This window comes from Erythranthe guttata, chromosome 8 (genome assembly GCF_056151865.1).
Source record: "Erythranthe guttata isolate IM_541 chromosome 8, IM_541, whole genome shotgun sequence".
Classification (NCBI taxonomy): domain Eukaryota; kingdom Viridiplantae; phylum Streptophyta; class Magnoliopsida; order Lamiales; family Phrymaceae; genus Erythranthe; species Erythranthe guttata.
Window position 1 is genome coordinate 7,033,937 of NC_142540.1, and position 72,089 is coordinate 7,106,025.

A 72,089-nucleotide genomic window follows, 5' to 3' on the forward strand; every position below is an offset into this window, starting at 1 on the left:
CAGAGTTGATAGTGGGGTGATTAGGGAAATGTGTTTCCCTAAGTCGCACACGAACGGATTTATAATACCTAGAACGTTCGCACGGTTATTGAACTTTATAAGAGGTCTCGGTGAACCAATGCCTCTAGTTCAATCGGGACATGTGCTACGAAGGGATCGTACTGTACGCTAACTATATCATAAGGTTCTTGCAGGCACTTCATTTGTATCTAGGGAATCATGATGCGTAGTTGCTAGACGCCAATCTTGATTCGTTGGGCACCGATTTGATCGGGATTAGGTAAAATGAGTTTTACTCTAATCGGGACTCTTGGGAGGAGTTCGTATAAGAACAATGTGTTGTTCGAATCACAAAGAGTTGTGAGCCCACGGCTAGCATACACCTGAACCATTGAGGGTCACACTTCTCGTGTAATATAGACCCTTGATAACAACAAGCATAGATTAATGTGTTAATCTTTGAACGATTGGATGTCGATATGATTGAATCCAAGATTCGTAATTGTGAATTGCGAATTGGAATAAACGTAGAGAAAGAGAGACATGCGGAATTTAGTGAACTTTCTAAATTGGGAAGCTTCCCGATTTAGCAAGTCCACTGAAGTGGAAGTTTCCAATTTTGGAAATTGGAAATTTCGAAGAGGCACTCGTATCGACGAGGACTTTGAGCTCGTCACAAATATAATTTTGTTATAATTTTGTGGACGATCGTTTATTAGAAACGAGGCCGACAAGGGGATGGGCTTAATGCATCAGTGGGTCAAGCCCAATGACTTAAGCCCGCTAGGGTTGAAAACCCTAGGTATAAATAGACCTCAAAAGGAGTTTTGAGATCAGTTTTTTCAGCACAAAAACCCTAGCCGCTCAACACCTCTCGGCCGTTGCATCTCCGCCGCGCCACCGCCGACCACCGCCGGAAACACCGCCGGTTTTCTCCTCTTTCTCCTTCGTTTTATTCGTGTTGTTATCTAACTCGTTTATATCTAGTGCTATAGTTCGAGTGGGTCGAAAATACGAGGTGAAACCTAATTGGAGAGGAGCTGCTGCCCCGACGAATCCGTGCACCACCGCACGCGCCGCACCGCCGCTCACGCGCCGCCGCTGCCGCTGCCACGCGCCGCCGCTGCTGCCGCCGTTCGTCGCCGCTCGTTGCTTGCTGGATCAGCTCGGTCCAGCCGTGAGGTGCAGCCCCGTGGATTGGTAATTAGCAGCTTGTACGTGACTCGTTCTAGGATTTCGATTCGTCGAAATCACACGCTACAAGAGGTAATCAAATCGGAACTTTCGTAATTCAATTCGAACATGTTTGTATGATTATTAATTTGCAAGCATGAGTAATACGTGATTACATGTTTCGATCTTATTAAATGATGAATAAGCATGTTTCGTAATTTTCGGTTTTACGCGTTTTTCAATTAAATCGATAATTACCATATGTATGGCGGAAGCGTTAAGGTACGTTGACTATGTGATTAGTTTTGCATGTAATCGAAACTAGTTCGATATAAAAATTTTAAATTCCGCTGCGTATACATGCACGATCCCCAACAGTGGTATCAGAGCCACGGGTTAATCGTTTATTTGTCAACGTGTTTATCGTTTTCGAAAGCATGCTTCGATTTGTTGAATTGTTGAATTTTTGGTGTTATCAAATTGGGTGGTTTAATATTAATTAAATATTTTGAATATTTCAGAAAATATAAAAATTTTTAATTTTTGAAAAAACTCGTTTTTCTGCTGTTTTTCAGCTGACCGAACCGGCCCGGTCGAACCGGTCCGACCGGTCCGGTCAGCAACAACAAAAAAAAAAAAAAAAAAAAAAAAAAAAAAAAAATTCTTTTATTGATTTTCTGAGATTAATATTAAAATTAATTGATTTTTAATTTTTGAAATTATTTATCAATTAAACCCAATTAGATAATTGATCCATTAATTTAATTTGAATTCAAAGAATAGTGTTGGATTAATTATTTAATTTAATCGTTAAATTAGTTTAATTAATGGAACACAAATTGGATGGCAAATAATTAATGGGCTTCATTCTTATTTGAATGATTTATGAATGAAAGAAGTCCGTTAATTATATTTGCAATTAATCGTATTTATTAATTAATTCATGAGATGAATAATTGTGATTAAGTACGATGATGATCGTATGTCTCTCTTAGGATCCAAATGCGTTTCCACATACCTAGAGAACATAGTTGTAGGAATCACAAACGATCATAACCTAAAACTTCCGATGAGCTAATAAGATTTAAAAAAAATAAAATCCCTCATTCTTAATCAAGAATAATTATCAAGCTATAAAGGAAAACCAAATTGTTGAATTTTTCTTTCCTTCTACCAACAATTAAATTATGTGTAGCCTCTCATAATAGTGCAGTAAGCCGTGTTAGCGGGGAGTGCTATTGTGGGATAAGCTGTAATTTAATTGACATTAGATGGAGATACGGTCATAGATAAAATTATGTTGGATTAATGTGGTCGGCTAGATTAACTAGGGATTGCATTAGTTTGATATAGTTGGATCTATGACATCTCATATTGGTAGGCTAGACTTGACACACGAAGATTTTGATATTCGCTAGATTAACTTAGGTCATTATCAAGTGTGAGGTAAATCGATCTTTAGGGTCACATAGTGATGTGATTGATAGTACTCTACCTTTAGGCTTATGTAATCGGGATAGATTAACTACGGGTTACATTAGCGCTATTGGACCTAAAGCCCATTAAAGAAAAATAGGTTTTCTCGATTGTCTGCTAGAGGGTGGTGGAATTCGATAAAATTAGTGGGAGAACAATTAAAACATAAAAGTCCAAAATTTTAATTGTAACGATTATTACGAACTAAACTCTAATTATTGTCTTCTTAAAATTTTCTCAGCAACAATGTCCAAACATCCCCTTTCCTCAATCCTCGACCAAAACAAACTCACCGGTCCAAACTATTTGGATTGGCTTCGCAATCTGAAACTTGTGCTCCAAGTTGAGGAGCGTCTCTATGTGCTCAATGAACGTCCCCCCGCTGCTCTTCCTGCGACTGCTACTGCTGACGAGACTGCCACTTTCGAGGCATGGAAGAAGGACGACCTCCATGCGAGGTGCTACATGCTAGCATCCATGGTGCCAGAGCTCGCGAGGAAGTATGAGTCTCACGTGCATGCTTATGATATCAAGCACCATCTTGAAAGCATGTACAGTGAGAATACTAGAGCATCGAGGTACTCAGCTACCAAGGAGTTGATCACCATGAGGCTGCGTGAAGGGGCTTCGGTCCACGAGCACGGTCTCAAGATGATCACTCTCCTTGAGAAGCTGGTGAGCCTTGATGTCACCCTCCCGGCCGAGCTCTCGGTGGATTTGATCCTACTGTCCCTTCCTAGTTCTTATGAATCGTTCATAGTGAACTTCAACATGAACAAGCTCGATCCACCATTGGATGAGTTGTTGAACATGTTGGTCAGCTATGAGTCCACAATCAAGAAGGAGAAATCTGTTCTCCTAGTTGCTCCTTCTGCAAAGAAAGGTTCTTTCCAGAAGAAAAGGAAAGAAAGGAGTTTCGGCCCGAGCAAGAAACTTGAGAAGGGCGAGTCGAGCGGAGTGAAGAATGACAAGGTCACCAAGCAAGTTGATGACGCTTGCCATCATTGTGGAAAGAAGGGCCATTGGCGACGCAACTGCAAGGCTTACCTCGATCAGAAACGTTCTGAAAAGGGTACGTATTTAGTTGAAGTTAACTTGTCCGTTAAATCTTCTGCTTGGGTATTGGATACTGGTTGTGGCTCACATCTTTGTAATGATTTGCAGCTCATGACAAGAAGTAGGAGGCTTAATGTGGGTGAGACCTACCTAAGAATGGGCAACGGAGCAAGAGTTGCTGCTGAAGCCATTGGGACAATTTATCTTTCTATTTTGGATTCTAGTTTTTCTATTGTTTTGAACAATTGTTTATTTGTTCCGTCACTTATTCGAAACCTTATTTCTATTCCTGTTTTGGATAATGAAGGTTTTACTTTTGTTTTTGGAAATTCGATTTGCATTATACAAAAGGAACAAAATATGATTTGTAAGGGACAACTTATAAACAACTTATATGAACTGAATCCAAGTGAAATACCTATTAACGTTATATCAGCAAAACGAAAAGATATAAGTCTTAACCCCGCACAACTTTGGCACGCTCGACTAGGTCACATTTCCTTGAGAAGGATGAACAAGTTTGTTAGTGAAGGAATGTTCTCCTTGGAGGACGTTAAATCACTTCAAACTTGTGTATCCTGCCTTAAAGGAAAAATGACCAAGACTCCCTTCAAAGGGAAGATGGAACGGGCCGAGGGTCTTTTGGATTTGATCCATTCAGACGTGTGTGGTCCACTAAGCGTTAGTGCTAGGGGTGGTTATAACTACTTCGTTACCTTTACCGATGATTATTCTAGGTATGGTTTCGTGTACTTAATGAAGTATAAGTCTGAAACTTTTGAAAAGTTCAAAGATTTTAGACACCAAGTAGAAAACCAACTCGGTAGACGTATTAAGAAACTACGATCCGATCGTGGTGGCGAATACTTAAGTACTGAGTTTATAGACTATCTTAAAGAGAATGGGATTCTGTCTCAATGGACTCCTCCTGGAACTCCTCAACTCAATGGAGTTTCCGAACGTCGGAATCGAACACTGTTAGACATGGTTCGATCTATGATGGGGTTCACCGAGTTACCGGCATACCTGTGGGGTCATGCACTCCTAACCGCCGTGTATTTGCTGAATAGGGTTAATACCAAAGCAGTTAACTCCACACCTTATGAACTTTGGCACTCCAAGAAACCCACGTTTAAACATATTAGGATATGGGGTTGTCCCGCTTACGTGAAGCGGCTAGTGGGAGATAAGTTGGATACGAAATCCGACCTATGCTATTTTGTGGGGTATCCCGAGGATTCCATGGGATACGAATTCTACTATGTTTCCGAGGCAAAGGTGTTCGTCTCGAGAAATGCCGTGTTCCTTGAGAAGGAATTTCTATCGGATAGAAAGGGCAGTGTAGTTGATCTCGAAGAAGTTCGAGAACCACAATCTGAAGTTCAAGCACAACAATCAGATAATGAACCAATTCAACAAACCACTAACATACCTCCTGAACCGTCGCTGCGTAGATCCGAAAGAGTTCGGAAAGCGCCCGATAGGTTATTCCTCGTTGATGAAGTTGACCAAGGATGTGATCCTAGAACTTTCAACGAAGCTGTATCGGATACAGACAAGGGACATTGGCTTAATGCCATGAAATCCGAAATGGACTCTATGTACTCCAACAAGGTATGGACCTTGGTAGATCCACCCGAGGGAATTGTTCCCATAGGCTGCAAGTGGATCTATAAGAAGAAAATTGGAGTAGATGGAAAGGTATCGACCTACAAGGCTAGATTGGTAGCGAAGGGTTATACTCAAAAGCAAGGAGTTGACTATGAGGAAACCTTCTCTCCAGTTGCTATGCTTAAGTCCATTAGGATTTTGCTGGCCATCTCTGCGTGGTATGACTACGAGATATGGCAAATGGATGTGAAGACCGCTTTCCTTAATGGGGACATTGAGGAAGAAATTTACATGGCGCAGCCGGAAGGCTTCATATCTTCTGGAGATGAGCAAAAGGTTTGCAAACTCCAGCGATCCATTTATGGATTGAAACAAGCATCCCGTAGTTGGAACAAAAGGTTCGACACAACTATCAAAGAGTTTGAATTTGTGAAAAACCCGGAGGAACCTTGTGTCTACAAGAAGGTTAGTGGGAGTGCAGTGACTTTTCTTGTACTTTATGTTGATGACATACTACTCATTGGGAATGATGTAGGGATGTTGCAGTCGACTAAAGTATGGTTATCCACACGTTTCTCGATGAAGGATTTGGGAGAAGCATCCTACGTATTGGGAATACGGATCTATAGAGATAGATCGAGGAGATTGCTTGGCTTGTCCCAATCCATGTACATAGACACCGTTCTTAAACGGTTTAGCATGGAAGAATCCAAGAAGGGATTCTTGCCAATGTCCCATGGGGTTCGTCTCTCGAAATCCATGCGTCCTCAAACGCAAATGGAAATCGAGGAGATGAAAAGGACGCCTTATGCATCCGCTATAGGAAGCATAATGTATGGCATGCTGTGTACACGACCTGATATTGCGTATGTTGTGAGCGTCACAAGCAGATATCAGTCCGACCCCGGCCCAGCCCATTGGAAGGCTGTGAAGGACATTCTCAAGTACTTGCGAAGAACTCGAGATTTGTTTTTGGTCTATGGGGATACCGAGTTGAAAATAGAAGGCTTCACGGATTCTAGTTTTCAATCGGACGTGGATGACTCGAAGTCAAACTCGGGGTATATATTCAAGGTCAACGGGGGTGCCGTGTGTTGGAAGAGTTCCAAACAAGGCACGACGGCTGATTCCACCACCGAGGCTGAATATATTGCAGCATCAGATGCTTCAAAGGAAGGGTCATGGATTAGGAAATTCATCCAAGAGTTGGGTGTATTTCCGAACGCTAACGATCCAGTACGGCTGTACTGCGATAACAACGGAGCCGTAGCGCAAGCTAAGGAACCAAGAGCTCATCAGAAGTCGAAGCACGTGTTGAGAAAATACCATGTGATCCGAGAGATCATAGAGAGAGGTGAAGTCAAGCTAGACAGAGTCACCTCGGAGGACAATATTGCAGATCCCTTCACCAAGCCATTGTCAGGATCAGTCCACGAGAAACATCGAGAGTCGATGGGACTTAGATTTATGAGTAGTTGGCTTTAGGTCAAGTGGGAGATTGTTAGAGTAGGTGACCGGCAAGCCAACTTGTGGCTGTGGTCTTTCTCTTTTCTTTGTAATAAAACAATCGTTTTTCGTTCGTAATAATAAAATATCTTATTTGGCATTCTATATCTGTTATCCCATGCAAGCAGCATAGATATAGTCCTAACGAGTTACTCTATTACTGTGAGTTGATCTAATAGAATCGTGAGATAACTCAGCAATGTAATGTAACTGTTAAACCTTGTTCCTAGTCAATGGGTTACGCCAATAATGAGGATACCGGCCTTTCCCTTTTGAGACTAGCACTTAGTGTATGTGTACTGCGTCTCATCAGTCCTCGATGTTGTGACATCGGCATACTTGAGTGGGTGCTCATACTGGATGAGTTCACTGAACTCCCTCGCCCTAGAAATCTATAAGTGGTTCTCATTCATCGAGTAATAGGTTTCTAAGATATAGTTGTACACCATTAGTCCTTAAGACCCAGACATCACCGTGACTTCACTAGAGGACCGATTGTATCGTGACCTGTCCCTGAGTCCCACCGCGGACCGCTCCAAGGGCCAACGTTCGTGCAATCCGAAATCTAGTGTGAAGTCTGTGCATTGTAGTAGGGGATTCGAGCGCTTGAGTAGTCATGGATGTCCTGTGTGTTCTGACGGTTTATAATCCATGGAATCTCTGGCCAGAGTTGATAGTGGGGTGATTAGGGAAATGTGTTTCCCTAAGTCGCACACGAACGGATTTATAATACCTAGAACGTTCGCACGGTTATTGAACTTTATAAGAGGTCTCGGTGAACCAATGCCTCTAGTTCAATCGGGACATGTGCTACGAAGGGATCGTACTGTACGCTAACTATATCATAAGGTTCTTGCAGGCACTTCATTTGTATCTAGGGAATCATGATGCGTAGTTGCTAGACGCCAATCTTGATTCGTTGGGCACCGATTTGATCGGGATTAGGTAAAATGAGTTTTACTCTAATCGGGACTCTTGGGAGGAGTTCGTATAAGAACAATGTGTTGTTCGAATCACAAAGAGTTGTGAGCCCACGGCTAGCATACACCTGAACCATTGAGGGTCACACTTCTCGTGTAATATAGACCCTTGATAACAACAAGCATAGATTAATGTGTTAATCTTTGAACGATTGGATGTCGATATGATTGAATCCAAGATTCGTAATTGTGAATTGCGAATTGGAATAAACGTAGAGAAAGAGAGACATGCGGAATTTAGTGAACTTTCTAAATTGGGAAGCTTCCCGATTTAGCAAGTCCACTGAAGTGGAAGTTTCCAATTTTGGAAATTGGAAATTTCGAAGAGGCACTCGTATCGACGAGGACTTTGAGCTCGTCACAAATATAATTTTGTTATAATTTTGTGGACGATCGTTTATTAGAAACGAGGCCGACAAGGGGATGGGCTTAATGCATCAGTGGGTCAAGCCCAATGACTTAAGCCCGCTAGGGTTGAAAACCCTAGGTATAAATAGACCTCAAAAGGAGTTTTGAGATCAGTTTTTTCAGCACAAAAACCCTAGCCGCTCAACACCTCTCGGCCGTTGCATCTCCGCCGCGCCACCGCCGACCACCGCCGGAAACACCGCCGGTTTTCTCCTCTTTCTCCTTCGTTTTATTCGTGTTGTTATCTAACTCGTTTATATCTAGTGCTATAGTTCGAGTGGGTCGAAAATACGAGGTGAAACCTAATTGGAGAGGAGCTGCTGCCCCGACGAATCCGTGCACCACCGCACGCGCCGCCGCTGCCGCTGCCACGCGCCGCCGCTGCTGCCGCCGTTCGTCGCCGCTCGTTGCTTGCTGGATCAGCTCGGTCCAGCCGTGAGGTGCAGCCCCGTGGATTGGTAATTAGCAGCTTGTACGTGACTCGTTCTAGGATTTCGATTCGTCGAAATCACACGCTACAAGAGGTAATCAAATCGGAACTTTCGTAATTCAATTCGAACATGTTTGTATGATTATTAATTTGCAAGCATGAGTAATACGTGATTACATGTTTCGATCTTATTAAATGATGAATAAGCATGTTTCGTAATTTTCGGTTTTACGCGTTTTTCAATTAAATCGATAATTACCATATGTATGGCGGAAGCGTTAAGGTACGTTGACTATGTGATTAGTTTTGCATGTAATCGAAACTAGTTCGATATAAAAATTTTAAATTCCGCTGCGTATACATGCACGATCCCCAACAATGATGTCTAAAAGACACAAGCAAAGTATCTTTGTATCTTAAAGATATAAGTAAATGAATTGGTGACATATATCTTGAACACATAAGTAAAAGTAACATTATATATAGTTACTTATAAAGCAGAAGAGAGATAGATACTTAATCTCCTCTATAATTTGCTCTCTTTAATCTTGACTTTGTGTTTTTTGAAAACGACAAGCACATTGATACGTGTCTTGAAGATATATATAATGGAGAATTGTAAGAAAAAATATTCTCTAATTTATGGATTTATATATTGATCATGAAGTGGCAACATAAAAACTCAAGTTGCACTCGTAATAGCAAAATAAAGATTTTTAATAGCATCGTACTATAATACGAGTTGTGAGCTAATACAAAACTCGTTCAAATATTGTTATTCTTTGAAAGTGAAAACAACAATATTAAAATATTCAAAGAGATATGTTGACATGAATAGCTATCATGGTTTTCAAGCTTATTCGCTATAAATTTTATCTCATCATTAGAAGTGGATCTACGAGAGATGAGAAATACAAAAAATGATTGGTCATATCCATTTTATGATAAACCATGTTGATAAGTTTTATCAAGCACCAATAGAACAACAAAAGAAATTGCGTTTATTTTGGTGTCACTGTATTGACCAATTCAATTAAAGATTTTGAATCACAAAAGTTTAGTGATGCAAATTTCATTCAAAATCCATATCTATGGAGGTATGTGCATGATTTTTTATACTTGTTCAAGATGAGATGAGATGAAATTTTAAACCAAACCATAAAAGGGGGATCTCTTTTTCTTGTTATAATTCGAAACCCCTGTATATTCTGATTTTTCAAAATTTACAGTTTACTCCTTCAAAATTTCAAAAAATTCAATTTAGTCCTCCGGATTTGAAAATTTTACGAATCAGTCAAAATATTTTTTAGAATATGCAGCTCGTTCCTTTCATCATCTGCAATTATGAATCTATTTCATCATTTTAAGTTTTCACCGAAGTTATTAAAATTTTATCTCGGTCCCTAAATTATCAAAATTTACAGTTTGGTCCCTGAATTTTCAAAATTTTAAAATTTGATCATGTATGTTCAGAATCTGTTAGATTCTCAAAGAAAGTTATTTTCAGCCACATAACATGACATCACATGGGTTTTTTGTTATTTATGCTATGAAATATTATGCACCTCGAATGGGAAATATTTATATAGCATACATTATCAATAGCCATTTTAATGAGACAATTTTTCCGCCGTTAAGGGGGAGATAAGACGGTTCTTGTATAACGGCGTGAATTATATGAAATGATCTTTGTCTCATCTAGATTTGTGCATGGAAATATTTGAGCACAAACAAAAAACTGGAAGAAGAGAAAGCGAGTGAGATTAATGGAGCCGTTCATGTTGGAATTGAAGAATAAAGGCTTGAATCAGTCCTTTGAAGAGTTCGTGGTTTGGAATTGGAAGAAAAGAAAGAGAAGAATTCGTTGGACAAGTCGAATTCCATGCATCCGAGATTCTCGCCTATTCTGGCAGAGTTTACCATTCGGGTTATAACTCTCGCATCTGAAGTCCATTTAAGCTGATTCAAAATGATTCGGAAACGTAATTGAAAGATCTACATCTTTTAGGTTTTGAGCAAAGAGATATTCGAAGTGGAACAGTGTCGAAATTGAGCTTTAATTGCATGCACGTGCACAGCCCAATGTCGCGAGTTAAGAAGGGGGATCGAGATGTCGACTTGAAGATCAAGTTATCTTATTTAAATATGCACGTTTTTAATTTAGGTTTTATTATGTTTTTATTATTTTAGATTCTTTTATGGTTAGGGTTTGCTTATTTACATGTTTCCTTATTATAGTTTAGGTAGGAGTCCTTTTCCATGTGAAAAAAGAGTCTTTTTAGCACTTATAAATAGGTTGCCAATTTGGCTTATTTTATAGGACGAATTTTGATGATTTAGTTGAGAATATTCTCTTTAGTTCTTTAAGAACTCTTCGAACATATCGGTGGATTCTGTTTGTTCACCCCGACTTATCAATCGATCTTTCGCAATCGATTGTGGCGTCTTCACATACCAAGGTTCTTGCCTCTTTATAGGCAACGGATCGCGGTTCCACCCTTTGAATTTTTGTTTTTGGATGTTTTCGATCTTGCTTCCGTGTAATGTAATAGGGTCTCGTAACAAGTTCTACGGGGTTCGTATCAAGTCCTCAATAATCCCTCCCTCCACATTATGAAACAAAAAAAGCGCGTATTTTGTCCATGTAGGACATTTGTATTGAAATAAATAATGAGGTCAAGCACATAAAGTATTATGAAAACTTTATTGTTGCAATATACAAAATTCTCTATGAGAGAAAAATACATGGTACATGAAAATATATGGATCTGTACAAGATATGGTACATTTAAATGCTACAATCCCCATATGAATATAATTCTCTAAGGAGAATCCGGTACCGGAAAGTGAAATAGCGAGCTCTTGATTGATAATAAAGAAATATGGGGACTACTAAAGATGTTATCGAATAATTATATGTACAATTATTTATATAATGTGAAGAGCTTGAAGCTCATAAATCTTAATAGATGTCGACATCTAGTTGGTCATTAGTATATGCATTCACAAATTCAATTGACCATAATTATTTAAAATTATTGATGAAATGCATTGTACATTGACTTCCGGTCATCGCACATAAAGTTGTGAAAGCCTTTATTACAAAAGTGGGTAAAATTATTGCAGTACATTTGAATATCTTTTGAAAAATATATTTCGATGCAATCAATTTATGGTATTCAAAATTATTTGGCATGCACCATATGGATGCAACTACCGCATACTTATATGGATCATTACTTTTTATTTCAAAGAATTGAAAATGCTTGACGCATATAATAAGAGGTCTCATGAGTTAGACTCTACAACATATTCAAGAATATGGTATTGTCACCTTATGAATACCGTTGCTTACAAAAGGAATAATCAAATAAATTGATTTTCATTATCTTTTGGGGCGAATTAAATCTTGTGGAGACTCATGAAGAGCTCACAAAGATCATCAATTATTTGATAAAAGAATTCGAAGTGAAAATATCTTGGGAGGATATATTTTTCCTTGATCTGCAGATCGAGCATTAGTCGAATGAAATATTTATCCATTATTTGTTTGTATATGATAAAGCTCATTCGTTGAGTAAACATATGATTGTCCGATCTTTGGACATAAGAAAGATATTCCCGTTCTCGAGAAGATAATGAAGACCTTGGTCCTAATGTATGAGGATAATGTTGTCTGATTGCACCAACAAGATTTTGGCTATATCAAGGGAGACAACCAAGAATTATTGAAGTTTTCTAAAGTACTCAAGAGTTAAAAAAGAAAGACAACATAAAAAGTTATTGGTGACAATCAAATGACAAGTTTGCAAATTCATACGTTGGAGATCTATCACTACATAATTCAGAAGATCATCTAACTCCAATGTCTCATGTCGAAATCAGGAGCGTTATCAAAAGTTCCAACTTTGTACTATTTTTCCTTCGTCCATGTTTTTATCCCATTGGGTTTTTCTTGGCAATGTTTTAACGAGGCAGTGTCACGCTCACAAGCTTCAGATGGATTCGTACTCTTTTTCCTTTGTTTAGGTTTTGTCTCATCCGGTTTTCCTAACAGGGTTTTAACGAGGCATATTCCATAGATGGTGGACATCCAAGGAGTATTGTGAATTATTGGAGGTTATGGATGACCACCATTACACTCTCCATTAAACCTATTTACCTCCACCATTATTCATCGTTAATGTCTTGTAACTCAGGACCTTTGACTAGCTTCTCTACACCTATAAATTAGGTGCAATGTATTGTATTTTGTACACTTGAAGATATGGAATAACATATTTCATATTCTCCCTACTTTATTCTCTACTTGTATATTGTTTATTAGTTTCTCAACAAAAATCATATTTTGTTATTGTAAACTAAGTGGTTTTATAGACAATTCATATTTAATAATTGATTTTAATAAATTTAATTGAAAATCTAATCTAAGAAACCGAACATGCTACTAACTAAATAATTAGTTAGTTTTAGTGTAACCAACTCTTCCGCGAGACTTGGGCATTCTTTAATTTATGTTTAGTCAAAGTTGTTTCTATTTTCATGTTGTTTGAGTTTCAATAGGACTCTTATTTCTCGGCAGATTAGTTTAGATATTCTCTCCCATACGTTGTATATAATGGGATGTAATTTTACCTCAATAAAATATCGAAGTCCATCTTCTGTATATGGTATCAGAGCCTTTCAAGCTCTCACGAGCAATCAGATCCAATTTTTTTCTCTTCTTCGTTTGCTTTTTAACCCACCAATTCCATGGTAACTGATCCTCTCACCACCACCACCACACCCACCACTACTCAAATTATTCAATTCAACCTTGCATCTCAACTTCCAATCAAACTCATTGGCAGTCAAAATTTTACGACATGGAAAGCTCAGTTTGCCATGCTAATGCACGGCCATGACCTATATGGTCATCTACATGGCACCAATCCAACCCTATCTCGCACCATCACTCAAACCAATACCGAAGTGGCGAACCCTGAGCACAAGATCTGGTTTCGCCAAGATCAACTCATTCAAAATGCCTTGATGGCATCGGTCAATTCAACCACTGCCTCCACTGTTGCTCGAGCACCCTCTTCCCAGAAAGCATGGGACTCGCTGCACACATTATTTGTAAATAAATCGCAAACACGCATCTTCAGTCTTCGCCATCGTCTCACTAAAATTTCTAGCGATTCCAAATCTATTGCAGAATACTTGAGAGAAGTTAAATCTGTCGCCGATGAACTTGTATCTACCGGTTCTCTACCGGTTCTCTGATTTCGACTGAGGAACTCATCGTCAAAATTTTAAGTGGACCCGGCCTTGAGTATCGAGAGATTTCCGCAGTTACAGGTACCAGAGACACTCCAATCACCTTTGAAGAGCTATTTGACAAATTATTGGACCATGAACTCTTCATTACACATGAAGACATCAAAAAATCATAGGCACAAATCAGTGCGGCTGTAGCTCTGAAATATAATTCTCATGTGGACTACTCCAGAACCAATCGACGTCCAAACAACAACCAACATTGGCGTCAACATCAGGAAAGAAACACCAATGTCGCGCCTTCAAATACATAGCAGCAATGGCATTCATTCACCCCCTTCACTCAACCTTCTCATGTGAAGTGTCAACTATGTGATAAAATTGGTCATGTCGCACGTGTCTGCAGATTACGCTCTCATAACCACTTTCAAACAAAAGCAAACTTTGTCTCTAGTAGTCAGACCACTCAAAATCCATGGATCCTCGACAGCGGAGCAACTCACCATATCACGTCTGACTCTCAAGGTTTTCACCAATCGGAAGAATATCATGGCACTGAAAATATCTCGATGGGTGATGGTAATAAAATTCCTATTACACATACTGGTACAATTCATTTAAGTGCATCAAATTCTATTTTTCAGCTTCCCCACACCCTTTGTATCTCACAGTTTTGTCAAGATAACCAAACATCTGTTGAACTTTTCCTTTTTGATTTGTGAAGAATTTGAGTACGGGGGTGTCCCTAGTTCGAGGACGTACCAGGAACGGTCTTTACGAGTGGCCCTAGGGAGTACAAATCACTCGTCCTCAAATAAATAATGTCACAAAAGATTCTTCCAAATTCATGTGGCATAAAAGACAGGGACACCCCAATAATCGAGTACTTCAAACCGTCGTAAACAAATTTTCCTCACTAGTTTTAGATTCTCAAATGTTTTATTTTTGCAATTCTTGTTCTTGTAATTAGAGTCATAGGCTCCCGTTATATCAAAATACATTATTGAGCACAAAACCATTCCAAATTATCTTCAGTGATTTATGGGGTCATTCTCCAATTTTGTCCATTCATCGAAAATTATAGTATGCTATTTTTGTCGAGCAATTCACGGAATACATTTGACTGTTTATGTTGAATTAAAAATGAAGTCCACCAAATTTTCTCAGAATTTCATCATTTGGTTGAAAACCATTTCAATACAAAAATTCTTTCTTTTTACACTGATGGAGGTGGTGAATTTCAAGCGCTAAAACCTTATCTCAAGCAACATGGAATTGAACATCTAGTCTCACCTTTATACACTCCTCAGAGAGTTGCTTTAGCTGAACGTCGACATCATCATATCGTCGAAACCGCTAAAACTCTCATATATCAAGCCTCTTTACCTCTCAAATTTTGGACATTTGCTTGTCAATTTGCAGTCTTTCTCATTAACCGGCTCCCGACTCCAAATCTCGATAATCGATCTCTATATATCAAAAATTATTTGGGCAACCAACAAACTATACCTCTATTAAAACATTTGGGTGTCTCTGTTATCCATGACTTAAATCATACATGTCCAATAAATTAGAACCCAAATCTAAACCATGTGTATTTCTTGGTTTTTCTCAAAAACACCACATTCACCAGTGTTATGAACCCATGTCCTCTATGATCTTCCTCTCACGTGATGTGTTATTCTTTGAAACTCAATTTCCTTTTACAAACACATTCTCTCATTTGCACAATCAACCTCTTTCAAACTGAGAATGGGACACGGTCTCAATCAAAAAGCCACAAACATCAAACCAACTCTCAAACCTCTTAGAATCAAATGATATTCCTCCGCATATTCCCCTTCAAACTGTGATACAGTCTACTTCTCCAGAACAAACTCGACAAGACTGCTCTTCAGCTCTTCAACATGTTGGGTTTCGGGCACACGTACGCAGCGGAAAACAAAAATTTAATGCGATTTAAACGACTTTAAAGCACACAAGCACATGCCCGACAAATTAATCAATTAATTGCGTACCTTTGCGCTTCCAGCGAAATTAAAACAACATACATGCTAATTAATTTAACTGAATTTAAATCAATTAACATAATCGCGTTTAAACCAAATAACATGCTCGCAATGATTTAAAACGATTACATATAATCACATAAAATCATACGAAAGCAAACATGAATACATATAGCGTTTAAACGAAACAAGAACTTCGAGTTCGTGTGTTTACCTCTTGAAGCGTGAGGTAAAAGCGTTGAGCAAGTCGAGATTGCTACGGAAACCAATCCGTACAATCGGGGCAGCAGCGGTGCAGCAGCAGCGGCGGTGAGACGGCCACGGCGGCGCGTGAGTTTCACGCGCGGTCTTCCGGGGCGGCGCGTGGGGCAGCGTGCGGCTTCGGCTTGTGCGCTGCTCCTCGATTCTTCGATCTTCGGTCTTCCTCCTCTCGGATTTCACCTCGTATACTTCGATCTACTAAACACGTGGCACTAGACACGTAATAGTTAGAAAAACGGAAGAAAAAGAGAAGGAAAGATAATACCGAAACAATCGGCCAACAAATGGCCGATTCCGGTGAAGCTCCGGCGACGGCGCCGGTGACGGCCGCGGGGAGAGGGCGAGAGGGAGAGGGAGAACGGCTGCTAGGGTTAGGGTTTTTACTTCTATGTGTGCAAGACCTATAAATCTTGTATTTATAGTGTCTTGCATAAAACCCTAGCGGGCTTAAGTTGGACCGGGCCCAACAGCTTAAGTTCGCTAGTACTTTTACTTGCTCGTTTCTCTCAATCCAATGACCGAAAAATTGCAACGATTACATTTTCGGAATCATTATAAAGTCCTCGTCATTACGAGTGTCAATTCTCATTTTCCAACTGTCTAAAAGTGGAAACCCTAGTTCAGTGCACTTTCTAAATTTGGAAACTTCCCGATTTAGAAAGTCCACTACAACGTTCGCCTATTCTTTTCCTTTTCTTATTCTCATTCGTAATTCCAAATTACGAATGTTGGACTCAATCGTATTGACTTCTAATTATGCAAAGATAAACTATTTTATCTCTGACCGTTTATTCAAAGATCTCATGTGCACGAGCAGTGTGACCCTCGATGGTTCAGGTGTAAGCTAGCCGTGGGCCAACAACTCATTGTGGTCAAAACTCGTCCCTTAGAGTCACGATTAAGATGAAGCTCGTTTCACCTTAGTCACCCAACGAATCAAGATTGGCGTCTAGCAACTACGCGTCATGATTCCCTAGATACAAATGAAGTGCCTGCAAGAACCTTCAGATATAGTTAACGTACAGTACGGTCCCTTCGATTCATATGTCCCGATTGAACTAGAGGCATTGGTTCATCGAGACCTCTTTATATGTTCAATGACGGTGCGATCGTTCTAAGTATTGTAATCGTCACGTGCATGACTTAGAGAATCGAATCCTCTAATCATCACTTAGTCAGCTCTGGCCAGAGACTTAGAATGATTACAAACTTTCAGAACACACAGGACATCCAAGACTATTCTAGCGATCGAATCCCCGACTACAATGCACAGACCTCCCACTAGATTTCGGACTGCACGAACACTGGCCCTTGGGATGGTCCTCGGTGGAACTCAGGGACAGGTCACGATACAGCTGGTCCTCTAGTGAAGTCACGGTGATGTCTAGGTCATAAGGACTAATGGTGTACAACTATACCATAGATATCTCTACTCGATTATTGGGAACCACTTAGAGATTTCTAGGGTGAGGGAGTTCAGTGAACTCGTCAATTTACGAGCACCCACTTATGTATGCCGATATCACAATACCGTTTACTGATGAGATGCAGTACACATACACTAAGTGCTAGTCTTAATGGGAAAGGCCGATATCCTCATTAGTGGCGTAACCCTTCGACTAGGAACACGTTTAACATTTATAATACTTAAGTAAATATCTCACGATCCTAACGATCAATTACTAGTACTTGTAATAACTGTAAGGACTATATCTATGCTTGTGACAAAGGGACAAAGATATAGAATGCCAAGGTGTTTTATCATTAATACGAATAAAGGTTCGTTTATTACAATAATAAATACGAAAGACCACAGCCACATGTTGGCTTGTTGGTCACCTTCTCTAACAATCTCCCACTTGACCTAAAGCCAACTACCCATAAATCGCAATCCCATCGACTCTCGATGTTTCTCATGGACCGATCTCGGTAAAGGCTTCGTGAAGGGGTCTGCAACGTTCTCTTCCGAGGTGACTCGTTCTACCTTAACTTCACCTCTATCAATGATCTCTCGGATCACGTGATACTTCCTCCGAATATGCTTCGACTTCTGATGAGATCGCGGCTCCTTAGCTTGCGCCACGGCTCCGGTGTTATCACAGTACAACGGTACTGGATCACTAGCATTAGGAATGACACCCAACTCTTGGATGAACTTCCTTATCCAAGTCCCTTCCTTTGCTGCTTCAGATGCTGCAATGTATTCCGCTTCGGTAGTGGAATCGGCCGTCGTGCTTTGCTTGGAACTCTTCCAACACACGGCACCACCATTAAGCGTGAATATAAATCCAGAATTCGACTTTGAGTCGTCCACATCCGATTGAAAACTAGAGTCGGTAAAACCCTCTAATTTCAACTCGGCACCCCCATAGACCAAAAATATATCCTTAGTCCTTCGCAAGTACTTGAGGATATCTTTCACGGCTTTCCAGTGAGCCGGGCCGGGGTTAGACTGATATCTGCTTGTGACACTCACAGCATACGCAATATCTGGTCTCGTACATAGCATGCCATACATTATGCTTCCTATGGCAGAAGCATAAGGCGTCCTTTTCATCTCCTCGATTTCACTAGGTGTTTGAGGACACATAGATTTCGAGAGACGAACCCCATGGGACATTGGCAAGAATCCCTTCTTGGATTCTTCCATGCTAAACTGTTTCATAACGGTGTCTATGTACAGGCTTTGGGATAAACCAAGCATCTTTCTCGCTCTATCTCTATAGATGCGTATTCCTAATACATAAGATGCTTCTCCCAAATCCTTCATTGAGAAACGTGTGGACAACCATGCTTTCGTTTGCTGCAACATTCCTACATCATTCCCAATGAGCAGAATGTCATCAACGTAAAGCACTAAAAATATCACTGCCCTCCCACTAACCTTCTTGTATACACAAGGTTCCTCCGGATTCTTCTCAAAATCAAACTCTTTGATAATTGAGTCGAACCTAATGTTCCAACTTCGGGATGCTTGTTTCAATCCATAAATGGATCGCTGGAGCTTGCAAACCTTTTGCTCACTTCCAGAAGATATGAAGCCTTCCGGCTGCGCCATGTAAATTTCTTCCTCAATGTCTCCATTAAGGAAGGCGGTCTTCACATCCATTTGCCATATCTCGTAGTCATACCACGCAGCTATGGCTAGCAAAATCCTAATGGACTTCAGCATCGCGACTGGCGAACAGGTTTCCTCATAGTCAACACCTTGCCTTTGAGTGTATCCTTTCGCTACCAATCTAGCTTTATAGGTCGACACCTTTCCATCCACTCCAATTTTCTTCTTATAGATCCACTTGCAGCCTATAGGAACAATTCCCTTAGGTGGATCTACCAAGGTCCACACCTTGTTGGAGTACATGGAGTCCATTTCGGATTTCATGGCAGTTAGCCAATGTCCCATGTCCGCATCCGATACGGCCTCATTGTATGTTCTTGGATCTCGTCCAAGATCAACATGATCTTCATCATTTTCGAGGAGGAATAACCTATCCGGCATTTTCCGAACTCTTTCGGATCTACGTACCGTAGGTTCAGGAGGTATATTAGTGGTTTGTTGTATTGGTTCGATTGCTTGTTCTTGCGTTTGAACTTCACTTTGTGTGGTTCTTGAACTACTTCAAGTTCTATCATGTTGCCCTTTCTATCGGATAGAAACTCCCTTTCCAAAAAGGTGGCATTTCTTGAAACAAACGTCTTTGCTTCTTTGACATAATAAAATTCGTATCCCATTGAGTCTTCGGGATACCCCACAAAATAGCACAAGTCGGATTTACTATCCAACTTATCTCCCACTAACCGCTTCACATAAGCGGGACAACCCCATATCCTAATATGTTTGTAGTTGGGTTTCCGGAAATGCCAAAGTTCATAAGGTGTGGATTTAACTGCTTTGGTGTTAACTCTATTCAGCAAATACGCGGCAGTACGAAGTGCATGACCCCACAAGTATGCCGGTAAGTTTGTGAACCCCATCATGGATCGAACCATATCTAATAAAGTTCGATTCCGACGTTCGGATACTCCATTAAGTTGAGGATTTCCCGGTGGAGTCCATTGGGACTGTATCCCATTTTCTTCTAGATAGTCAATGAACTCGATGCTCAAGTATTCTCCACCACGATCGGATCGCAGCTTCTTAATACTTCGTCCGAGTTGCTTTTCCACTTCGTGTCTAAAATCTTTGAACGTGTCTAAAATCTTTGAACTTTTCAAATGTTTCAGACTTGTACTTCATCAAGTACACATACCCATACCTAGAATAATCGTCGGTAAAGGTAACGAAGTAGTTATATCCACCCTTCGCACTAACACTTAGTGGACCACATACGTCTGTATGGATCAAATCCAAAAGACCCTCGGCTCGTTCCATTTTCCCTTTGTAGGGTGACTTGGTCATTTTCCCTTTAAGGCAAGATTCACAAGTTTGTAGTGATTTCACGTCCTCCAAAGAGAACAATCCTTCACTAACAAAATCGTTCATCCTTCTTAAAGAGACATGACCTAATCTAGCGTGCCAAAGTTGTGCGGGGTTTTGATCTATCTCCTTACGTTTTGCTGATATAACATTAATAGGTATTTCACTTGGATTTAGTTCATACAAGTTGTTTAATAGTCGTCCTTTGCAAATCAAATTCTCATTCTTTTGTATAATGCAAATCGAATTTCCAAAAACAAAAGTAAAACCTTCAATATCTAATACAGGAATAGAAATAAGGTTTCTAATGAGCGACGGAACAAATAAACAATCGTTCAAAACAATAGGAAAACTAGAATCCAAAACATTTAAGTAAATTGTGCCAATGGCTTCAGCAGCAACTCTTGCTCCATTCCCCATCCTTAGGAAGGTCTCACCCGCTCTAAGTCTTCGACTTCTTGTCATTAGCTGCAAATCATTGCACAAATGTGAGCCACAGCCCGTATCCAATACCCAAGAAGAAGAGTTGACAGACAAATTTACGTCAATGAAATACGTACCCTTTTCAGAACCTTTCTGCTTTAGGTAAGCCTTGCAGTTGCGGCGCCAATGTCCTTTCTTTCCACAGTGATGGCAAGCATCATCAACTTGTTTGCTAACCTTTGCTTTGGGGCCCCCACTACCTTCACCCACTTCGAACTTGCTGTTTGGGAAGGGAACTCTTTCCTTTCTCTTCTTTTGGAAAGAACTCTTCTTTCCAGAAGTAGCAGCAATGAGAACAGACTTCTCTTTCTTAATGGTGGACTCGAAGCTGACCAACATGTTCATTAACTCATCCAAGGGAGGATCTAGTTTGTTCATGTTGAAGTTCACTATGAACGATTTATAGGAACTAGGAAGGGACAACAGGATCAAATCCAACGAGAGCTCGGCCGGGAGGGTGACATCAAGATTCACTAGCTTTTCAAGGAGAGTGATCATTTTGAGACAGTGCTCGTGGACCGAAGTCCCTTCGCGCAGTCTCGCCGTGATCAACTCCTTTGTAGCAGCGTATCTCGATGCCCTAATATTCTCACTATACATGCTATCGAGATGAGCCTTTATATCGAAAGCATGCAAGTGAGACTCATATTTCCTCGCAAGCGCAGGCTCCATGGCGGCTATCATATAGCACCTAGCATGAGTGTCATCTTTCTTCCAAACTTCATAAGTTTCCTTTTCAGCATCAGTCGCTGTGTCAGGTATAGTGGCGGGAAGTCTCTCGTTCAAAACATAGAGACGACCCTCAACGGTTAGTACAAGCTTAAGACTACGCAACCAATCTAGGTAATTAGGGCCATTGAGTTTATTGTCGAGGATTGACATTATGGGATTCTTAGACATGATTATCTGAGACATATAGAGAAGAGGATTATTAGAGATTCGCGTTAAATGATTGTTACAATTAAATGTTTGGCCTTGTGTTATTTAATTGTTCTCCCACTAATTTTATCGAGTTCCACTTCCCTCTAGTAGACAAACGAGAAAACTGATTTTTCTTAATGGGCTTTAGGTCCAATAGACAAATATAACCCGTAGTTAATCTAGCCCGATTATATTTGCCCAAAGGTAGATCACAATCAATCATATCCACAATATGACCCTAAATTAATTTTCCTCACACTTGATAATGACCTAAGTTAATCTCGCGAATATCAAAATCGTCGTGTGTCAAGTCTAACCTACCAATCAAAGATGCTCACAGAACTTGATTATGCCAAACTAATGCAGTCCCTAGTTAATCTAGCCGACCACGTTAATTCAACATAACCCTTTTCTACGGCTACCTTCATCGTTATGTCAATTGAATTACAGCTTACTCTACCATAGCACTCCCCGCTAACACGGCTTACTGCACTATAGTAAAGGGCTACACATAATCCAACTGTTGGCAGAAGGAAAGAAATAACTCAACAGATTGGGTTTTTCTTTATAGCTTGAAATGATTCTTAATTAAATTAAGAATGAGGGATTTTTGTTAAAATGTTTTATCTCATCAGAAGGTTTGGATTGGTCTATGTGATTCCTACATCTATGTTCTCTAAAGGTATATGGAAGCGCATATTGTCCTAAGAGGAACATACGACCTAATTTCATAATTAATTACATTAATTAATTATCGAGTTTTTCAAAATAATTATAGAACCTCAACTAGCATAAATCATTCAAATAATGTTGAGGTACTACTAATTAAGTTGAACCATAATCAAAATTATGAATGTGTTCTATTAATTGAAATCAATTTAACAATTTAAATTAATTAATTAATCTAACACCTATTTACTAAAATAGATGATTGTCGATCCAATTATCTAATTGGGATTAATTGAAAATAATTTTCCAGAAATTAAAATCAATTTGTTTTAAGTTTAATTTTAGAAATCTGAAATAAATTTTTTTTTTTTTTATTTATTTTCAGCGAACCGGTTCGGCCCAATCGGTCTGACCGGTTCGGATCGAAGCGGTCCGGTTCTGCCCGGTCCAGTTGACCCAAATCAGTGGGCCGGATCAGTCGGACCGGGAACCGGTCTGACCGACCCGAATCCACGTGGATTTGGTCAATTGAATCGTGCATAACCATCGAACAGGCCGGTTCGACCGGTTCGATCCGAACAATTGAAAAACCGATATTTTAAAATAATTTCTGATCCGATTTTCCAATTTTAAACAATTTTAAAGCTGGAAAAATTCTAAACAATATTTCAAAAATATTTTAAACTTACGAAAACTCCCAATTACATAATACAACAATCACTACTTTAATAAATCGAACATGCATAAAATCATAGCATATTAAAACGAACGCAATTAATTGCGCAACGAGCTCTGATACCACTGTTGGGTTTCGGGCACGCGTACGCAGCGGAAAACAAAAATTTAATGCGATTTAAACGACTTTAAAGCACACAAGCACATGCCCGACAAATTAATCAATTAATTGCGTACCTTTGCGCTTCCAGCGAAATTAAAACAACATACATGCTAATTAATTTAACCGAATTTAAATCAATTAACATACTCGCGTTTAAACCAAATAACATGCTCGCAATGATTTAAAACGATTACATATAATCACATAAAATCATACGAAAGCAAACATGAATACATATAGCGTTTAAACGAAACAAGAACTTCGAGTTCGTGTGTTTACCTCTTGAAGCGTGAGGTAGAAGCGTTGAGCAAGTCGAGATTGCTACGGAAACCAATCCGTACAATCGGGGCAGCAGCGGTGCAGCAGCAGCGGCGGTGAGACGGCCACGGCGGCGCGTGAGTTTCACGTGCGGTCTTCCGGGGCGGCGCGTGGGGCAGCGTGCGGCTTCGGCTTGTGCGCTGCTCCTCGATTCTTCGATCTTCGGTCTTCCTCCTCTCGGATTTCACCTCGTATACTTCGATCTACTAAACACGTGGCACTAGACACGTAATAGTTAGAAAAACGGAAGAAAAAGAGAAGGAAAGATAATACCGAAACAATCGGCCAACAAATGGCCGATTCCGGTGAAGCTCCGGCGACGGCGCCGGTGACGGCCGCGGGGAGAGGGCGAGAGGGAGAGGGAGAACGGCTGCTAGGGTTAGGGTTTTTACTTCTATGTGTGCAAGACCTATAAATCTTGTATTTATAGTGTCTTGCATAAAACCCTAGCGGGCTTAAGTTGGACCGGGCCCAACAGCTTAAGTTCGCTAGTACTTTTACTTGCTCGTTTCTCTCAATCCAATGACCGAAAAATTGCAACGATTACATTTTCGGAATCATTATAAAGTCCTCGTCATTACGAGTGTCAATTCTCATTTTCCAACTGTCTAAAAGTGGAAACCCTAGTTCAGTGCACTTTCTAAATTTGGAAACTTCCCGATTTAGAAAGTCCACTACAACGTTCGCCTATTCTTTTCCTTTTCTTATTCTCATTCGTAATTCCAAATTACGAATGTTGGACTCAATCGTATTGACTTCCAATTATGCAAAGATAAACTATTTTATCTCTGACCGTTTATTCAAAGATCTCATGTGCACGAGCAGTGTGACCCTCGATGGTTCAGGTGTAAGCTAGCCGTGGGCCCACAACTCATTGTGGTCAAAACTCGTCCCTTAGAGTCACGATTAAGATGAAGCTCGTTTCACCTTAGTCACCCAACGAATCAAGATTGGCGTCTAGCAACTACGCGTCATGATTCCCTAGATACAAATGAAGTGCCTGCAAGAACCTTCAGATATAGTTAACGTACAGTACGGTCCCTTCGATTCATATGTCCCGATTGAACTAGAGGCATTGGTTCATCGAGACCTCTTTATATGTTCAATGACGGTGCGATCGTTCTAAGTATTGTAATCGTCACGTGCATGACTTAGAGAATCGAATCCTCTAATCATCACTTAGTCAGCTCTGGCCAGAGACTTAGAATGATTACAAACTTTCAGAACACACAGGACATCCAAGACTATTCTAGCGATCGAATCCCCGACTACAATGCACAGACCTCCCACTAGATTTCGGACTGCACGAACACTGGCCCTTGGGATGGTCCTCGGTGGAACTCAGGGACAGGTCACGATACAGCTGGTCCTCTAGTGAAGTTACGGTGATGTCTAGGTCATAAGGACTAATGGTGTACAACTATACCATAGATATCTCTACTCGATTATTGGGAACCACTTAGAGATTTCTAGGGTGAGGGAGTTCAGTGAACTCGTCAACTTACGAGCACCCACTTATGTATGCCGATATCACAATACCGTTTACTGATGAGATGCAGTACACATACACTAAGTGCTAGTCTTAATGGGAAAGGCCGATATCCTCATTAGTGGCGTAAGCCTTCGACTAGGAACACGTTTAACAGTTATAATACTTAAGTAAATATCTCACGATCCTAACGATCAATTACTAGTACTTGTAATAACTGTAAGGACTATATCTATGCTTGTGACAAAGGGACAAAGATATAGAATGCCAAGGTGTTTTATCATTAATACGAATAAAGGTTCGTTTATTACAATAATAAATACGAAAGACCACAGCCACATGTTGGCTTGTTGGTCACCTTCTCTAACACAACCGGTGCCTCCGCCCGTACCAGGTATAACACACACTCAATTACCTCTCCCTTCTCAAACACTTACAGCACCTCCCCTTCAAGTTCAACCAAATACCCACATACCCTCGTCTTCATCCCACCATCCAACTACACACAGTAATACACCAACTATCTCCCAAACACATGTGCATCAACAAATAACTTCCAGCCAACCAGCTTACCCAGCCAATAATCCTTCTCAAACCTCAAACCGTGTCACCACTCGTTCCCGAAACATTGTCTTTAAAAAAAAATTGCTGACTATGTTGCCAAATTATCACCAAACTTTACACCCACCACAGTTAAACAAGCCACAAAATATCCCCACTAGAAAGATGCAATGAAACAAGAATTTGATGCCTTATTGAAAAACCAAACTTGGGAATTAATTCCAAATTATCCCAATCCAAATATCTTTAAGTGCAAATGGCTCTTTTGTATTAAAAGGAAACCAGATGGCAATGTTGATCGTCATAAAGCGAGGCTCGTCGCCAAGGGTTTTACTTAACGACCCGACATTGATTATCTTTCAACAGTCAGTCCAGTCATTATACCGACAACACTACGACATCTTCTTGCTATTGTTGCTCGGAAAAATTGGGCAATACATCAGTTGGATGTAAATAATTCTTTTCTTCAATGTCACCTCGAAGAAGAAGTCTTTATGATGCAACCACCGAGCTTTGAACATCCAGATTTACCGACGCATGTATGCCACTTAAAACAAGCAATTTATGGCCTCAAACAGGCCCCAAGGGCCTGGTACAACGAATTAAAGGCATTTATTCTGCAAATGGGGTTTCAAAAGTCTCAGTCCGATACATCGCTTTTCATCCTACACAGCATGGATGTTACTGTCTATATATTGGTGTACGTGGATGATATCATAATCACAGGAAGCAACTCCACATTTATCCAAAAGGTGATTTCTTCCCTTTCTCAACGTTTTTCACTTAAAGATCTTGGTCTTCTTCACCATTTTTTAGGTATTGAAGTAACTCAGCAGGATGATGATATAATCTTGTCGCAATCCCAATATATTATGGATGTCCTCCGAGACTCGAATATGGACGACAGCAAAGGTGTTCTTACTCCCATGAGTTATTCTCAAGTTTTGGGCCTAGATGATGGTAGTGCCATAGCCAATACAAAGGAGTATCGACAAGTAATGGGAAAATTGCAATACTTTTCGTTCAATCGTCTTGATATTTCTTATTCAGTTTACAAGTTGTCCCAATACATGCACTCGCCATCCCAAACTCATTGGAAAGTTGTTAAGAGGGTCCTTCGGTACCTGAAACAAACGGCTCACTATTGTATGTGCATCACTCGTCATCGTGACAACAATTTGTACATGTATTCAGACGCGGATTGGGCCGGCGATCCAAATGACAGAACCTCGACAACAGGTTATCTCATATATTTTGGTAACAATCCAATAAGCTGATCTTCAAAGAAACAAAAAACGGTAGTTAGGTCCTCAATTGAAGCCGAATATAGGGTTGTTGCCAGTGCATTATCCGAATCAAATTGGGTTAGCAACTTATTGCGCGAACTTCGAGTTCCTCTTCAGAAACCACCAACGATCTTCTGTGATAACATTGGTGCAACTTATCTCTGCCAAAACCCTGTCTTTCATATAGCCGCATGAAGCATATTGCAATTGATTTTTACTTTATTCGCGAGCAAGTGCAACAAAAATAGGTTGTTGTTACACATGTTCATAGTGCCGATCAGCTGGCAGACACTTTAACCAAAGCTCTTCTGAAAAGATCCTTTCATCATCACCTAAGCAAGTTAGGTGTTGTCAATACCACATAACTTTAGCCGGCGTATTAGTGTAACAAACTGTTCCGCAAGACGTGGGTATTCTTTAATTTCTGTTTAGTCAAAGTTGTTTCTATTTTCATGTTGTTTGAGTTTCAATAGGATTCTTATTTCTCGGCAGATTACTTTAGATATTCTCTCCCATACGTTGTATATAATGGGAAGTAATTGTACCTCAATAAAATATCAAAGTCCATCTTCTCCATAGTTAGTCAGTGGGGAGTTAATCAAATCTCATGTAATCCAATTTAATCCAATATAGGTAACCCAACGAGCCCTAATACTATAATATCCCTATTTGTCAAAAAAACAAAAACCAAATCGATGCAATACCATAAACTTAAAAACTACAAAACCATAAAACCAAAATTTCATCTTTTCCATCTTTCAAAATCTACAAAAATATCTCACCTTCCTCTTCCATAAACTCACAAAACTTCAACATTCAAAATCTTCAAAACTCAACAAACATTACAAAGAGGGAAATTATAGAGTCAAAATAAATCAAAATATAAGATTTTACGGTGGAAGAACTCAAAGAGGTATGCATTTATATGTTTTATTAGCTAGTTTATCGTTTTTCAAAAACAAAAATGTGCGCAAACGCGATTCAACATTTACTGGTCAAATTTTGTACCCAAAACTCGACATTAAAATGTCGAAAAAATCCGTGCATACACATTTTGACATTTAAATGTCGAATTTTGTCCCCAAAACTCGACATTAAGAGGTCGATGTATGTGCAACAAACTCGACATAAACAAGCTGTTGATTTTGTTGCCTAATTTTCGACACCTTATTGTCCAGATTTGGGTGTAAAATTTGACATGTAAATGTCGAATTGTATCTGTGTGCTTTTGCTTTTTGAAAGACGATGACCTGGCTAATAAAACACATAAATGCATACATTTTGGGTCCTTCCACTATAGAATCTTCTATTTTGAATATACAATGAGTGGAAAGTAAATGGTTACCACATGACTTTCTTTAGGCATATACAAATGACAAACATATAAACAATCTTTCATAACTGGTTTAGGATCACAACTTTATTTCATAAATATTAACACACAACAGATAGAAAGGAAAAAAGAAACAGCGATTCAACTGTAGCCAATAACATAATTCTAAAGATATAACAAGCACCATACAAACACATATTTGCAAATTACCGGGGATATAAATCAGTAGCTGTCACATCATTTATAGACAAGCCTTCAGATATAGTCGTCCTGGCCTTCAATCTTTTGCTAGCGTCCGACGAGTTCGAATCATCACAATTATCAAAGAGTGAAATGTCCATAAAACACGCTGGCTCCGAAGGTACAGGCAGATTCATGGTGGAGCTACTCAGCATTATAAGAATCGAAGCCATTGGCGGTCTTTTTGAAGCATTTTCTTGAACGCACAACAAGCCAATGTGAATGCACTTTATCATGTCCTGTAATGAACCCGTGCCAGCTGCTCTCAAGATAGGATCTATCATATTCTCAACCGTTCCTTCGCGCCAGTTCTTCCATGTCTGGAAATATATATGTATATATACATATATGCACGTCATTTTGATCAGATTAATATTTCACTTTAAAATTAAACGCATCTAAGTAAGTAATTACTTACAAAAGTTAAAAGATCCTCCACATTGTCCCCGATCCTGATAGACCTATTTTTTTGACCGCTCATGATTTCGAGGACTAAAACTCCGAAGCTAAACACATCCGACTTAACAGAGAAATGCCCGCGCATTGCATATTCAGGCGACATATATCCACTGCAACAACATAGAAATACTTTCTTAGCTTAGATTCTAATTCAAGCATATAATAACAGACATTACTTACTAAGTTCCGACAATCTTGCTTGTATTTCCTTGAGTTTCATCTTGTTCGAATAATCTCGCCATGCCAAAATCTGCGATTTTAGGATTCATCTCTCTATCTAAAAGTACATTGCCAGGTTTGAGATCACGGTGAATGATCCTGAGTTGAGAATCCTCATGCAAGTACACAAGTCCCCTTGCGATACCCCCTATGATCTTGTAGCGTTTATCCCAATCCAAACATGAACGCTTTGTTGGGTCTACATGTTCAATTGAATAATGTTAAATCAAATTAGCTACGTCTAAATTGAGAAAGGAATTTTTACCAGTATATTTATTATTTTGTAAAACTATTAAGACGAAATATTACCTGACATACAGAGATCAAGGCTTCCATTCCTAACAAATTCATACACGAGAAGCTTTTCTGATCCTTGTATAGAGAAACCCAAGAGTCTAACCAAATTCCGGTGTTGAAGTTTAGCGAGTAATAAGATCTCATTCTTAAATTCTACATCACCCTGTCCTGAATTCTTAGACAATCTTTTGACCGCTATTTCTTGATCATTAGGGAGTTTTCCCTGAAATTAAATTATAAAAATCATTAGATTTTGTATAGTTTTTAGTAACAATCAACGTTTGTGCTTATCCAGAATGAACTCGTATATCAAATTACCTTATAAACAACACCAAATCCTCCTTGCCCAAGCTTGTTATTATCAGAGAAATCATTTGTTGCTGCTTTTATTGTGCTATAACCATATTGCAAAGATTCAACTGTAGTAATCTCGTCTACAGCTTCATCTACTGTTAAAAAGAAAGAAATTATACTTGAATACGTGCAGCAATTATACAGTAAATAAAATTACGGATTTCAAGAATAAGATTTCTTACTCTCAGTATTTTCGATTTGTCTACGTATTATTTTTTTTCTTAAACAGATGCCAACTAAAGCAACTATTACTATCACACATGCAACAATTGAAACCGCAATAATAACGACAGTTCGAGCTGATGAATTGTCATCTTTTTTTCCTGCAAAATTTGAAAGAACTTGTCAATTCTTTTGACACTAAAATAGTTAGGCCTCATCTGGTTGATAAGATTAGCCATTATTAGTTACATAATTATACCTTATTAGATGTTTGTTAGTTCAGTAATTTTTCAAGTGCGTCCACAATTTTGGAAAATATGGCACTAATCTTAGCTAATTGGGCAATTACTTATTGGAACAGTCCAACAATATAATTGACTTTACGTAAGATTAGTTAAGGTTATTGACTGATTTGGTTGATGAGAGTAGCCAAGATTGACTAAATAGTAAAGCCTAATTTAATGTTCGGATAAAATAATTGTGCTATGATAAGATGCATTAATGACAAAATTGACTTTGTAGTTTTCCTCTCTCTTTCACAATGACAAATATTCCATGAAGTTGAAAAATAACTAAAAACATAATATAAAAAACTTAAAATTTAAACATTGGACTTTTGAAAAACAAATCTTAAAATATAAGTAAAAAAAAAAAGAGAGAGAGAGAGAGCTTGTAACAAATTAACAAGGAAAAGATTGAAAACATAAAAAATTAAATAAATAATAATAAATTAAGAAATAATAGAAAATAAAAATTATTATAAATAGTTAATATAGAATTAAAAAATAGAAGTTAGTAAAAGAATATAAAAGTACAAAGTAATTAAAAAATTAAAACATTGAAAAATATAACTAAATAAAATAATTTTAGAAAAAACAATTATGTAAGATAAAAAAAAGGGTAATTGGGTCATTTAAATTAAATTGGGTTATGTAAAGGAAACCAAATACCAAGCACTATTAATATGGGAGAGAAGATAAATAAATCTAAAATTTATTTAAAAGCAACCTTACAAATTAGTAGTCATAATTAACTGATAGTGAAAACTATTTTATATAGACTAATTATATATTGGCAATCAAAAGAGGTCTAGAGGTTTAAATATCTTATCTCATAAACCAAATTACATGTGCCCCCATTATTTGAAAATATGGCTATATTCTTAACTAAATGGGCGATTACTTATTGGGCCGGTCTAACTATATAATTTTTTTTTAAAGTTATTAATTGGCGATGGCTATTTACAGTACTAGTTCCATTTAGTGTAAAATCAAATTAAAAAAACCAATGTACTAATACTATAATATCTCTATTTTTCCAAAAACAAAAATCAAATTGATGCAATACCATAAACTTAAAAACCACAAAATCACAAAACCACAAGACCAATCTTTATCTTCTCCATCTTTCAAAACCCACAAAAATATCTCTTCTTCCTCATCCATAAATCCACAAAAACGTCAACATTCAAAACCCTCAAAAATCAACAAACATTACAAAGAGGGAAATTGTGGAGTCAAGATACATCAAAATGGAAGATTTTACGGTAGAAAAACTCAAAGAGTTATGCATTTATATGTTTTATCAGATACTTTATCGTTTTTCAAAAAACAAATGCACGCAGACACAAATCGACATTTACAGGTCAAATTTTGTACCCAAAACTCGACATTAAGATGTCGAAAAATCCGAACAGACAAGATTCAACATTTACATGTCGAATTATATGGCTATATTCTTAATTAATCGGGGGATTACTTATTGGGCCGGTCTAATTATATAATTTTTTTTTTTTTTTTAAGTTTTCAATTGGCCGCGATTATGTGCAATACTAGTTTCATTTAGTGTAAGATTAAATTAAAAAAACCAATATACTAATACTATAATATCCCTACTTTTTTTAAAACAAAAATCAAATTGATGCAATATCATAAACTTAAAAACCACAAAACCACAAAACCACAAGACCAATCTTCATCTTCTCCATCTTTTTAAACCCACAAAAATATCTCTCCTTCCTCTTCCATAAATCCACAAAACTTCAACATTCAAAACCCTCAAAAATCAACAAACATTACAAAGAGGAAAATTATGGAGTCAAGATACTTCAAAATGGAAGATTTTACAGTGTAAAAAATCAAAGAGGTGTGCATTTATATGTTTTATCAGATATTTTATCGTTTTTCAAAAAACAAATGCGCGCAAACGCAAATCGACATTTACAGATCAATTTTATACCCAAAACTCGACATTAAGATGTTGAAAAAATCTGAACAGACAAGATTCAACATTTACATGTCGAATTTTGTACCCAAAACTCGACATTAAGAGGTCGATATTTGTGCATCAAACTCGACATAAGCACGATGTTGATTTTGTTGCCTAATTTTTGACACCTTAATGTCGAGTTTTTGGTATAAAATTCGACATGTAAATGTCGAATCGTGTTTGTGTGTATTTGGTTTTTGAAAAACGACGACCTAGTTAATAAAACACATAAATGCATACCTTTTTGGGTTCTTCCATCATAGAATCTTCAATTTTAATATTTTTTGACTCTATATTTCCCATCGTTAATTTTTGAGGGTTTTGAATGCTTATGTTTTGTGGGCTTATAGGAAATGAAGGAGATATATTTTTGTGGGTTTTGACTTTTGAAAGATGGAGAAGAAGAAAATTTGGTCTTGTGATGTTGTGGTTAAATTTTTATGGTTTGTAAGTTTACGGTATTGCATCAATTTGGGTTTTCTTTTCTTTTTAAAAAATAGGGATATTATAGTATTCGTACATAGAATTTTATTAATTTAGTCTTGCAGTGTTAATAACACTAGTAATTAAAACTGGTATTGCAAGTAGACGCGGCCTATTTAATTTTGTTAACTAAATCTTATCTTCGGAACCAATTAAAATACCTGTTGGTGGTGGTGATGATGGTGCTGGTGGTGGTGACCGCAATATCGGAGACCCGGGTACCGGCACGATCACGGGCGCGGGCGGGGATAGAGTCACAAGCTCTAGTTTTTGAAGCACAGTTTCATTAAAAAATGGATAAGTCTCATAACGAAGATAGCAGCTTTGCAAGAGCACTATACCCCCTACCCTATTGTCACAACATCTTGGTATATCCGCTTCAGCGGTTAATAAGCAAAGGTTGCAATCCTTATGAGACAAATCCGGGCTGCATTGAACCAGTGCATAAATGGTCTGAAAATCAGGAGCCGTGATATTCCCGGCGGCAACCTTCCTCGTGCCGTCGCCGGCCGCCGCCTTGATCCGAAGACCGTCGATAAGCGTTCTCAGATCTTCCTTGAACTGAACCGGACTCGTGGCATTGTACAGATTCCACCACCATAGGCCGGGGTGTGTCGCGAGAACTCCAAACATTGTCTCGTTTGAGTACCACAACGTGCAGCCTTCGTCCCACCAAAAGGCCTTCTTATAATTAGGGCACTCTGTTAGAAGCTTGGGGGTGATATCCCGGAGACATCTGCGGCACTCGTCGAGCTCCACGTCGGCACCGCAGAGCACTGCGGCGTTGGCTCTATCGGGATTTAGCCCGACGGAGGTGTTGTAGAAACCGCTGCTGCTAAGGCCAATGGGGAGAAAGGAAAGGACAGCGTTGAGATTTGACATGTACGAGCTGTTAGTGGTGTAATTGCCTTTGTCGTTTAGGCACATGGATTGGACTGAGGCTAACAAGTTTGCCAGAATTAGGAACTTGAAAACTAGAGACATTTTTTTTTTTTTTGAGAGAGAGAAATTTTGGACAAAATGGTTGCTGTGTGCTACATTTAATTCAACGGCTAAATATATAGCTCTTCTTGTTTGACAATTTTCATATCTCTATTCACTAAGCTTTCTTGTGGAGAACTGATCAAAAGAATTGAATATCATTTGACTCGTTATTACTAATTAATAGTCTAAACCATTTATATAAAGCCAATTATAGAGAAAGAAGCGGTATGAGTGCTACTAAATTATAGTGAAGTTAATCACAATACGTGTCTTGAATGTCAAAAGTACTCTTGGCAAACACTATCTCCACTCTCTCATTGACGAAGAATGAAACGAAATACGGTACATTGTGTGAATTGCATAATTGTGTGCACAATTGAGTCTTTGAACGCAAGTTGTGCCCGAAGTCATTAGTCTGAGGACACTTTTTAGTTTTTTAACTTTTTTTTTCTCTATCACATATATTAATCGACTATAACAAAGTATAGTTGATTAAGGAACTAACTACTAAAAATAAAAGAACACCACTACATAAAAACGAAAATCAACATTATTTTTATAATACAAATAATATACATAATTTGTAATTGGTATATAACAAATCGGAATCAATACACAAAAAATCCAAAACGAATTAAAATATAAAATCGAGTAACCTTAATTGACTACTAAAGCAGTCGATTAACACTTTAAACGACTACCAGAGCATAGTCGATTAACTTAATCGACTATGATGAAGAATAGTCGATTAAGGGTTCAACCAGCGCGAATTTCTCTACCAGCGTTGTCCTCCGTCCAATCTATCAAAATATCCTATATCCCCTCTCCACCGCCACCACATCATACAATCACCACCATCCATCAAAATCTGATTCCGACAACAAATCGATAATCAACCTATCTTCGTCACTGATGTAGCAATCCTGGTATTCGAATTCAGAATCGCTATCAAAATCAACTTTAGGGGTTTTCTTCATCTTTGAATTCTGCATTTTCACCAACTGCATTTATCATTTTTGACTTGCATTTAGTATTTTTTACTGCATATATCATCATTTTTAATTAAATAATTTTTTTATTCATGTATATATATTGTACATTTTTTTATTATTATTGTATTTTTTTTATAAAATAATATTTTAATATTTCGATTTTTTTTAATTTTTCGATTTTTTTATTTTTTTTTAATTTTTTAAATTTTTTTTATTTTTTTTTATAAATTCAAATATTGGTAATATTACTGAACTGGAAGTATACTACACATGACTACAGTGTACTACAAGTTCAAAAGTCATGTATAGTTAGTTATATATAGTCATGTACTGTTTTTTTACCCCAAAATTCATCTACACCAACAAATAAAATTCACAATTTAGATCTTGATATTATAAATCAACTAACAAACAAAAAATGAAAAAATACAATCACATGCATATATTCTTCAAACATGAACACGTATTATTGTACATTAAAAAACCTATAGCATACATATACTGTATGTTACTATAGGTGACTATAGTTATCTACAATTATCTTTAGTTGTACATAGTGACATAAAGTCTAGACTACTGTAGCATGAATCCAAGTTCATTGGGCACTTCATCGCGTTCATGTCATAAAATTATAATAAAAGCAAAACCTGCGACAAAAAAATACGAGTTAATAGCAAACTGGAACATGCGAGTTAGGTTACATGAAAAATACAAAAGAAAATGATTTTTTTTTGTTGATAAATTTGCTGAACTGAAATTGACTACAAATGACTATAGTATTCTACAAGTCTTATAGTCCTATATGTAGCAATGACTATACATGACTACATATGACTGTATATGTACAAGTCCTATATATAGTCCTGTATAGTTATATGTAGCCATGACTATACATAACTACATATGACTGTATATGACTAAGTAACCACTACTGATTAAATTGCTACTACATACAAACAAAGTTCTCAACTTGAGGCATTTCGAATCATAATTAAATAAATACAAAAAAGAATTTAAATATATTTATAATAAAAATTTAAATTAATTCAAAAACATAGTAGATCTGATTTTTTTGATAAATTAATTCAAAAAATTGAATTAAAAAATTGAATTAAAAAATTAAATTAAAAAATTAAATTAATTCAAAAACATAGTAGATCTGGGTTTTTTTTTATAAATGTAGTAAATATATACAAATCAAACACCATCGGTCCCATATCTGAAATTCACCATTAGATCTGACTACAAATTATCGAATCGTGATTTGAAATTTTCGAATTCAGTTGGTTTTCATAAAAATAATTAAAAAAGGTGAAATAGTAAGAATTCAGAGCTTAAAAAAATAAATTAAAAATGGATGGACATTCATAAATTAAAGAAATAACTTAAAAAGGAGAAGTGGATGGTTTAATATGAAGTTCAAGGCGGTGGGAGGAGCAACGACGGCCGGCATAAGGCGGCGGCGGAGCAGCGGCGCAAGGCGGTGGTGGAGCAGCGACGACAACAACGCGGTGAGATGAGAGGAGCAGCGACAGCGGCGACGCAGGGAGGTGAGAGGAGCAGCGGTGGCGCAAGGAGGTGGGGGAGCAGCCGCGGCGGCGGAGGGCTGTGGGCATCCACAGAGAGAGAAATGAAGAGAGAGAAAGAAAGAGAAGTCAGAGAGAGTTAGAGAAATGAAGAGACAGAGAAAGTTAGAGAGAGAAAGTTAGATTGTTAGTGAAGGTTTCGAGTTTGAGTCACATCTAGAGTTCCTTGACTACTAATTGGTGTTTTTCTTTCAGCCCCTCTCTCTGGTTTATTTTTTTTTTAGCCTCTATCCCCTAGTTTATCTTTTTTTCAGCCCCTCTCCCTTTCTTTCTCAATTAATTTTTTTTAGACCTCTCCTCAAAAAACACGGAAAATTTTATTTCATTTTTTTTGCCTCAATTAATTTTGTTTCAGCCCCTCTTTCCCAATTTTTTTTCTTCAGCCCCTCTTTCCCAAATTTTTTTCTTCAGCCCCTCTTACATTTTTTTTCCCCGATTAATTTTTTTTCAGCCCCTATTCCCAAAAACGCAGAATACCTAGATTACTAATATATTTCAGCCCCTCTCTTCTCTTTTGGTTTATTTTTTTCAGCCCATCTTCCTTTTTTGTTGCCTCAATGAATCTTTTTTAGACCTTTCCCAAAAAACACGGAAAATTTTATTTCATTTTTTTTTTGCCTCAATTAATTTTGTTTCAGCCCCTCTTTCCAAAAAAAAATTCTTCAGCTCCTCTTACTTTTTTTTGTCCCGTTGAATTTTTTTTCAGCCCCTCTTCCAATAAACGCAGAAGATTTTAGTTCATTTTTTTTGCATCAATACATTTTGTTTTAGCCTTCTCCCCAAAAACGCGCATCTCCCAAATCAGAACCCTAAAGCTCTTTTGTTTCAAGCCATGAGAAAAGGAGAATGGATTTACGCTTGGAGTAGAAATAAATTTTCAATCAGAGTTGTGATTAAAACATTGGTATATTTTTACTATTTAATACTAGAATATTTGATTATTATTTTTTTCTATGCGGCATACCCTGAATTTTCATCTTGGATCCGCCACTGAGAGTGGGTGAAGAGAGGATGACGGCTAGAAAAAAAATGTGGGAGGGAGTGGGAGAAAAGGTTAGAGGGTTAGGGTTTTAAATTGTAACTAAAAGGGCAAAACGGGTATTTTAATTTGTCTAGGAAGTCTATCAAATTAAGATTAGAATTTGGGTTTTTGACTAAGAAAAAAAGAAAACCCATAAGACCTATCCCTATGTATTTTCAAAACTAGGCGAATATATCACATTTCCCCAATTATTTTGAGGAGGGAGTTTTCTCTAACTACATTTCCTAGATGAGGGTTCTTGTTTTTCCCTATTATAAATAGGGTGCATCTATAAAAAAATAAAACACAAATCAAACTCACATAGTCACCATGATACTATTCCAAGTATTATAACATGGTATCAGAGTCGTATTGTTTTTTTTTTTTTTTTTGGTGTTTCTTCATTTTGCGTCCGATTCTAACATGATAGAAAACACCATAATTCAATGTTCTTTTTTCCTTATCTTTGCAAATCTTGTTTCTGGTGTTTCTTCTTATTCCTCGCGCTTTCATAGGAAAAGACCATATTTATCACTCTTATTTTTCTTTGTCGTCTTGTTTTTGTTCCATCTTTCGCTTGATTCCACCAATACGAAAAACACCATCAACCACTAATATTAATAAATAAATGTACTTCTTCTAGACCAGTTTTATTTTTGGTATCTCTTCTTTTTTATTGCGCTTAATTAGATCGCAAAAGGCACTATACATTTTTGGGACTATTAGTGAGAACCCCCTCTAGCTTTATTTTAATGAGGATGGATCCAGTTCCTTTTCCTTTATTAGTGAGAGATCCTTCCTTTTTTTATTCTTAAATAATTTACCCTTCCTCTATTCACTACTTATTATACACTACTTTGATACACTTTTATTTTTTATTTTTCTTATTTTAATTTTAATTTTCATTTTTTTATTTAAAAAAATATTTAAAACAATATTTTTTTAACTTTTTATTATATTTTTAAAAAATATTTTTTTAATATTTTATTGTCTTCAGTTAAAATAACTATATTTCAATAAAACAACTATTATTAAAACAACTGTTATTAAAACAATATGATTAAAACAACTATATATCTCCAGCAACTCTCATTTATCAAAATCAACTATTATATTCAACTAAAAAGTAATAAAACAACTATATTGTTGCACGAAAACAACTATATTGCTGTACGAAAACAACTATATTACTGTACGAAAACAACTATATTGATGTACGAAAAATATCTATAAATCTATAAATAACACCACACAATTTCAACAAAAACAAACATCCATTATACTATTGATTGAACACAAAATTAGCCTTCTATATAAGAATTCAACCAAAAACTCCAATTAAGAAAATTAAGATTCGAGAATTGGGTTCCAAAAAGAAAAATCAGAGAAGAAGAAGAACAAAAACAACAATGAAACAATGTTGGCGGTGGTCTGTATTGAAATCTCAGACACAATATCAACCCTAGCGCCGCTGTATAATCTCGTCTTTCTCTCTAGCGAAAACCTTAACGCCGTCCTTGACGAGAGAATCCCATGGGTGAAGACCGTCTTCTTTTCGCGCTGGTGGAGGGAGGAACGCCGTTGGTAGAAAAGAGTAACGATGGCGGCGCAGAGATGGAAGAGGGTTGGAGGCGGTGGCAGAACACAGATGGAAGAGAGTTGGAGGCGGCGATATGTAGAGAGAATAATAAGAGAAATAGGGAGAACGTGAAGTAGGTTTGGTTATTTTAGATATAATAGGGCAAATTAGGTATATTAGTAATGTCAAAAACAATATTAATTAAAAATAAATTATTTAATATAAGGTGGGGGGTTTTCACTAATAATGAAAAGGAGGTTATATCCACCTTAATATAGGTAAATGAATTGGGGGGTTTTCACTAATTATCCCTACATTTTTTTCTTACAACATTTTTTCATAAAAAGAATAGTTTTTTGGGCAAATGGCAAAAAGGCCCATCACATGGGACTTAAATGCATTTTAGTCCACAAAAAAAACAGTCTCTCAATTAAGCCCATCCCCATGTCTTTAGTCTAAAATACCCTCAATAATATAATTCTTAACAATTCCACCCATTATGCTCTAACTTCCTTAATATTACACATTGACCCCGGATTAAAACAAATATATCACATTAACCCCCAAAACTTTTTTTTTTCAGAAAATAATTTTTTTTCTGAAATGTTTTTTTTCCGGCCAGATTCCGGCGTTGATTTTTTTTTTTTTTTTGAATTTTTTTTTTCCTCAATTTTTTTTTCCGACCGGTCAATTACCGTTGACCGCCGGTCTCCGGCGTTGACTTTTTTTTTTTTTTTTTTGAACTGTTTTTCTTAGAAAAAAAAATATTTTAATTAATATTACTGTCTTGACTACTAAATTACTGTCTCAGACAGTAATATTACTGTTTGGGACAATAATATTATGAATATTATTTTTCCGAACAGTAATATTATTAATATTATTGTATAAGACAGTTAAATTACTGTTGGAGACAGTAATTTAACATCCAAGACAGTAATATTAATTAAAATAATTTTTTTAAGGAAAAAAATTAAAAAAAAAAAGGTCAATTAACAGTTAAATTACTGTCTCCGACAGTTAAATAACTGCCGGAGACAGTAATTTAGCAACGAATACAGTAATATTAATTAAAAATATTTTTTTTAAGAATAAAAAAGTCAATTTACCGTTAAATTACTGTCTCCGACAGTAATTTAACTGCTGGAGACAGTAATTAGCAACTAATACAGTAATATTAATTAAAAATATTTTTTTTAAGAATAAAAAAGGTAATTAACAGTTAAATTACTGTCTCGACAGTTAAATAACTGCTGGAGACAGTAATTTAGCAACGAATACAGTAATATTAATTAAAAATATTTTTTTAAGAATAAAAAAGTCAATTAACAGTTAAATTACTGTCTCCGACAGTTAAATAACTGCTGGAGACAGTAATTTAGCAACGAATACAGTAATATTAATTAAAATATTTTTGAAGAAAAAAAAAATAGTCAATTAACAGTTAAATTACTGTCTCCGACAGTCAACGCCGGCGATCGGCGGTCTCTGGTGGTGGCGGGTTAAAATTGGGGTCAAAATTGAAATTAGGGTTAAAATTGGTTAATTGATGAAATTGGGCTAAATTGGGGTGTAAATAATGAAGTTGGAGTTAAATTGGGTTATAATGAATTGGGGGTAATTTTGGTATACATAAAAGGATTCTCCTTATTTGCAAATAAGTTTTAATAGGCTGGATTTATTTGAAAGACAAAAAAATTGGATATCCCTCTTTTAATTAAGTGCCCTTGTCATGGGCCTATTTGCGATTACCCCTAGTTTTTATAACATCTTCAAACATTTGTAATTTTAATTATTTTTATCACGCAATCCCTTTGTTTTATCATGATTCTTACGAGTTAAATTTTTTTATTATTATTTAATAGTGTACAATGGACTATATGCATGAAATTTATTTTGTATCATGTATTAAGTAAAATTAGTCCAAATTAATGTATTTAACTAATCTATATTCTTTCCATTGTCCTGGCTACTAATCTAATACTGCGATTTTATTTCACAAATTTGTTGGTAAGTTTGAAAATTCATAAAAATAAATTATGCGAGAATCTTATAAGTTCGATTTTGAGGTCGATATAAACCCAAAACGCAAAATATGAAATGAGTCGTGTTGAGCCTCACAGTATATTATAAGCGTGTGAGTTTGTGATTCAAATAGTAAATCTCAATAGTATTTCAATCGAACAAAGCTCGGGTCACATCACCAATTGTCAGCCCTAACTATGAATCTTGAATTTGTCTTGGCTACTAGCATCATAATACGATTTTATTTCACAAATTTGGAGGTATGTTCGAGAATTCATAAAAGTAAATAAGAATCTTATAGACCCCTTACGTGGGTGCTAATTAAAAATTGCTTATGTTTAATCCACAAAAAGAAGTCTACTTGACACACACGCCTGGACTTGATCAATTCATGAAACCCTTCCAAACACGAAACACAAATTCACGAAAGACATGTCGTTCGTCTTCCTATAATGAATGAAATCCATTTTGAAATACAAAACAAATAATCCATTTCCCAATTGACAATATACATAGTTATTAAGTTCTTACGATTTGCGATTCGTTTCAAGTTTTCAACTTTTCGATTTGAATCTTAAGAAAAAATTGATTTAGTACGTAACTGAGGTCGATTTTAAGAGTGGGCTAGAGGCGGTCGCCTAGAGCCACAATTTTTTGAAAATTTGCGCCCCAAAGAATTTTTTTATACTCTTTAATATTATTATTATAAAAATATGTTGATAATTCAATTGTTCAAATTGTTATAACTATTTGCTTTGATTTTTTTATACGTAGTCTTGCATTTGATATGAATAACTGTCTGTATACTAATTAAAAATTGAGTTTTTTTATCAAATCTTTATTTATTTCAAGTTTTTAATTTATTTTCCGACAATCTTGTGCATTATTAAATAAATCTACATTGCTTATATGTAACTTCGGTAGTTTCAATAATTCGAAAAATACACTAGTTCATTTTATTATATTTATAAAAAAATTGCAAATAATTACTTGTGTTGTTCCAAGTTATGAGTACTTTCAAACATAATTCGGAGGCCATCCCTTGGACCCCATAAATTTTTAATTAATGTTGCTAACATCAACACTATTTGATTATATTATCTCCAAAATTCTCAACTCTAGGGGGCCCATATTTATGCATTACTAAAATCCGCTTTAAGACCCCCAAATTCTCATAAATATGCTTAGTCACACTCTGTCGTTTTTTATTGGTTTAATGCAGTTCAAAATAGTTTTTTGAACGAATAGTTGTTTTTACTATTCAAAGTGTATCTTATTGTTTATGCTAAAAATAAAATTTAGCATCTTGTTTGAAAGAAAAAAATGATTATATAAAATAACATAAAACAGATAACATTTTACTAAAAGTACTTAACTTCGAATCGATGTTGTATTGATATTTTCCTTTTCTCTTTTTTGCAAAAAATATATCTCTTATGCTTATCCAAGACCCTTTTTATAGTCGTTAAATATACTTATAAATAAATATAACAATTTTAGTAAAATTGTTATCATTTATAATTCATTATAACTTACAATTTATAAAATTAGGAGAGCGTTTATATCATCGTTAAATATAATAAAAGTGCGTCGTAGAAGTAATATTTGTTCTATTGATCAGTCAAATCAAATTGAAAATGAGATGTTAAATATAACCTCAACTTGTAAGTTTCGAAGGAAAAAAAAACTCACCATTTGGATCTGAGTTAGTAATTTTAAAACAAAGTCAATTAATACAATTTTGCATTTTTTTAACAAAAAAATAATGTTTTATTAGACCAGGTATTATTAATGATTTTATTACAGCTACTTATCTCAATTTAGCCGATTCGTAAATAGCATTGGTTTGCTTATTTTGCAAATGACCCCTATGTGGTATTCAAGTAGTTGTGATCGTCAATTTTATGAACAGTCTAAAATGACTATAATGCCCTCAGTGTTTTTCTTTCAGTTACACTCATACCTTGTGGGGTTCTTTGCAACTCAGATAGGCTATGTTCAGGGACGGATCATGAGACATTTAGGTGGAGCTGAACTTAAGATAAAAATAATGAAAATATAAAGAATATAAAAATAAATAAATAAATGTGGTTCATTTTTTTTTTTTACAATAAAACAAATCTTCAAATAAATACGTCCAAAATAATACATCATTTAAGTTGTGCTCTACGTTTTTTCTTCGAATAGAATTCATTTATTATTGAATCTGTACTAAAAAGATCAACAATTTTCCTTTCAATATGTAGAAGCATGCAATCTCCAAGGAACCCATCTTCCATTTTGTTCCGAATTCTAGTTTTGGTAAGCTTCATAACAGAAAAAGCTTGTTCTGTGGTAGCAATAGACACCGGAAGAAGTAAGATCAAACGAATCAACCTATCAACTAGATAATATACTTTGGATTTCCCCGTCTTTGTTAGTCATTCGCATAGTGCTGCAAGAGTAGACAAATGACATAGGTCTTGATGCTTAGTCATGTCAAGATGATAATATTGCAACTGAAACTTCAGGAGGAGCCTATCTTGTTCTGTGAAATCTGTAGGATAATATTTGTCAACAAGAGTGCAAATATCATCTACTTTAAAGGACTTGAATGAATAACTTGGGTCCAAAGCACAACTAAGAGTTAAAAGTTCCATTGTTTGCTCATTAAATCTGCAATTTAATCCTTTCATTTGTGTGTCTATGGTAGTCACAAATATATCAAAATGAAAATGATGTTCCATCGTGATATTAGTATCTCGTGGCTGGTGAATCGACTTCCCTCGACCTATTTTATAAGTAAAATTCATATCAGGCATCTCAACTTCATTACTTTGGCAAAACAAATTAACATCATTTAAAAAACTATTCCACCCATCATCGCTCAAATTTTGAAGAAGTTGTTTTGTTGTTGAGACTAAATGCACAACATTCAATATGTCTTGGGATCGTTGTTGCAAAGCTTGACAAAGAACATCAGTAACTCCCATTATCCTTTCCATCAAGAGTAAGATAAAAACAAACTGAAAATATGTCATAGCAGTATAAGCAGAATCAGCATCACCGCGTTGGGAATAATTTGCTCCATCAGATATGATGGTTTGAAGCACACTCCCAATAGCACTAAACATTTTCTTCAAGCTACACACAGAAGAAAAACGGGAACCCCAACGAGTATTTCCAGCTCGTTGTAAATTGCCAATTTGATTAGCTCCACTACCAGTTCCAAGTTCATTAATATATACCAAACGAGAAATTTCAGCTTGTTGTGCAGTAATTAACTCACCGGTTTTCTTACAAGAAACGCCCACAATATTTACAATGGATTCCAACTTTGAAAAAAATTGATGAACAAGAATTACCTCTCTTGATGCCGCAGCTAATGCCAACTGAAGTCGATGAGCAAACAATGCACGTAATATGCATACGGACAATCTTTCAAAAATAATGCTTGTAATCCGTTCCATTCGCCACGCATATTGCTTGCACCGTCATAACCTTGCCCTTGAAGATTATCAATACTTAAAGCATGATGAGAAAAAAATGTTGAAAGTTCATGTTTAAGAGTCAACGAAGTTGTGTCTTTGACGCTTACGATATCAAAGAAACGTTCTTGGAGAACACCTATTTTATCAACAAATCTTAAAACAAGAGCCATTTGTTTCTTTTTGGATTCGTCTCGTGCCTCATCAACAAGAATACAAAACTTAGAGTCACCAATATCTTCTTGAATTTTATTTCTCACCTTAGAAGTAATAATATGCAATTATCTCTTTTTGAATTGTCGGAGAGATGTACTTGGCAGTGGGAGCAGCTTTATCTACAACAGTTGCAGCTACTTTTTCATTATAATTTGCCAAAAGTTTCACCATCTCGCGAAAATTATCTGATTTTTTTGACGTTGGGCCTTCATCATGGCCTCGAAAAGAACATGATTGATATGCAAGCCAACGAACACAGTCAATTGAGGTTTTAAGCCTCAAACGATTATTCAATATTTCTACTGATGACTGTCTTTGCATGACATTGTCTATATGCGCAGATTGATTCATTAGATCCTTGCATATGTTGCATTTAGTGTTGGCTAGTTTGTTGCAGGCGTTCGATCTCTCGACGGTGTCGAACGAAATGGTCGATATGTCTGAAAGTGTTGGGTTGACAAATAGCAAAGCCACACCACTTGATGTTCTTGTTTCGCCAAGACTATCTCCCAGTCTTTACTTCTAGGCCATATATATCGGTATAACTGGTATTTATCGTCTGTGTCGAAAATTTAATTTGTATTTTTTAGAATAATAGTGTGTCTTTGAATCACAAGGATTGACTCGGTGAAAGAAAAGAAGTTTTCTAGTATTTTGATGTGTTTTTACATTTTTTGGTCGAACTTAAAACTAAGAATAATGGAGTGACTCTTTGTATTCACTAATATCGTCAATAACTTATATAGTTTGTACACAAGATTGGATTTTTATAACAATAGGAACTCATATAAAAATTAGGTAATCTATACTTTTTGCAGTAAAACACTTTTTTAGCATAAGTATTATTTTTTAGCATAAGTATTCAATAATTATACTATAAAAATAATCATCTATTTGATCAGCAAATGCACTCCGAAATCCAAAACTGGGCTCAACGTGTCTATGATTTCTTGGGTAAACAACATGAAGTTCACTTGTGGTAAGACAACTTTGCACCAAACTTTCTTGTCTTCATTTTATTGTGTAAGTTTGTTTTATTTTTTCTTACATGAAATCCTATTTAAGTTGTAGAAAGGAATTTCATGCAAACAAAATTGTGATAGTTTGAGATTTAATGCGTGTTTTATACAAACTAGTTTTTTTCGTGCGATGCACCGAATAACATTTCAAACTGTAAAAAAATGATTAATTTAATAGATGACAACTACAATTATAATAAAGAAATAAATAAAAAAGAAAATGGCAAATCGTACCATTATGATAAGGGAGAAAAATAAGTAATTACAAAATTAATAGTGAAAAAAAATTAAATAAAAAATATCAGAAAAATGACGTTAGGGATGCATAGGATTACCTAGTGTTAATTCATTTATATGTATGGGTTTTTATACATAAGTCTCTGACCAACCATCTTTATTATTCTAGGTTTATGAGCTATATTTCTTTGGCCAATAAGTCAATCCCTTTAATATGTACTATAAACAAAGGCAAACTTAATATGACAATATTACACCAACCATTTAAACCAAATTTCTAACTGTAACCCTAATTTAACTTCAATTTCATCAATTTTGATCACAAAAATTCAATTTTGGCCTTTTCTTTTTTCAAACATTTTGTTGCCTCCTGGTTCCATCGTTGATCGGCGGTCAACGTCGTTCTCCGACTTTGATTTTTTTTTTCAATCTTTTTATTTTTTCTGTATTTTTTTTTCCGCCTGCCGCTGTCTGTTGACAGTACAGTTACTGTAAACAATAACACTAATGTGAACACATCAATATTTTTTGTTTTTTTGGCTTTTTAATTTTTATTATTTGTTGACCACTGTCTACTATTATAATATTACTGTCGTTGACAACAATTTTACTGTAAACAAAAAAATATTACTGTGGTTGACAGTTATATTATTGTCGTTACAATAATATTACTGTGCTTGACAGTATTCTTACTGTCAGCCACATCAATATTAATCTTTTTGGCGTTTTATTGTTTGCCTTGTTGAACAGTCAACGTATTAATATTATTGTACTACACAATAATATTGATTTTTGTTGTGTTAATATTACTGTGCTAGAGCGTAATATAGAGATATTACTGTGCTCAGCAGTAATATAGCTAATATTACTACCAATCACAATAATATTGTAATGTCCACTACCGAAACACACTACTTTTTGTTTTGACAATTAAAAATAAGTACAATGACTCTCACTTAATTAAATCAAATACAACTGGCAACCAAAGTTCACAACTAGTCTCGTATACAGAGTTCGTGAATTACAATCATTTTTAAACTCATCACTAGATTAATCTCTCTAAATTCTCTGAATAACTTATTCTCCTAATCGTCCACTAATGCACCTGTTACTGAGAATAAGAAGGTATATAAAGGAGGAGTAAGTCCAAATTGACTTAGTGATGCGTGTACTAGGGAAACACGGTAGAATCAAAATAATAAGCACAATAAGAAATCGATGGAGAAATCAGACTTGATGTTGGAATTGGATCATCTATAGAAGGATTTGTTCGATGAGGAACAATAGGCCAAAGTAAAAGGTACGACAGTAAGATCAGAGCAAACAATACAATCAATATGTACAGGTAAAGAACAATATTCAACGGGTAATTCCCGGATATCAATTATGAATTTCGTGAAGATTCCCACGGTAACGGTTTTGAATATCAAATAAGAAGACCATGGAGATTCCCATGGTAACAATTTTTTCATGTACCTGTACATGCCTTGTGACTCCCTTACTACCTTATAACACCGATCAGGGAGCTACCATGCTATTCAATCAATAGGGATGCACGGGCGCATGCCGATCCATTCATCAGCACAGTTAACCTCCAACTATGCCAATAGTCCAGATCCAATATGGGTATTGTCGAAGAGACCATCCACCTTTGGCCCAATACCGCCCAATAGTCTTTTTCAAACAGCCACGGGCCCAACTGGTCAATTATCCTTAGGGCGTCCCCAAAGAATTACAATCATGTGTATATATCAGATATGCTTTCGACTATCTCAATTCGCAGTTTGAATCCCAATGATGATTCCACTTTGGAAAAAATAAATATCATAGTTTAATAGTTTTGGGATTCCAATAAGTGACTAATCATGATAATTTCATCGACTATCTCAATTCGCAGTTTGAATCCCAATGATGATTCCACTTTGGAAAGAATAAATATCATAGTTTAATAGTTTTGGGATTCCAATAAGTGACTGATCACGATAATTTCATTGGGATTCCAATAACAAGTGACAATATTTTGTAGTCACGAAATCACTATTCAAGAAATGTATGATCAACGTTTTCAATAAAAGCGTGACCACAATTCAAGATTGTATAACAACGATTCAAGTGAAAGTAGAACGTTACGATATCAATAACAATAGGTGAAAATGGATCTCAATCAACAATAGTCTACGATTAGAATTGGATCCATAGAATTGTATAGCTCGAAAGACAAATGGTTTCAAGAGATCAATGGGGATTCAAGATATGAACGATGATCCACTACATCAATCTTAGTAGTTACGAAACAAATGGTTTATTGGATAAACACAATAATCCTAAATGGTCCAAGAGTCGGGGAAAAAAAACAATTTGCGTTCACTGAACCACTGTAGAAACAAATCAAATGATTTAATAAATCATAATAGAAGTAGTTTCAACTAGTATACAAGTCAAGATGTAAAACGATTCACAATTAATAAAGAATCGGACTGAAACTCCAAATTATTCAAGAATTGATAAAAAGACTCCATTGAGCAGTCAAAGAATATGGAGATAAAGTTTTGGAATTCTTGAATCAAGATGAAAGCTTATTGGAATAATTCGAGGAAGAATACACGAATCATCAAGACGATTCCGAATAGATCATTATTTTCAACAATTCGAGTATCAAATATAATACGATAGGCTACAAGTAAGATGTATCACATTTAAGTGATCAAGAAGAAATAATGGATATCTCATTCTCATGTGCATTCCGTTTTTCCAAGAAATAATAGTGAAGAAATAGAGATCCTCACCTGGAGCCCGACACTAGTGTTATAAAAAACACCTTACTCTCGAGTCACGCTCAAGCCTTGAATGAGAGCTTTAGTATGCTCAACACCTAACAAATATTAGAACTTAATAAGATTTCAAATGCTAATATAAGCATATTATTCTCCACTGTTTCACATACTTATTCCTTATAACATACATTAAGAATACTTATTTAATTTCTTGACAGCTCGCCTTCTTCGTCCGATTATGGTGACCATCTGATGCGACCACCACCGAAGGCGACCTGATCGTTGTAGCCCCTTGCTAAAGCCTTCTTCATGCAGCCCTAATTCTGCAAATAAATTGAATTGAGGATTTCTCGATTAAAACCTCAAATTCCTTTCCTATACCACAGTCCTCCAAACCTCGTTCATGAATTCGATTTTTCAATTAACTTCTGTGATTTCAGCCAATAATCGAGAGAGAGGAAGAGAGAGCACACGAGAGAGAAAGAGAGCGATGATGAGAGAGCGAGAGAGAGGATTTTGGAGAAGGGGATATGAATCGATTGTGGTGCCTTTTCTTCTTTCATGATTTCTTTCTACCGTTTTGGACACTCAATTTCTTAGAATTGTTTTGGTGATTTCCTAGTGATGATTTATCGATGAGAAGAAAGTATTTTATATACAAAGGAGTGAAGTGTGGGAATATGCTATTAATCGGATGAAGATGACCAAAAGAAAGTCTGACTCATCAAGTATTCTACGTGGATTTCTCTCTAAAATCCCATTTAATTAAATGCACTTCTTTCTCAATTATCCGATTAACCAGTCATAAACTTGATTGTCAAGTTTCAAATATGTAGAATTATAAATTATTATTATGTCTATTTCCGAATATTTTTTCATAATAACACATCAGCCTTCTAAATCTCATTACTAAATAGAAGGGGCCTTAAGATATAGGTCCCTGGTGACAAAAGTTATTAGAACTAAATGATAAGTTCAACTAAACATTTGCTTTGCATCCTTTATAAAATTCATACAAAAAATGCCCCTCCACTCATAATTCAAAATCTGCATTAAGTAAATTCAAACTGCATTTATCTTTTTATTTATTCTGCATTTAGTATTTTCATATTTCAATCCAACGTTTTTTAATATTTTTTTACCTTTTGTTCTTTCTTCATTTTAGCATTTTATACACTATTATAAAAAAACTTTTTGTTTTCCTTTTTCTCTACATGATTTTCAAAATTACAAAATAAATAACATATTATAATTTTTTTAAAATTCAATTTACATATTTTTCAATTTTTTTTTATTTTGATATTCTATCAATAAATGTAGTCATCCATAGTCACCGGAGTCAATATCATCGTTTGCAGACATCTAAAACTTGAATTTTACTTCATCGCACAGTACAATACAGTCTGTAGTAAACCATGATATGCTACAGTGTACTATAGTATACTAGTCGTTTGTAGACATCTAAAACTTGAATTTTACTTCATCGCACAGTACAATACATTATGTACTAAACTATGATATACTACGGTGTGATATAATATTCTACGATTTAATGCGGTGTACTATTCCAAACCCTAGCCATCAACAACACACAGCCGTCGCCAACCCTAGCAATCAACGCGGACGCAGGCGAACTCTACCAGCCAAAAGTCGCAGCCGCCACAACCATGCTCACCTATCTCCTTTTGGAAAACTTAGATCTGCTATTTTGAACCCTAGCATGTGCCGCCATGCAATCGAAGCAACCTAAGAACGTTCACAACGGCCAGTAACAAGTCGAAAAAAGTAGCAAATCAGATTTAAACCAAAAAAACTCTCTTAAAAATCAAATAGAATAGATGTTATTAGTCAAAATATGCTTTTAATTAGAGATCTTTATAAAAAAAAAATAAAAAAATTGATTTTGTTTATCTGTTTTTATTAACAAATCTTTGTTAAAAAAGAAATACAAAAAAAAATAATTTGAGATAAACTAACTACAAGGAAGAAGATGGGACAGAAGTTTCGTGTTTTACCACAATCGTTCTTCCGATGATGAGATCTCTTTAGATCTGCGTCTTTGTGGGTGGCGTTTAAATTGAGGCAAGAATTTCATGGAAGAAGGTTTTCCCTAAAATGAGAGAGATATACAAGGAGATAGAGGTTATCGATATAAGGGGGAAAAGGTCGGGGGTGGGGTGGGGTTGAGGGTATAATGGGGTTGAAATATTTCTGAGGAAGGTCTGTTTAATAAAACTAGAAATATGAATTTAGTTCAAAATGGTGAAATGGAGTTGTCTCCTATATCTAATTAGGTTTCATCTGAAAGGGGTCAAGCATATTTTATTTTATATATAAAAGAAAGATATTTTGACCTATAACCCTAAATATAAATCTAGGGACATTTTAGTCATTTTATTTTGACATTTTTTCCTTATGTTTTTCAAGAGATCTTTTACACACCCACGATAACCGAACATGAGGGAACCAAAATCCCACGATAAGAAAACTGCTTCTTTGACAAACTACTGAACACAATTTGTTAACCACAATCGAATGATTACTTTTCACATCAAGTTTTAAGTTTTAAGCGCTCAGCAATTTCTTAAATTTGGCCTCCATATTCAATACAATGGGTGATGTTTTCAATTTAATTTTTAAATCAATACAATGTGCTTCTTTGTTTGTAGCAATTGAGACATCCACACAACAACTATCTTGAATAAATATGTTCAATTATGGAACCAAACCACAAATATGTGGAAAGAGGTAATGTGACAGGTTTTGCTCCGTAGTTCACTGACAACAACCAAGGGAAACAGTTGTCGACGTCGCAATCTCATGTAAGTGTTTTGGATTTTCGGGTAAAAATAAATTTTGAGTTTTCTTTCTGAAATGCGTTTTGAAATAGAATTTTATGTTTGTTGTTTTGGGTTTTGTTTTGGTTTTAGAATCTCATGTAAGGAATTCCAAACATTTTTTATCATTTTTTTCTCATATTCGTTGTTTTGGTTTCAGTTCTGCTATATCTATGCAGATTTGATTGTTTACTATGGTATTAGGAGGAAAATAATCCTCATTAAAAGATAGCAGGAGCCAGTAAGATTGTTCTTCTCTTTTAAGAAAGATTCTTTTTTAATAATTGAATATGCCTATAGCCGCTAGATCATTAAACTGATAAACAAATAGGTTTGATTTGCTTATGTTTTCGAGATTCAGTCAACAGATTTAGTATCTGAAAAAAGGTAGATCGTTCTTCTCTTTTAATTGAAATTATATTTTCATCAATTTCTTATTTATTTTGTTCGTTTACTTTGCTAAATCCCTTTATCCATATTATATTTTCTTCTTCCTTTTCGTTCGTTTAAATGATTAGAGCCTTTCAATCCCCTTGTTTGAGAGTGTGTCTCAGGTGAGCAAGACGAGAAGAGATTATGTTCATGTATTATAACAGCTTTTGTATTTTGTGTATTATTATATAGTTAACTGCTCCATTGATGGGAAAATGTTGGGACAAGAAGTGGTTCGATTGATGTTTTGTGGGGCATGTGGATCGGGTGGGAGTTTCCCATGGAGGGCTTCATTAAGTTTATAGGTGATCAGATGATAGGAGATTCTCAATATTTACTGGTACAAAAGGACTTCATCTTAGAATGGCAAGCCCTAGAGGACATGGCGTCATTAGCTTATGAGCATAGCATGGCGGGTGTGAAGACATTAGCTTATGAGCAGAGCATGGCGGGTGTGAAGATTTTCCATATTTCATCTCAACTCCCTCCAAAAGTCTGTAAAGTTTGCTACTTAGATTGAAAGAATTTTTATTTAATTTTATGCCGAAAACCTTAATCACAGAATCTTGAAATCAAATTCATCTTAAGAATATAATCACGTAATAGAGATTATCGACATACCGTTCGCCATGGATTTCGATAGAGACGATGAACGATAGCAATCTACAAGCCGAGCCTAGCCAGACCTCCTTCGAATCTCCTTGTGAGAACTTTATTCGCAGGCACACCTTCTTCTCTCTATCCCTCTAATATCACAACTCATGAAGTATTCTGTAAGTGATGGAATTCTCAATTTGCATCTGATGGTTGAGGAGAAGAGCTGTAAATTTCTTTTATAGACGAGAGAAGAGGGCCACGATTGATTTGTAACGGCAGAAGACAAATCCCACCCATCATGGTCTTTTATTGCCTTATTACATTACAAATAAATTACCATAAAATCACCTTAATACCATAATTGAATTACCCACAATTTAATTAATTAAAATAAAAGATTAGTGGACCAAAAAATAAAACGTTAAAAACGTAAAACTAACAGATTTGTCATGTACATTATTCTCATAACATGTTCCTCATACCAATATCGAAATCAGATTCTTGTAGATACACCACATAATCATCGGATATGGCATATTTCCTTTCTCTTTGAGATTTCCTCAAAGCTACCGGTTGAGGTGGTGCTACAGTATTGCCAATGATAACATCTGCATGAAGTGGTGAATGGACTGGCGAATCATTTGTTTCAACTTGTTGATAGGTTGAAGATTAACTTTATCTTGAGGGAAATAAGATGGTAAAATATCCACCCTAATTTCCTAAGTTCTACTTTTCTTGATTCAACACTCCCACTAATTTCACCATTCTCTAAGAATTTGGCGTTTCCAGTTTCAACTATCCTCGTAGTATGGTTAGGACAATAAAATTTGTACCCTTTTGACTTTAGTGGATAACCAATAAAATATCCAGAAATTGTTCTAGGATCCAATTTCTTTTCATTTGGGACTGCCTTACTAGGGACGCGGTTTAAGATATACATAGCGGTTTTCAAGGCTTCATTCCAAAGTGAAATGGGTACAGTTGAATCACTTAACATACTCCTAACCATATACATAAGAGTACGATTACGACGTTCAGCAACTCCATTCTGTTGTGGTGTTCCAGGCATTGTGTATTGAGCACAAATACCACGCTTTTCTAAGAATTTAGCAAATGGGCCAGGATTTTGTCCCGACTCATCGTATATACCATAGTATTCCCCACCCCGATCTGATCGTATAACTTTAATCTTTCTATCTAATTGTCTTTCGACTTCCGTAACAAACACCTCATGCATTTCAACAGCTTGAGATTTTTCATGAATTAGATAGAGATAACCATAACGAGATAGATCATCAATGAAGGTGATAAAATATTTTTCTCCACAAAAACATGGAATAGGTAGTGAGCAGATATCTAAATGGATTAAATCAAGAAGCTCTTTACTTCTTATGGCACCTCTTTTATTGTGTTTGGTTTGCTTACCCTTAATGCAATCCACACATATTTGAAAATCAGTAAAGTCTAGATTTTCCAAAATTCCAGTTTTTACCAATCTTTCGATTCTTTCTTTGGAGATATGCCCCAAACGTTTATGCCACAAGATAGAAGAATTTTCGTTATTTAGGCTTCGCTTTACGCCAACTTCCGAATGAGTGGTTAATAATGATTGTTCAAACTCATGATTCAAAGATATTTTATATAAACTATCACATAAAATACCGGAACCAATTATTATTGAATTAAACATAAAACTGAGTTTTCCACAACCAATTAAAGCAGAATAACCACACACATCCAGTTTTGACAAAGAAACCAAATTTCTAGAAAACGAAGGTACATAAAAAGTGTTTTCAAGATCCATCTTGTGACCCGTCTCTAATATGAGACGATAAGTGCCAACAAACGCCACTTTAAATTTGAGACGGTTTCCCATATAGATGTACTTTTCACTTTCCTCCGGTTTCCGAGTTGTAAGGAATCTTTGTAATGAATTTGTGATATGAGTTGTAGCACCAGAATCCAGCCAACAAGTGTAAGAAGGAATTTCAATAAGATTTGATTCATAACATACAAAAGAAAGATGAATACCTTTCTTTTCGAACCAAGCCTTACGTTTCTCACAATCCTTCTTTACGTGTCCCTTCTTGTTACAAAAGTAACAGGTGACAACAAAAGCCTTTCCATGACCCTGACTACTTTCACCAGGTTCATATCTTTTGTTTGGTGCGAATTTCTTTCCACTTTTCGCAAATTTCCCTTTCTTCTTCATACTTCCATGAGTTACAACCAATGCAAAGTGATTATCTTCTTGCTTTAATCTCACTTCCTCTTGAATACACATACTAGTCAGCTCATTCAAATTCCACTTATCTTTTTGAGTATTATAGTGAATTTTGAATGGGCCGAGCTTTGATGGAAGTGAGTTAAGGATAAATTGCACAAGGAAGGACTCTTCCACTTTAATGCCAAGAGCTCCAAGTTTGGCAGCCTTATCAGTCATATTCAGGATGTGTTCCTGAATTCCCTTATCACCACCATATTTCATGGTGGTCAATTCAGCCACGAGTGTCCCTGCTAACAACTTGTCCACTGATTTAAAGCGTTCTTTAATAGTTGTTAACAGTTCCATAGCATTATCAACCTCGGGAAGGGAAGTCTTAATGTTATTAGCAACGGTCATTCGAATAGGCATAAGACTAAGCCTATTGGACTTGGTCCAGGCTTCAATTAGGCTAACTTCTTCCTCACTGTTAGCATCCGTTATTTCCCAAGGTTTTTCTGTAAGCAATGCAAGGTCCAAATCCATAACACCCAAGGTGAATTGAATTTGTTCATACCATTCGGAGAAATTTGACCCATTGAGCGTCCTAATACCAGAATCATGCGAGTACAATAAAGTAGGAATAGCAACTGAAATAAATATAGCAAATATAATAAGGTAAAGATAAAAGGATGCTCACATAAGACCTTAAGTTAAATAAGATGAACTATCGATATCACTACAAGTTCTCCTTTGGGTGAAATATAGTATACCTATTGTTCACTCTATGTTGGTGTAAATGATCTTTTATAACACCTAAGTAGGGTCTAACATAATTTATCTCACTCGTCAATTAGTCATGTTACCTTTAGGTAAATAATTCTAATTGCTAAGTAATATAAATTATGACACCCTACCCAGTTCATAATTAATTAAAATCGACCATCCTTTGAGCTAGTCTCAATTTCTTAATTATGACTGCAATTTGAGAATATTATAATCTTTAATATCATGTAAATGATTAAACTTTCATATAGTTCTTATATTTATTAGATTTTACTAATCTAGGTCACTTTAGCAACTACAAGATTAATAAATTTCATAAATATAAAACTAATAATATTTTCGTTATTTTAAATATACACAAACATGTATTTAATCACACACATATTGCATGATGTACTTTATTAAACCCATCAAAAACATACAAAATGAGTACTATATAATCATATATGCCGTATCACGCAGTTAAATATACAAAATTTCATGCATTCTGATATGCACTATGTAATCATATATGCCGACTAATAAAATTTCAGAGTTGTGTATATTCTATTATTTCATGTGTACAGATGAATTATGTGTTTAATATCACGTGTGTGTGCAAATAATGTCCACGGTGTTTAATTCATACAATAGCCATTGATATTCTCATAGACAAAGTTTGAAACACACAAATTAATATATTATTATAAAAAAAGATAGACATATAATAATAAATTTAATCAAGACTCACATATACTATCAGGCCCATGTGAGATTCTTTACCACTAATCAGTCGAATACACATAAATACATAATTTAATTGTATAATTAATACGTTGCACAGAACGACAATTTAATCATATAGCAAAACAATAATTTGATCTAAAAAATCAAATCCATGAAATCACGCAGCCGTAAGAAGGGCATATGACAAATTAGGAGTTCTAAGAAAACTTTTTCAAAACCATGTTCTAATACCAATTGAAATAATTTTTATTTAATTTTATGCGGAAAACCTTAATTACAGAATTTGAAATCAAATTCATCTTAAGAATATAATCATGTAATAGAGATTATCGACATACCGTTCGCCATGGATTTCGATAAAGACGATGAACGATAGCAATCTACAAGCCGAGCCTAGCCAGGCCTCCTTCGAATCTCCTTGTGAGAACTTTATTCGTAGGCACACCTTCTTCTCTCTATCTCTCTAATATCACAACTCATGAAGTATTTTGTAAGTGATGGAATTCTCAATTTGCATCTGATGAGGAGAAGAGCTGTGGATTTCTTTTATAGACGAGAGAAGAGGGCCACGATTGATTTGTAACCGCAGAAGACAAATCCCACCCATCATGGTCTTTTATTGCCTTATTACGTTACAAATCAATTACCATAAAATCACCTTAATACCATAATTGAATTACCCACGATTTAATTAATTAAAATAAAAGATTAGTGGACCAAAAAATAAAACGTTAAAAACGTAAAACTAACAGATTTGTCATGTACATTATTCTCATTTGGAATAGTTTTTTTAGGTTTTAAGTGAAAACGACTCCTTTTCTTTTCAAAGTGGGAAAAAAAATTAATTTACCCAAATCTGAACTTTAGTTATAGACCTAAGGCAAAACTTCATTTTTTTGGCATTGTGTGTGTACGGCATTTTCTCTTAATATTCTCTTTAAGTATGCTCATTTTTAGTGTCATATATTTAAATTATTGTGTTTTACAATTTTAAATGTCACTCCGTGCATCGCACGGTCAATTTTTTTTAGCAAAATAACTTTCGATATTTGTGAATGAAATCTTTTGCGGAATACCATTATTCTTATTTCTTTTTAATTTTTTTGGTTTCATGAAATTTGCATCCGAAATACTGTATTTGATATTTATATTTCCATTAAAAAAACTTGAAGATCACTCGATTTACATCCTTCCTGGTATAAATTTCGTATTGAATCTCCTAAGTTTTCTAAATTCTACTTTTATATATGTCATCTTAATTTAAAGGTTTCATTTGAACTCAAATCTTTTTAGGGGTTGTCTAGGGTCCGAGAGGGGTTGTACTACTCGGACCCAAACGATTTAATCTGGTGTGTAGAACATATTTAGTAAAAATTTATAGCCGTAGATTTAAAGTACGAACTAGTACGATCCAGTACGAACCTATGAATTTATAAATTAAAGAACGAACCCAGTAAATATAGATCGTACAAACTACAAAGGTCGTACTCCATCGTACTTCAAGTAAAATTACTTTATTAACCTTACATTATTAAACCAGAGAATTAAGAGTAGGGTTAACTGTACTTTGCCCCTAACTTTTGTCATTTTAGCTCTTTGCCCCCCAAATAAAAAATAAATTCCACAATCATACCTCGACTAACTAATTTAGCCCAATTTCACCAATTAACCAATTTTTGACCATAATTTCAATTTTGACCCCAATTTTGACTCGCCACCACCGGAGACCGCCAGAGACCCACGACCTCCGACGTTGACTCTTTTTGTTTTTCAAAACTCTTTTTTGTCTGAATTTTTTTTTCCGGTAGCTCAATCGTAGAGTCTCCGGCTTTGATTTTTTTTTTTTAATTTTGTTTTTTCTAAAAAAAACTATTTTAACTAATATTAATAATGTATTGGCTGTCAAATTACTGTCTTCAGCAGTTATTTAACTGTCGGAGAGAGTAATTTAATGTTAATTAACCTTTTTTTTCTTAAAAAAATATATTAATTAATATTGCTATCTTCATTGCTAAATTACTGTCACCACAGTTATTTAATTGTAGGAGACAGTAATTTAACTATTAACTGACTCTTTTTTTCTAAAAAAAAATATTTTAATTAATATTACTGCCTTGGCTGCTAAATTAATGTCTTCAACAGTAATTTAACTGTCGGATACAATAATTTAACTGTTAATTGACTTTCTTTTTTGAAATTTTTTTTTCTTAAAATTTTTTTTTTCATTAATATTGTCTTGGCTCAAAGTTACTGTCTCCAACAGTAATTTAACTGTCTGAGACAATAATATTACTGTATTAATTAATTTTATCGTCTTGGCATGCATTATTGTTGTCTTCGACTGTAATATTATTGTCTTCGACCGTAATATTACTGTCTCAAGCAATAATATCACTGTTTGGGACAGTAATATTAGTAATATTACGGTTCGGGAAAATAATATTCATAATATTACTGTCCGAAACAGTAATATTATTGTCTCAAACAGTAATATTACTGTATGAGACAGTAAATTAGTAGGCAAGTTAGCAATATTAATTAACATATTTTTTTATAAGAATTTTTTTTTCAAAAACGAAAAAAAAAATCAACGCCGTAGAGCGGCGGTCAACTGCGATTGACCGTCCGGAAAAAAAAATTCAACAAAAAAAAGTTTTCAAAAAAAAAAATTCAACGCCGGAATCTGGCCGGAAATTTTTTTTCATAAAAAAATTTATTTTCTAAAAAAAACTATTTTTTCAAAAAATTATTAAAATGGGGGTTAATGTGATATATTTGTTTAAATTCGAGGTCAATGTGTAATATTAAGGAAGTTAGAGTATAATGGATGAAATTGATAAAAAATATATTATGGAGTATTTTAGAGAAAGACATGGTGATGGGTTTATTTTAAAGATTGTTATTTATGTGGACCAATGTGAATTTAAGTCCCTTGTCATGGCCCTAATTATTAATTATTATTAATTGTTACTTAAGTTTTAGTTATAGGGGTTTTTATGTAATTTCATTTATAAGGTATGTATCGTACTTTTTTATGGGGTTCGTACAAATCACACGTGTCACATTTTTATTGGTTGATTTTCAATCGTTTGGGTCCGAGTAGTACAACCCCTCTCGGACCCTAGACAATCCCATCTTTTTATATTTTTTAGTACTAACCCATTTGTTCTAAATTTCATTTTTTCCATGTACCGCGAGGGTAAATTTACAAGGGTAAATTTACATATAGCCAGAGAAAAATTAATTAATTACTCAAAACATGACTTTTGTTCCTCATATTTAATTCATGTGTTTCTATTATTTGATTTTTATTTATCTTTTGAATTTGGTACCCGTGCAACGCACGGGAACGATTACTAGTTGAATAGTAAAGATGAAAGTCTGAATGAATAATGTTTAAAATATTTAGGGGCTCTTTGAGGAAACCCGCTCATTATTTTTTTTAATGGAGAGAGGTCCAAAATATTTCAGTCCATTTGAGAAAAGCCCACACCCATTTTGAGCTATTATGTCTTCCAGCTTTGCTCCCGCCCGCCACATCATCACAACTCGGTCACGCGCTCAGCGCTTTATTTTTTCCCCCTTTCTTTTTCCCCTTCTTTTCTGTAACAGTTTCCTTAATCGAATATGAAGCATAGTCGATTAAGGAAGCATAGTCGATTAAGGAAATTCTACAATTTTTTTAATTTTTTTTTTTATTTTTTCTAATTTTGTTTTTAATTTTTTTGGTTTTTTAATTTTTTTTCTCTATCAGGTTTATTAATGCATGGTCGATTAAAAATTTAACTATTAAAAATAACAAATCACAATTACAAAAAAATGCAAAATCAACTATAATTAAAAAAAATATACAAACATTGTAATTGATTTATACATTGGAATCAATAAACAAAAAATCAAAAAAAAAATTAACAATTGGAGTCGGTTAACCTTAATCGACTACTGAACATAGTCGATTAAGCCTTAATCGACTATTGAACATAGTTGATTAAACCACACGTAGTCGATTAAGAGCCCTGCCTGCGCGAATTTCTTTTTCTGCGCCGTCTTCCGCCACAATCCACTAAAAAATCCTAGATCTGCTCTTCATCGTCACCACGTCGTCGCCACATCACACCATCACCACCCCACTTCCATATTCTAACGGTTTTTTATACAAAATATCAAAACAGAACCATGTACTACGGACAAAATCACCAAAACAAAGCCACCTATATCAAAAAATATGCAGCAAAATTAGATTAAAAATCCAAAACAAATAAGTAGAATGAAACAAAACTACCTTGAGTGCGTATTTTGTAGCCCCCGTACAACTCTGAGATTTCTATCTGCAATTAGATTCCCGATCTCCAATTTTCAAATCTCTAACCAGAAACAACGGAAAGCAATAGTTTTCACTATTTCAAGAAACATGGTGTGCTCCAATAATTACTATAATTACCACATTACCTCAAATTAAAAAAGAAATAAATTATAAAAACCCCGAATTTTGAAAATCCAATTCAATAAGCAATGACGAAAATCAAAGTGAAAACCCAAGATTCAATTACCTCGAAAAGGTTCGACTTTCAGAAATAGCACCATTGTATATGTGGAAACCGATCAAATTTTGTAAAAATTGTAAATAGAAAAATACAGTTGTGAACTCGATTCTGATGACGGAATTGACGGCGTCGGCCCTTGAGGAGTACCAGGTTCACGTCGGAGTTCATGTCGGAGCCCATCCTCAGAAGTTGGAAAAAAGCTAAAAAAGGCAGAAGAAAAATAAATGATAAAGAAGAAGAGAAAGGAGAGATAGGCGTGAAAAGAAAGAGAAGATGCGTGAAAAGAATAAATGAATTAGGGTTCTTTACTTTAAGGGTATATTAGACAATTTAGATTTGTTAGGAGAATTATTTTAAAGGAAAGGAGGTTTTCTCTAATTATTTTTGGGAGGGGGTGTTTTCTTAATTCATTTTCCTAGATGGGGGGGTTTTTGCTAATTATCCCAAATATATATATATTTACGCATACATTTAAAGGTCTATTACTGATAACCCCTCTAACTTTTTTTTTTTAATAAGGGTGGATTCATCCTCATTTTCAATATTAGTAGTAGGCCCAGATTTTTTTATACCCCGTTCTACTATTCATTATCATTACCTATTACTCATTACTTGAAGCATTTTTATATTTGGGCGAATGACAAAAAGGTGCATCCAAAGAGACTTAAATGCACATTGGTCAAAAAAAAAAAAAAAAAAAAGTCTTTCAAATACACCCATCCCATGTCTTTAGTCAAAAATACCCTCCATAATATACTTTTTGTCAATTCCATCAATTATGGTCTAACTTCTTAATATTACACATTGACCTCGGATTTAAACAAATATATCACATTAACCCCCATTTTAATAATTTTTCGAAAAAATATTTTTGTTTTCTAATAATAATTTTTTTTTCTGAAATTTGTTTTAATTAATACAGTAATATTACTGTCTGAGACAGTTAAATTACAGTTGGAGACGTAATTTAGCAGCCAAAACAGTAATATTAATTAAAATACTATTTTTTAAGAAAAAAAATTATAAAAAAAAAAAGAGAAAAAAAGTCAATTAACATTTAAATTACTGCCTCCGATAGTTAAATAACTGCTGGAGACAGTAATTTAGCAGCCAAGACAGTAATATTAATTAAAATATTTTTGAAGAAAAAAAAAAGGTCAATTAACAGTTAAATTACTTTCTCCGACAGTTAAATAACTGCTGGAGACAGTAATTTAGCAACAAATATATCACAATATATCTTCAAAGGCTTAGCAATTGAGTCAACAGCCTTAAGCCCTAAGATAAAATTTCGCAACCATAGTGCATGACACGAGGCCTCAAAACATGCTAAAAACTCAGCCTCCATTGTGGAAGAAGCAATAATACTTTGCTTTACACTCTTCCATGAGATTGCTCCACTAGCTAGTAGAAATACAAAGCCCGATGTGGACTTTCTACTATCTAAACAACCAGCAAAATCGGAGTCTGAATAACCAATAACCTCTAATTGGTCCCATCTCCTATAAGTAAGCATGTAATCCTTTGTTCCTTGAAGATACCTCTTAACCTTCTTTGCTGCTTTCCAATGATCTGTTCCCGGATTACTTTGATATCTACCAAGTACTCCCACTGCATAACTAATATCTGGTCTAGTACACGTCTGTGCATACATCAGACTTCCAATTGCTGATGCATATGGAATCAATTTCATTTTCTCCTTTTCCAAATCATTCTTTGGACATTGCTTTTCATTTAATTTATCACCTTTCGTGATAGGAGCATTAATGGCTGAACAAAACTGCATATTAAATCTTTCAAGAACTCGATTGATATATCCTATCTGAGACAAGCCTAACAATCCTCGAGATCGATCTCTACATATCTCTGTCCCAATAACATAATTTTCCTCACCCATATCAACCATCTTAAAATTCTTTGAAAGATAATTCTTGGTTTCGTGAAGTGAACCAAGATCAGTACTTGCTAGTAAAATATCATTCACATACAAGACTAAAAAGATAAACTTGCTCCCACTGACCTTTAGATATATACACTGGTCAACAGTGTTTTCCTTAAATCCAAAGGAAGTAATGGTATCATTGAATTTTATATACCATTGTCTAGAAGCTTGTTTAAGTCCATATATGGATTTCTTTAATTTATAAGCCAAGTGTTCCTTTCCTTATTTTTCAAATCCTTCAGGCTGGTCCATATAGATATCTTCATCTAAATCCCCATTCAAAAAAGCGGTTTTCACATCCATTTGGTGCAACTCCAAATTCATAATGAGCTACGAGAGCCATAACGATTCTAAGAGAGTCTTTTTTAGATACTGGAGAGAAAGTTTCTCTATAATCAATGCCTTCTTTTTGAGTGAAACCTTTGGCCACTTGTCTAGCTTTAAATCTTTCGATATTGCCCTTAGAGTCACGTTTGGTCTTGAAGACCCATCTACAACCGACTTTCTTACTGTTCTTAGGCAAATCGACAAGATCCCAGACACCGTTATAGTCCATTGATTTCAACTCTTCATTCATAACATCAATCCATTTACTAGAATCTTTACTTTTAATGGCTTGTGAATATGAAACTGGATCATTTTGAATACCAATATCAAATTCAGATTCTTGTAGATACACCACATAATCATCGGATATGGCAGATTTCCTTTCCCTCTGAGATTTCCTCAAAGCTACCGGTTGTGGTGGTTCTACAGTATTACCAATGATAACATCTTCATGAAGTGGTGAACGGAGTGGCGAATCATTTGTTTCAACCTGCTGTATAGGTTGAAGAGTAACTTTATCTTGAGCGAAATAAGATGGTAAAATATCTACCCTAATTTCCTCAAGTTCCACCTTTCTTGATTCAACACTCCCACTAACTTCACCATTCTCTAAGAATTTGGCGTTTTCAGTTTCAACTATAAGAATTAGGACAATAAAATTTGTACCCTTTTGATTTTAGTGGATAACCAATAAAGTATCCAGAAATTGTTCTAGGGTCCAATTTCTTTTCATTTGGATTGTATATTCTAGCCTCTAATGGACAACCCCAAACATGTAAATGTCTTAAAATAGGTTTCCTACCAGTGCACAACTCGTAGGGAGTTGTTGGGACTGCCTTACTGGGAACCGGGTTTAAGATATACATAGCGGTTTTCAAGGGTTCATTCCAAAGTGAAATGGGTACAGTTGAATCACTTAACATACTCCTAACCATATCCATAAGAGTACGATTACGGCGTTTAGCAACTCCATTCTGCTGTGGTGTTCCAGGCATTGTGTATTGAGCACAAACACCACGCTTTTCTAAGAATTTAGCAAATGGGCCAGGATTTTGTCCCGACTCATCATATCTACCATAGTATTCTCCACCCTGATCTGATCGTATAACTTTAATTTTTCTATTTAATTGTCTTTCGACTTCCATAACAAACACCTCAAGCATGTCAATGGCTTGAGATTTTTCATGAATTAGATAGAGATAACCATAACGAGATAGATCATCAATGAAGGAGATAAAATACTTTTCTCCACTAAAACATGGAATAGGTAGTGAGCGGATATCTGGATTAACTCTAGAAGCTATTTACTTCTTGTGGCACCCCTTTTATTGTGTTTGGTTTGCTTACCCTTAATGCAATCCACGCATATTTGAAAATCAGTAAATTCTAGATTTTCCAAAATTCCAGTTTTTACCAATCTTTCGATTCCTTCCATAGAGATATGCCCCAATCGTTTATGCTACAAGATAGAAGAATTTTCGTTATTTAGGCTTCGTTTTACGCCAACTTCCGAATGAGTGGTTAATAATGATTGTTCAAACTCATGATTCAAAGATATTTTATATAAACTATCACATAAAATACCGGAACCAATTATTATTGAATTAAACATAAAACTGAGTTTTCCTCAACCAATTAAAGCAGAATAACCACAAACATCCAGTTTTGACAAATAAACCAAATTTCTAGAAAACGAAGGTACATAAAAAGTGTTTTGAAGATCCATCTTATGACACGTCTCTAATATGAGGCGATAAGTGCCAACACACGCCACGTTAGATTTGAGACGGTTCCCTATATACATGTACTTTTCATTTTCCTCCGGTTTCCGAGTTGTAAGGAATCCCTGTAATGAATTTGTGATATGAGTTATAGCACCAGAATCAAACCACCAAGTGTAAGAAGGAACTTCAATAAGATTTGATTCATAACATACAAAAGAAAGATGAATACCTTTCTTTTTGAACCAAGCCTTAAGTTTCTCACAGTCCTTCTTTACGTGTCCCTTTTTGTTACAAAAGTAACACGTGACAACAAAAGCCTTTCCATGACCCTGACTACTTTAACCAGGTTCATATCTTTTGTTTGGTGCGAAATTCTTTCCACTCTTCACAAATTTCTCTTTCGTCATACTTCCATGAGTTACAGCCAATGCAAAGTGATTTCCTTCGTGCTTTAATCTCACTTCCTCTTGAATACACATACTAGTCATCTCATTCAAATTCCACTTGTCTTTTTGAGTATTATAGTGGATTTTGAATGGGCCGAACTTTGATGGAAGTGAGTTAAGGATAAATTGCACAAGGAAGGACTCTTCCACTTTCATGCCAAGAGCTCCAAGTTTGGCAGGCTTATCAGTCATATTCAGGATGCGTTCTTGAATTCCCTTATCACCACCATATTTCATGGTAGTCAATTCAACCATGAGTGTCCCTGCTAACGACTTGTCCGCTGATTTAAAGCATTCTTTAATAGCCGTTAACAGTTCCATAGCATTGTCAACCTCGGGAAGAGAAGTCTTAATGTTATTAGCAACGGTCATTCTAATAAGCATAAGACTAAGCGTATTGGACTTGGTCCAGGCTTCAATTAGGCTAACTTTTTCCTCACTGTTAGCATCCGTTATTTCCCCAGGTTTTTCAGTAAGCAATGCTAGGTCCAAATCTATAACAGCTAAGGTGAATTGTATTTGTTCATACCATTCGGAGAAATTTGACCCATTGAGTGTCTTAATACCAGAAGCATGCGAGTACAACGAAGTAGGAATAGCAACTGAAATAAATATAACAAATATAATAAGGTAAAGATAAAAGGATGCTCACATAAGACCTTGAGGCAAATAAGATGAACTATCGATATCACTACAAGTTCGCCTTTGGGTGAAATATAGCATACCTATTGTTCATTCTATGTTGGTGTAAATGATCTTTTATAACACCTAAGTAGGGTCTAACATAATTTATCTTACTCGTCAATTAGTCATGTTACCTTTAGGTAAACAATCTATATAATATATAAATTGAAACCCTCATTGCTTAGAATTTCGACATTTGACATCCGTGTCATCGACACGTGGAAATCTACATGTCATCCTATTCATTTTGACACATGTCATTATTTATTACTTCGATATATTCCATTTTTATTTACCAGCATTAATTGACGATTTGTCTAACTTACCAAAAAGTTGCTCCAATAATTAATTAGTATTTTAATATGGAAATAATATATTATATCATAACAACTTTGATTACATTTTAAAAACTAAATTAATATTAGTAGAATTCGAAATTTTTATTATTGTGTTTAAATATATTTATTATATAATGTTGTACATTATTAATTAATCATTATAGAATTTGATTATTTTTTTTTAACTATATTTCGGATTAGAAAACCGACAATATCAATTAAAATCTTTATCAAATCAATATACTATTGATAAATAGTATATATATATATATATATATATATATATATATATATATATATATATATATATATATATATATATATATATATATATATATATATATATATATATATATATATATATATATATATATATATATATATATATATATATATATATATATATATATATATATATATATATATATATATAATATCATAAACAGTTAGGTGGCGTTAATCTGCCTCAAATTGTTAGTCGAAAACAACTCAATCAACTATTTTATTCCCTTACTCAAAAAAAAAAGAAAGAAAAAACTATTTTATTCCCGAAACTTAATTTGCCTCAAATATATGCTTACTTTTTGGTTTTTTCATTTTATTTTTCAATTAGTTTTTCTATTATCTTTTCATTACTAATATACTTTATTCAAACTTTTTTTTTTCATGTAATGTACTATTGATTAAACATTTTATTAAAGTATAAATCTTATTCCTTCACCAAATTCGCTATTTTCAACCAATGGAATAACTAGCTTGTAATACAATTATACGTTTCAATTTACATTCAAAAAATCATCATTTTTTCTATGATTATTTCCGTAAATATCATTTTTTTAGTATACAAATCATGGAAATCTTATAATTTACCTATTTATATTTAATCAATCCGTATCTCTTCCATATTAATTAATAATTACACAATTATATTAATAATAATATAATTTCCTAATTTATCAAAATCTAAAAAATCTTATTACACCACATCCTAAACACTATAAATACTCTATTATTTTCACCCATTTAGGTGGTGTTTGCAAATGCTTTTTGAAAGTAATTATGCTGTTTTTTTTTTTCATAATCTGTTTCTAGGTGTTTGCAAAATCAACTTTTGCTTTTGCTTCTCTTAAAATAATTTGCGTTAAGCTATTTTTTTAAAAGCAGCCCTAACCCTGCTTTTTTAGTTTTAGTTCATTTTCCGAAATATTTGCAAACACCCCCAACTTTTAGAAATAAGCACTTAAAACTAACTTAAATCACAATCACTAACTTCTGCTTTTATATAATCATTTGCGAACACCACCTTATTCCCATAGCCAGCCACTTAACTTTTTGTTGTTATGGTAGTTTATAAACACACAATCAAAAATAGGTTTCTTAATTTTTTTTTAAAACCGTTTCTTTGGACTAACTTCACTTCCAGAAATCATTTCACACGTGCAACAAAAAATAATAAGGATATAGTGACTTTTTTGATAATTTCCTTAATATATGGTTGTCTTAATGAAGTGATTTTATAATTATTTGAGCATTGATTTTGTGATAATTTATAATTGATTAAATTTTGAATTTTTTTATTAATTTAAAACATTTTCCCTTTTTCGAATTTCAATCAGTTACCAGAATTATTATTGTTATTATGATTATTATTATTTATTTGATAATTATTTTTTATTATTATTATTATTATTATTATTATTATTATTATTATTATTATTATTATTATTATTATTATTATTATTATTATTATTATTATTATTATTATTATTATTATTATTATTATTATTATTATTATTATTATTATTATTATTATTATTATTATTATTATTATTATTATTATTATTATTATTATTATTATTATTATTATTATTATTATTATTACTATTATTATTATTATTATTATTATTATTATTATTATTATTATTATTATTATTATTATTATTATTATTATTATTATTATTATTATTATTATTATTATTATTTCCTTCGATACTTCGGAACATAATGATACAAATCATGAACAAATGTAATTTAAATCAAATATCAGCTTATAAAATTCAAATTTATATATATATATTTTCTTGGTGGTTGTTTTTGGAATATATATTAATATGATAACATATGTTTTATGTTTTCATTATTTTATTATATACATATGATAAATGTATGTGCTTTTTGTTCCATGTGTGTTTAACAATTGTTGTGATTATTTGTGTTTTGCAGATATGCGTAAAGTGTGATATGCAATGAAGTTGGGATCAATTTTTGTTTTTGACAAGTTGGAAAAACTTAAGAACATGCTTAAGTTGTAAGCAGTGGTGAATCCAGGATTTTTTCCAAGGGGGTTCGAAATTGTAGGAAAAAAAAATTAAATATAAACTTTATAAAAATAGTGGACCAAAAATTTACAATTTACAAATTTAGGTGAATTGTGGAATTATTTAAAGAGTGATTTCCCCGCGACATATTAGTGGAAAGAGATCAACTTTACCACCTCAGCCAATAAGTTTTTCTGTAAACTTATGTATAACAGTACTATTTGTTTAAAATCAAGGGGGTGCAACTGCACCCCCTAGACCATAGCTAGATCCGCCACTGGTTGTAAGACCAGCTGAAGTTGGGAATACATGCTTCATGCCAGCTGAAGTTGGTGTAACAGTAGTAGGGGTGGGCATTCGGGTCGGGTCGGGTTATTCGGGTTATTCGGGTCGGGTTATTCGGGTTTTTTGCAAAAAAAAAATTACCCGAACCCGACCCGAGATAACCGGGTACCCGGCAACCGGGTACCCGGTTATTTCGGGTCGGGTTCGGGTCGGGTTCGGGTTTTACTATTTTCCTCTTTTTTTTTTTTTTTTTTTTTTTTTTTTTTTAAATTTCTTTTGAAAAATAAACAGTAACTATATATACATACATATATATACAGACATATATATAGACAGAGACATATACATATACATATATATATATATATATATATATATATATATATATATATATATATATATATATATATATATATATATATATATATATATATATATATGACCGATTTCCCCATGTACTACGACTCTGCTTCTTCTGCCTTCTGCTCCTTCTGCCTATTTAGAACTTGGTATATATACATACAAACATAGACATATATATATATATATATATATATATATATATATATATATATATATATATATATATATATATATATATATATATATATATATAAAAAAAAAAAAAAAAAAAAAAAAAAAAAAAAAAAATTCAACCGGGTACCCGATCGGGTACCCGGGTAGGATTTCTAATACCCGGACCCGACCCGGTTTGGGAGCACCGGGTACCCGAACCCGGGAAAAACCCGGTTACGTCAAAAATTACCCGATCCGGTCGGGTAATACCCGACCGGGTCGGGTTATACCCGAATAACCCGACCCGAATGCCCACCCCTAAACAGTAGCAATGAACAATGAGGAAGCTTGAAATGGATTATATGTTCATGTACAATTTTGGATTTATTCTACGTATATTATGATAAACTAAAATTATGTAAATTATACATAATTTTGGATATATTTTCCTGCCTTTTTAAGTATCATCAAATTGTTTGGTAATCATTTTACTTATTTTGCTTAAAGTTTAATGATTTTCACTCCCTTAATTTACATTTATACATTTTTTTCAACCCATATTTCATTTATTGCATTTATTAATTTTTTCTTTAATTGTATCAGTTACAGATATTCCATAAAATTCATAATTTTGGATGTGTATATAAATTTATTTTATTGTATTTTTTTTTTAAATGAAATAACCATTATTAATTATTAGGTAGATTGTGCCGAATTTGGGGGAAGAGAAGACCCTTCCAAGCATGACCTTTCATACAACTTAGCTAAAGTATGAGCTAGACTATTTCCAGCACGTTTAATGAATTGAAACGAAACATGACGAAAAACATTAGCCATGCTCAAAGTCTCTTCTATCAAACCACCAACTGATACATGATTATGATCTTGCTCCGTAAGTGCTTCCATTACCAATAAGCTATCGCCTTGGATAATAATTGATTCCCATTCTTTACTTCGAGCTAACTTCAACGTTTGATGCACCGCTTTGGCTTCACCATGGACTGGCGAAGGTCGACATTTGCATGTCTACCAACTACCATACATATTCACCTAGCAAATTGCGTGCAATCGAAGCAGTAACAAAGAAATTCTTATCCACTGGAAATGACGCGTCCACATTGAGTTTGATAAAGCCTTGTGTTGGAGGTAGCCATGTGGATGGGTGTGATGGACGATGACTATTGTGTAGAACAGATTGAGACATGTAAAGATTATCTCAACCTATTGTGTTTAGTACCATGACATTAGCGATGGTGTATATAAGGTGACATGAATACCGAACTTTTTTAAATTGTATTTGTGTCTATATGTAAATCAAAAGTATAGTTTTTATTGTTTTCTAAAACATGAAACAAAAATAATTTATATAAAATATTTGCCTAAATAGTTACATAAGCATGTACATTGTGAATTGTAAAATATTAGCGTCTATCTCTCATGGTATCTAAACATCCTAACAACTACTAGGATATAGTTTCATATGCTATATAATCACTCAGATTTGATAAATTTCATTTCAACTGTAATATATACATTAGTTTTTTCAAGTTACAACTTACAATATAAATTATTGTAATAAGAATACTATATGTTTGATGCTGAAAATCTAAAAAGGGAATAAATTTAAAGAAAATACTTAATATAGAAAACAACTGAGCAATGGACTAATACACCTAATTAATTGGAGATGAAACCTAAGCAATTGAACTCAACCTGATGAATTTGAAGATACACATAAGCAATGGGTATAACAAATGTCATTCATTCATGCATGCAATCATCTTTTTATATTATATGTAGATCAATTTCGATTTGAATCAAATATTATGTTCTTATTTGCTAACTCTTGCCATATTTGAATGGAATCAATTTCGATTTGTATATATTTGTTTCTTAAAAGTGTAAATAATTTATAATATTTACCCAATATGTAATTAAATATGTTGAGAGTATATAATATTTTCTAATAAATATCGAGTTTAAGTATTTCTAATAATGTTTTTATATACATTAGTATTAGCACTAGTCTATTAGTATTAGTTTTAGTATTTGCATTAGCATATTAAGATTAGTATTAGTATGACATTAGCATATTATTATTACGATTACCACATTAGTATTAGAATTAATATTAGAATTGGCATTAGTATATTAGAATTAACATTAAATTACCATTAGCATTTTAGTATTAATATTAATATTAGTATTCATATTAATATTAGGATAAACATTAAGATTACGATCAAGATTAATTTCGAGATGATGATTAGGATTAAGATCAGGATTATGATTATGATCATGATCATTGTTAGGATTAGGATCATGATTAAAATTCAGATTAAGATGATAATCATAATTAGCATTGGCATTAGCCTTTTATGATTAACATTAGTATTAGAAATATCATATTACTATTAGCATTAGCATATTAGTATTAGCATTATCATATTAGGATTTGTATTAACATTGACATTAAGATATATTAGTATTAACATTAGTATATTACAGTTAGAATTAA

At 34.8% G+C, this 72,089-nt stretch overlaps 2 protein-coding genes and 1 pseudogene across 2 annotated transcripts; 1 reads left to right on the forward strand and 2 right to left on the reverse strand.

The window, feature by feature from the left end:
• Positions 1-28,525: 28,525 nt before the first annotated feature.
• LOC105973163 (cysteine-rich receptor-like protein kinase 6) lies at positions 28,526-34,379 on the reverse strand. Its single transcript, XM_088821839.1, has 7 exons — positions 33,128-34,379; positions 30,236-30,376; positions 30,018-30,145; positions 29,712-29,922; positions 29,364-29,601; positions 29,143-29,293; positions 28,526-29,044 (listed from the first exon to the last, which is right to left on the reverse strand). Exons 1-7 carry the CDS (start codon positions 33,948-33,950, stop codon positions 28,691-28,693), a joined length of 2,046 nt encoding a protein of 681 aa, XP_088677965.1. The 5' UTR covers positions 33,951-34,379; the 3' UTR covers positions 28,526-28,690.
• On the forward strand, positions 34,236-34,387 carry LOC148768417 (5.8S ribosomal RNA; annotated as a pseudogene).
• Positions 34,388-65,322: 30,935 nt separating this feature from the next.
• Positions 65,323-70,775, reverse strand: LOC148768418 (uncharacterized). Its single transcript, XM_088821197.1, has 2 exons — positions 70,622-70,775; positions 65,323-66,032 (listed from the first exon to the last, which is right to left on the reverse strand). Exons 1-2 carry the CDS (start codon positions 70,773-70,775, stop codon positions 65,323-65,325), a joined length of 864 nt encoding a protein of 287 aa, XP_088677323.1.
• Positions 70,776-72,089: the final 1,314 nt, after the last annotated feature.

Coding starts and splice junctions, on each gene's coding strand:
- LOC148768418 (XM_088821197.1), bottom strand. CDS start 70,775: ATGTCTCAATCTGTTCTACACAATAGTCATCGTCCATCACACCCATCC. Junction 66,033..70,621: donor GATTGCACGCAATTTGCTAG/GTGAATATGTAT, acceptor TATTTATTTCAG/TTGCTATTCCTACTTCGTTG.
- LOC105973163 (XM_088821839.1), bottom strand. CDS start 33,950: ATGTCTCTAGTTTTCAAGTTCCTAATTCTGGCAAACTTGTTAGCCTCA. Junction 30,377..33,127: donor ATCATCACCACCACCAACAG/GTATTTTAATTG, acceptor CAAATTTTGCAG/GAAAAAAAGATGACAATTCA. Junction 30,146..30,235: donor ACAAATCGAAAATACTGAGA/GTAAGAAATCTT, acceptor TTTTAACAGTAG/ATGAAGCTGTAGACGAGATT.